Here is a 72089-nt window from a genome sequence, read left to right on the forward strand (position 1 = left end):
TGCATAACCGGAAAGGTTCGGGAGTTTCATAGGTGGGAATTCTAGTAGCTCTAGTTCTTCTTCCACGGATATTGGTTTGAGATTGGGATTTCTTACCGATTATTCGTTCTTGATCCGTACCTTGTTGATTTATTTCTCTACCTTAATTCTACGTGGCTTCTCAATTTATGGATATGTGACCATTTCAAGAGGAATGCATTTGTTCATTTTGTTCGGATGTGAAGACTATATGTTGCAATTTTCATTCCATTGGATTCAGCTTCAATATTTATCTGTCAATGTGCTAATGGTGGTCAACCTCTTCAGGATGGCTCCTCCAACGCGCACGACTCCGAATCCTGATCCGCCACCACCTCCACCTCCTCCAGAGGCATGGCAAGCTGTGATGGCCACAACCAATGCCAACACACAGCTGATCATGCAAATTCTCCAAGAGCGCAATCAAGGCAGTCAAGGGAATCAAGGCAGCAATCAGAGTCACTTTGCTACACTCAACCAGTTCCTTGCTAACGGGCCAAAGACTTTCAGCAATTGTGTTGAGGCAACCGATGCTGACGATTGGCTTGTGGATCTGTGTAAGAATTTCGAGTGCAGTAACGTCAGGCCTGAGGACTTTGTCAAGTTTGCTTCCTTCCAACTCAAAGATCAAGCTGCAGAATGGTTCCAGCAGTACAAGGACTCCAGAGGTGGACGTGTTATCACTTGGGATGATTTCCGTCGAGATTTCATCATATTCCTCAGAGCATGGTTGAAATCAAGCGTGAGGAATTCCGCAATCTGAAGCAAGGCTCTTTGTCTGTCTATGACTACAACAAGTTGTTCCAGAAGCTCGCCCGCTTTGCCAAGCAGGACGTCCCTGATGAGAAGAGCATGATATATCAGTTCAAGGGTGGTCCCAGAGAAGAAATTCAGTTCAGGGATGGCACTGAAGCAAGAGGCTGCTCAGTTGAGGTGTGATGCTTCCAAGAAGCGAGTCAGAGATGTTACTCCTTCTTCCTCTACTCAAGTGGCCAAGCAGCAGAAGTTTTGGCTTCCTCCTCCTCCGTTCCGTCAGCCGTATCAGCAGAAGAGCAAAGGTGGCACTGGTTCTTCCCACCCACCCAACCCTGGCTTTCAGAACAAGACTTCATCTCAAGCTCCAAGATCGAGTGCTCCGTATCACTGTCCGCTTTCAGAGGTCACATGCAACAAGTGCCAACAGAAGGGTCACTATGCCAACAAGTGTCTCAACCAGAGGCGTCTTCCTCCTCCTCCTCCTGTCAGATCGACAAGTACAGCTGTGGTCAAGCATAACCCCAAGCATGCCAAGGTGAATTTGATGAATGCAGCTCAGGCAGAGGACTCGTCAGATGTGATCATGGGTAACTTTCCAGTTAACTCTTTTCCAGCAAAAGTTCTTTTTGACACTGGTGCATCGCATTGTTTCATGTCAAGATCATTTGTTTCCAAGCATGACTTCGTTTCACAAATGTTGGGTAAACCTATGGGAGTGGTTTCTCCGGCTAAGTCTATGAGGGCTACTTCAATAGTTCCGGATGTTTCTATCATGATGGGTGATTTCAAGTTTCTGGCTTCTCCAATGGTTCTTGGTAACTCGGATATTGATCTTATTCTCGGGATGGATTGGCTTTCTAAGCACAAGGCTCAGCTTGATTGTGCAGCCAGGCAGATTCAATTGACTCATTCATCTAAGGATGTAATTGTCTTTGCCGCTCGTGATGATACTATCCGTCTGTTTTCTCTCAATGAGAATGGTGAATTGGATGCCATCTCTCAAATTCCAGTCATTTGCGAATATCAAGACGTCTTTCCAGAAGAGCTCCCAGGAATGCCTCCGCACCGGCCAGTTGAATTCGTTATTGATCTTGAGCCTGGCACGGAACCTGTGTGCAAACGTCCTTACAAGCTCGGACCTGAAGAGTTGAAGGAGCTGAAGAAGCAACTCGATGAGCAAGAAAGAATGGGTCTCATCCGGCCTAGTTCTTCTCCATGGGGTTGTGGTGTTCTTTTTGTGAAGAAGAAGGATGGAACGGACCGACTTTGTGTTGATTACCGTCCAGTGAACAAGAAGACCATCAAGAACAAATACCCACTTCCCAACATCAATGAGTTGTTCGATCAACTCAAAGGTGCCCAAGTATTCTCCAAGCTTGATCTCCGTATGGGTTATCACCAGATTCGCATTCGTGAAGAAGATATTCCCAAGACAGCATTCAGAACAAGCTTTGGTTCATATGAATACACTGTCATGTCTTTTGGCCTCGCCAACGCTCCTCCGACGTTCTCTCGCATGATGAACTTTATCTTCAATGCCTACACCAATGACTTCGTTTTGGTCTATCTCGACGACATTCTGGTTTTCTCCAAGAATAAGGAAGATCATGCCAAGCACTTGCATTTGGTTCTCGACAAGCTGAGGGAACATCAGTTCTACGCCAAGTTCTCCAAGTGTGAATTTTGTCTTGATGAGGTTCTTTATCTTGGTCATATCATCTCTGCCAAGGGCATTGCCGTGAATCCTGAGAAGGTGTCTACAATTGTGAATTGGGAACCTCCTCAGAACGTGAAGCAACTCCGCAGTTTTCTCGGTCTCGCAAGCTATTGCCGAAGATTCGTTGAAAACTTTTCTAAGATCGCGAAGCCTCTCTCAAATCTTCTTCAGAAGCACGTCAAGTACGTTTGGTCTCCGGAGTGTGATATTGCTTTCAACACTTTGAAAGAGAAGTTGATCACTGCTCCAGTTCTGACTCCACCTGATGAATCCAAGCCGTACGAGGTCTTTTGTGATGCCTCTCTCCAAGGTCTTGGCGCAGTATTGATGCAAGAGAAGAAAGTTGTTGCTTATACATCTCGCCAGTTGAAGCCTAATGAGAAGAACTACCCCACTCATGATCTCGAGTTGGCGGCAGTTGTGCATGCTCTTTTGACTTGGAGACATCTTCTTTTGGGAACAAAAGTGGACATTTTCACTGATCACAAGAGTCTCAAGTACATCTTCACTCAGCCTAATCTCAACCTCAGGCAAACTCGATGGGTCGAAATGATTCAAGAGTATAATCCGAGTATCGAGTATACTCCAGGCAAGGCTAATGTGATTGCTGACGCATTGAGCAGGAAAGCTTACTACAACAGTCTGATTCTTAAGCCTTATCAACCCGAGCTTTGTTAAGCCTTCCGCAAACTTAACCTGCAAGTTGTTCCTCAAGGTTTCCTCGCCAACCTTCAAGTCTCTCCTACCTTAGAAGACCAGATTCGCCAAGCCCAGCTTCTTGATGCTATGGTGAAAAAGGTGAAGATTGGGATTGCCAAGAGTCAGTCCAAGTACAAGTGCTACCGCCTTGATGACAAGGACACTCTCTTCTTCGAGGATCGTATTGTTGTACCCAAAGGTGACCTCCGTAAAGTGATCATGAACGAGGCTCACAATTCTCTCCTCTCCATCCACCCTGGGAGCACGAAGATGTATCAGGACCTCAAGCAAGCTTATTGGTGGACTCGAATGAAGCGCGAGATCGCTCAATTCGTGAATGAATGTGATGTCTGCAGAAGAGTGAAGGCAGAACACCAAAGGCCAGCTGGTCTCCTCCAACCTCTTGCCATTCCAGAATGGAAGTTTGACCACATTGAAATGGACTTCATGACTGGATTTCCTAAGTCCAAGCGTGGCAATGATGCTATATTCGTTGTCATCGACAAACTCACCAAAGTGGCTCACTTTCTGCCTATCAAAGAGTCGATCACTGCAGCTCAATTGGCGGAACTCTATACCTCTCGTATTGTCTCTCTGCACGGTATTTCTCAAGTGATCTCTTCAGACCGTGGCAGCATCTTTACCTCGAAGTTTTGGGATTCTTTTCAGAAGGCCATGGGCACCAACATCCGCTTCAGCACAACTTTCCATCCTCAAACAAGCGGTCAAGTCGAGCGTGTCAACTAGATTCTTGAAGATATGCTCAGGGCTTGTGTGATCTCCTTCGGCATGAAGTGGGAGGATTGTCTTCCTTATGCTGAATTCTCCTACAACAACAGTTTTCAAGCAAGTTCGGGAAAGGCCCCTTTTGAAATTCTGTATGGCAGGAAGTGCCGTACCCCTCTCAACTGGTCTGAAACCGGTGAACGTCAGCTTTTGGGTAATGACTTAATCACAGAAGCAGAAGAAATGTGCAAAGTCATTCGTGATAACCTCAAAGCAGCCCAATCCCGTCAGAAGAGCTACTATGATAGTAAGCACTGTGATTTGGCTTTCGAGATCGGAGATCATGTTTACCTCCGGGTCTCTCCTATGAAAGGTACTCGTCGCTTCGGTATCAAAGGGAAGCTTGCCCCTAGATACGTGGGACCTTTCAAGATTGTCAGCAAGAGAGGCGACCTCGCCTATCAACTCGAGCTTCCTTCAAACTTCGCAAATGTTCATGACGTGTTCCATGTCTCTCAGCTTCGAAAGTGCTTCAGGACTCCTGACCGCACCGTAAACTTCGAGGACATTGAGCTCCAAGAAGATCTCTCTTATCGTGGGCACCCAGTTGCTATTCTTGAAGAGACTGAACGCAAGACTCGCAACAAGTCAATCAAATTTCTCAAAGTCAAGTGGTCACACCATTCCGACCGTGAAGCTACCTGGGAATGCGAGGATCACCTCCGTTCTGAGTACCCGGCGTTCTTTCAGTCCTAGATCTCGGGACGAGATCCTTTCGTAGTGGTGGAGTGTTGTAACACCCCGGATGTAACTTTCCCTATTTGTACTCCAACTCTTGCCGTTTCCGGTGTTAAGCTATATTTATTTTCTCGGGTTCGGGTTTTTGTCTCCGCGTGTTGTTATTATTGTCATGCATCTCATATCATGTCATCATGTGCATTGCATTTGCATACGTGTTTGTCTCATGCATTCGAGCATTTTCCCCGTTATCCGTTTTGCATTCCGGCGCTTCGTTCTCCTCCGGTGGTCATTTCTAGCTTTCTTTCGTGTGTGGGGATTAAACATTTTTGGATTGGACCGAGACTTGCCAAGTGGCCTTGGTTTACTACCGGTAGACCGCCTGTCAAGTTTCGTATCATTTGGACTTCGTTTAATACACCAATGGTTAACCGAGGGACCGAAAAGGCCTCGTGTGTGTTGCAGCCCAACACCCCTCCAATTTGGCCTAAAACCCACCAAACTCTGCTCCATGCTCTAGACCGTTCGATCACGATCGCGTGGCCGAAAACCGCACCTCATTTGGACTCTCCTAGCTCCCCCTATGCCTATATTTACACCCCCATTCCAAATTCGCGGTTCCTCTCCCCCCTAACCCTAAAAAATCCCAGATCCGCCACCGCCGGACGTGTCCGGGCGGAGCCGGACAACGTCCGCCGCCACCGCCGCCAGCCAGGACGCGCCACGTGGCGCCCGGCGCCCGCCGCCGCCGCGGCCCGCAGGGGCCCGAGGCCGGCCCTCCCACGCTGCCTCCCGGACCGACCTCGCCCGCACCCCGCCACCACCTCCTCGCGCCCGCACCTGCCCGGCCGGAGCTCGCCGCCCGCCGGAGCCCGCCGCCCGGCGCCGACGAGCCGCACGCCGCCGCCTTGGCTGCCGAGCACCCCGACGCCGGCCACCGCCTCCCCGACGCCGGCCACCGCCTCCCCGACGCCGGCGGCCTCGGATTCGATCAGCTACAGTGCCCGGTCGCGCCTTGGTTCACGTGCCCGCCGAAGAACCCTAGATCTGGTTGTTTTTTTTCTCCAAGTCCCCAGGATTTTCAGTCCAAGTTGCTCTGTTCGAGGCTCCGTACCTTGCATCCGTAGCTCCGATTTGGGCATATAGCATATCAAAATGTTCATCTCAGAGTGTACATCATTTCATTCCATTGCATCATTTTCATTTGAGCTCATCTTGATGCCCGAAATGCTGTTAGAAGAGGGCTACTTGAGTCAATTGTCAGATCTGTTACTCCGTTTAGCACTTTTGTCATTTTTGCCATGATTAATGTGTGCATGATATGCCTGTGAGTCCTTCATATGTTTTGTTAAGCATCTTGTTATCTTTCCAGAGGTGCAACCCATGCATTTTTAGGATGTGTGTGGTGACTTGTGCAAGCTTGCAAAGTGAGGCACCCGGTAAATCTGTTTTCAGGGACTTAGTGAAATCACTAAGTCTGGGATTGTTTAGTTCATGATGCCATATGTTCTTGTTGTTTCCTAGCGATCCGTGCCTCTTTTGAGGATGATCAGTAGGAGAGTTTTTCTAATATTGTAGTGCTCTAGCCATCCATGTCTTTGTTTGCAATTATGGAGCAACCTAGCTTGAGTCAATCGAGCTCTACTTTTGCTTCGTGGTGAATCTGGCCAGATCGTCAACTTGTTTGCGATTTTGCCGATGTTATTATAATTGATCCGTGCATGCTATGCTATTGTTCTTGCCATGTCTAGCTTGTATTTTGTGCCTTCTTTATGGGTGTATGCTTGTATTGCCATGACTTGCACCGTGGTGAGTGCATCGAGCTCGTAAACATGCCTTCCTGAGTTATGTTTCAGCATGTCCCAGTTTTCACTAAGTCTGAAAACTGATTATGTTTTTGCTATGTTCGTGTGCTTGTTAGTATATTTTGTGATCCCTTTTGGCTCAAGGTCACTAAGGGACTTTTGTTAAGATTGTTGAGTAGCTCCATGCCATGTCTTTCTTTGTCATGTTCAGGTCCTGTAGCATGTTGTTTTGTTGCTCCGAAGAGGGCTATATGATCTGAAATTCCAGACAAGTGTTAATTTCACTAAGTTTGAGATCTGTTTTACCATTTGCGTTTTTGCCATGCTTGTTTGAACCTCCTAATGGATGAATTGGCCGTAGATCAGTGCTAGTATTTTGTTAAGCATCTTGTGTGCATCCCTGCCATGTATTTTGTTGTCATGTTTGGGTGCTGTAGCATGTTCATTTCATTGCATTTAGATGCCTACTTGCTGTAAATCGCAGACCGGTGTCATTTTTTGAATCGCTTGCCATTTCCAAACCGTAACTCCGATTCCGGCGTTCTTTATATCGTTTTCAAGCGATTTCATCTCATCTTTCCAGTGGCACTCTTGGATTTCCAAGTTGAGGCCAGGTTCATGCGTTTCCTGTCATATCTTGCATTTTGCATCCCGCATCGCATCCCGCATAGCATATCATCTTTGCATCGTGTTGTTTGAGTTTGCACGTGGTTGATTGTATCCTTGTTGCTTGTTTGTCTTGTTTGGGTAGAGACGGGAGACAAGTTCGCTAACGAGGAGCCCGTTGAGTTTGCTCTTGAGGATCCAGTCAACTCTGACAACTGTGCAGGCAAGATGATCATACCCTCGAAATCACTACTATCTTTGCTATGCTAGTTTGCTCGCTCTTTTGCTATGTCATTGCTACGATGCCTATCACTTTCTTGAAAGCCTCCCAAATTGCCATGTCAAACCTCTAACCCACCATTGTCCTAGCGAACCGTTGATTGGCTATGTTACCGCTTTGCTCAGCCCCTCTTATAGCGTTGCTAGTTGCAGGTGAAGATTGGAGGCCGTTCCTTGTTGGAACATTAATTTACTTGTTGGGATATCATCATATTGCTATGTTATCTTAATGCATCTATATACTTGGTAAAGGGTGGAAGGCTCGGCCTCTCGCCTAGTGTTTTGTTCCACTCTTGCCGCCCTAGTTTCCGTCATATCGGTGTTATGTTCCCGGATTTTGCGTTCCTTACGCGGTTGGGTTATAATTGGAACCCCTTGACAGTCCGCCTTGAATAAAACTCCTCCAGCAATGCCCAACCTTGGTTTTACCATTTTCCACCTAGCCTTTTCCCTTGGGTTTCGCGGACTCAAGGGTCATCTTATTTTACCCCCCCCCCCCCCCCCGGGCCAGTGCTCCTCTGAGTGTTGGTCCAACCTAGAGCACTGTGCAGGGCCGTCCCTTGGTAACTTGTGTTACGTAGGCTCCCGTACGCTTAGCTTATCCGGTGTGCCCTGAGAACGAGATATGTGCAGCTCCTATCGGGATTTGTCGGCACAGCGGGCGGTGTTGCTGGATTTGTTTTACCATTATCGGAGTTGTCTTGAATTACCGAGATACCGAGTCTGATCGGAACGTCTTGGGAGGAGGTCTATTCCTTCGTTGACCGTGAGAGCTTGTCATGGGCTAAGTTGGGACTCCCCTGCAGGGATTGAACTTTCGAAAGCCATGCCCGCGGTTATGGGCGGATGGGAATTTGTTAATGTCCGGATGTAGATAACTTGAACCTTGATTAAATTAAAATGAATCAACGGAGTGTGTTACCGTGATGGCCTCTTCTCGGCGGAGTCCGGGAAGTGGACACGGTGTTGGAGTAATGTTTGCGCAGGTTGTTCTCTAGTTTCTCGCTCGTGCTTTGCCGTCCTCTTCTCGCTCTCTTTTGCGAATAAGTTAGCCACCATACTTGCTAGTCGCTTGCTGCAGCTCCAGTCATAATTTACCTTGCCTTACCTATAAGCTTGAATAGTCTTGATCGCGAGGGTGCGAGATTGCTGAGTCCCTGTGGCTCATAGATTACTATTACACCAGATGCAGGACCTGATGATTCCACTCCAGGAGACGCGTATGAGCTCAAGTGGGAGTTCGACGAAGACTCTCAACGATACTATGTTTCCTTTCCCGATGATCAGTAGTGGTTCCCAGTTGGGGGTGAACGGGACCGTGTCGCATGTTGGGTTCTCTTTCATTTTGGCGCCGTAGTTGGGCCATGAGTGTTTGGTTGATGTAATGTTATTTATGTACTTGATTGACGTGGCGAGTGTAAGCCAACTATGTTATCTCCTCTTTATTATTCATATTACATGGGATGTTGTGAAGATTGCCTAACTTGCGACATATGCCTTCAATGCGATTATGTCTCTAAGTCGTGCCTCGACACGTGGGAGCTATAGTCGCATCGAGGGCGTTACACCGAACTAGTATAAAAACCCTCTCGTGTCCTTTGTCCCGATTAACCCCTTTAAGCTTCCTAGTGCGATGGCCCTACGACTATGTCCTTGCTCTAGGACATCTGCCGTATCAATTCCACGACAGTTGGCGCCCACCGTGGGGCCAGCGCATGGTGGATTTGAGTTCTTGAAGGGTAACTTCGAAGGGCTCAAGGGATACGCTATGGGCCGGATGACCAAGAGTCGTCGCGGAAAACTCTACATCGACGACGAAGGCTGGGGCCCCGAGGCCGGCTCGATCGAGTACGGGTACCGGGTCCCCTTCAAAGGAATTCACGTCTTCATCTGCCGGATCAGCGAGTCAGGCCCTGAGCCGGACGTCCACAGCAACCTCACTGAAATAGCTCAGCGCGCCGGGTCCGCCCGTGTTCAATCTGTTGTGAAGCATGCCTTCGTAGGCTGCGTCCATGCCAGTGAATACTCCAAAGGATCGATGGAAGGCGGGGAGACGGCCATCTGCTCTGATACTGCATCATCAACAGGTGAAACGGACTCGTTGTACCAACTGCAAGACGGCATGCTCGGGGGCTGTTCCGATGGCAGCAGTATTCCGGACCCCCTTGAGCCGCCGAATTGGGCCGGAGTCTTCATGGCGGGGACGCAGCCTGGGCAAAACTCCACCACAGCGACAGCAGCAGCCACCGGGTCGGCAGCTGCCGGGTCAGGAGACCCCGTGCGCCCCCCCGGCTCAGGTTCTAATGGACCTCATGGATAAATTGATGGCTCTGTTAACCGCTGTGGTAGAACCGGTGGATAAAGCCCGGCATGATGCAGAAGTGGAACGCGCGCGGGAGGAGATGGTGCAAGCAAAGGAAAATCTAGCCGCGGAAGAAACTCGGATGGCAGCAGAACGAGCAACTCTGGATGCTCGTGCCCAGCAGCTTCAAGCAGAAACTTTCTGGCTCTCGGTGGATCTTAATGCATCGAACGAGGTCATGAGGAGGAGGCATCAGAAAACTCAGTCGCGTCTGCCTCTAATGCTGGATCCGAGGAACCTGTTCCATACACCCGGAGCTGGGGGGAGCAACCCGCCGGAAGCAAACCGGGTCGCGACACCCGGTACACCGGTCCAGCCACGGACCATGGAGCCGCCTCGCATAAATACAACTCCTCATTATGTATCAACACCTCCGGGTCACTTCTCCAACCCCATGGAAAACCTCATCGCAGCTTCGGCTTGTTTGGCAGCTCTCCCAATGGAAGATGACTCGTCGACAGCCATTGAAACCCGGAGGGTAAGAGAACTACTTCAGACAGCTTTGGCCCAACAGAATGCATACTCTTACAGTCAAGACAGGATTCATTCAACCCCTCGCCCAAGCCGGAGCCCGAGCTACAGTAGGCACATGGAGTCCGCAGAAATATCAAGTAACGCTCAACGCCACAACCGGCCCTATAGGCATGAGCCGGTGCGGGCTGGAGCCCTTAACTTGGCGGATCAGGAGAGGATTTGTCAAGAGGCGGAACGGGCGGCTCAGATAGCAGTAGAGCAGGCGGCTCACCAAACCTTTCCGGCTTATCCAGCAACCTCGATTGAGGCAGGAGTGTCCACAAGAACCGAAGGCGTATCTTGCTTGGTCCCAGCCATACGCAATGAGCGGTTGCCCAAGGATTTCAAGGGGCCTCGTAAGGTGCCTAATTACACAGCTGACTTACAGCCGGGGGCTTGGATTGAGAGTTATGAGATGGCTATGGAGCTGTTGGAGGTTAGCGATGCTGCAATGGCCAAGTATTTTACCATGATGTTGGATGGAACGGCTCGGACCTGGTTAAAAGGATTGCCACCCAATTCTATCGGATCATGGGCAGAGTTAAAGGCACGGTTCATCCAGAACTTTAAGGATACATGTAAGCAGCCAATGTCGATTGTGGACCTGACCAATTGCAAGCAAGAGGATGGAGAATCTACAACCCATTGGGTGCGCCGGGTCAAGGAGATAATACATTCGTCTGATACGATCGATGCCGGCTCAGCAGTTTTGATGTTGAGAAAAATTGCCGTTTTGAACCTCTGAAGCAGAAGTTGGGGCGGCTTAAACGTGACTGTAATGACATGGGGACATTGATGGCGGCTCTTGTCAAGTATGCTGACTCTGATACCACCAAAGACCCGGTGTCTGATGAAGAAAAGGCAACGAAGGGAAAGAAGAACGGCAATGGCAAGGGTCACCAGCATAACCCGGTGAATCAAGGAGGTAATAAACGTAAGGCTGGTCAGCGGCGCAAGGGCAGAAAACCCCCTCGATCGGGCGGGTCAGGCCCCACCCTTGAGCAGTTGTTGAACGAACCTTGTCCAAACACGGCACCCGGGAGAAACCAGCCACCCACTTGTGGAAAGATTGCATGATCATGAAGGCATTTAAAAATTCAAATGCATTTGATGGGGGTCACGGCCCAGGTGGCGGCTCAGGTGGAGGCGGCTTTCAGGGCCCGGGCGCCAGTTCAAGCGGAGGAGGTTTTCACGGTCAGGGTTATCCTGGTCACCAAGGAGGATATAATCAGCAACACGGCCAAGGGAATCAGCAGCAACAGCAATCCGGCTATCAGAGCAACCCGAAGCAGTTGAGTAGCGGACAATATCATGTCTTTACTACCAGTTTATGTAAGAGGGACCAGAAGCTCCACAAGAGGGCCGTCAATGCCATTGAGCTGGCAATTCCACGTTATTTACGTTGGTCGGACCAGCCTATTGGGTGGAGTAGAGAGGATCACCTGCCCCAGGTTGATAATCCGGGTCACATGGCTTTGGTAGTGGCACCTCAGGTTGGTGGGTATAAGTTTACTAAGGTACTCATGGATGGAGGCAACAGCATCAACATCCTTTACTATGAGACGTTCCGTCGGATGGGGTTGACGGACAAAAATCTTAAACAATCCAACACTGTTTTTCATGGTGTGGTACCTGGTAAATCGGCATACCCAGTTGGTAAGATCGAGCTGGAAGTAGCCTTTGGAGATGAGTATGACTCCAGAGCAGAAAAATTAACCTTTGAAGTGGTTAAAATCAAAAGCCCATATCATGCTCTATTTGGGCGACCGGCTTATGCCAAGTTCATGGCTCGGCCGTGTTACGTATATTTGCAGCTCAAGATGCCGGGTCACAAGGGCACCATTACAGTCCATGGGAGCCGGAAGATAGCCTTGGAATGTGAAGAAGGGGATGCTGCCTATGCTGAATCTGTTTGTGCGACAGAGGAGTTGAAATTCTATAAGGATCATGTTGACCCGGCGGACATGACGTCATTAAAGAAACCAACAACAGAGCATGAGCCGGAGTTAAAATTCAAATCAGCTGATGACACTAAGATGGTTGACTTTGTGCCTGGCGATTCATCCAAACAGTTCATCATCAGCGCAAACTTGGATCCAAAATAGGAAAGCGCGCTCATCGAGTTCATCCGTGAGAACCGGGACATCTTTGCATGGAAACCTTCAGACATGCCGGGTGTCCCGAGGGAACTCGCTGAGCACACTCTTAATATCGATCCAAAGTTTAAACCTGTTAGACAGTTTCTCCGGCGGTTCAATGAAGAAAGGCGCAAGGCCATCGGAGAAGAGGTGGCCCAGCTCTTGGCATCCGGGTTCATTGTGGAGGTCTTTCACCCAGAATGGTTAGCTAACCCAGTGCTTGTACTCAAAAAGAATGGCACCTGGTGTATGTGTGTGGATTACACAGATTTGAACAAAGCTTGTCCGGCTAATCCTTTTGCTCTTCCCCGTATTGATCAGATCATTGATGCTACGGCGGGTTGCGCATGGTTGAGTTTCTTATATGCTTACTCCGGTTACCATCAGATTAAGATGGTAGTTAAGGATCAAGAGAAGACAGTGTTTATAACTCCTTTTGGGGCTTTCTGCTATGTGTCTATGCCTTTTGGGCTTAAGAGTGCCTAGGCGACTTACCAGCGGTGTGTGCAGAATTGTCTTCACAATCAAATTGGGCGCAATGTTCCTGCCTATGTGGATGATATAGTGGTGAAATCCAGGGAAGAGGAAACCTTTGTCACAGACCTGAAGGAGACTTTTGATAATCTTCGGGTTTACAAGATGATGCTTAACCCGGCCAAATGTGTTTTTGGAGTGCCAGCCGGCAAGCTCTTGGGTTTTCTGGTGTCTAACCAAGGTATTGAAGCTAACCCGGAGAAAATCAAGGCAATTACATCTCTAGCCAAACCAACTTGCGTCAATGATGTTCAACGACTGGCGGGTCGTGTGGCCGCTTTGAGCCGGTTAGGGGAAAAGGCTATGCCTCTGTATCAGTTGATGAAGAAAACGGATGTTTTTGTTTGGAGCGATGCTGCGAATGCCGCTTTTGAGGATCTGAAGGCACAACTGGCTGAGCTGCCGGTCCTAGCTGCTCCAATTGAGAAAGAGCCGCTATTGTTATACGTGGCTGCCAACTCACGGGCTGTTAGTGTGGCTATGGTGGTAGAGCGCAAGGAGGCTGGCAAAGAGCATCCGGTTCAGCGGCCGGTTTATTATGTCAGTGAAGTGCTAATTGAGTCTAAGCAATGATATCCACATTGGCAGAAGCTTGTTTACGGGGTGTTCATGGCAAGCCGGAAGCTTAAGCATTACTTTCAGGGACATCCCATTACTATGGTTAGCTCTGCTCCTTTAGGAGACATTATTCAAAACAGAGAAGCAATTGGGCGAGTCGCCAAGTGGGCAATTGAGCTTGGGTCTCATGGGCTGAAGTATGTTCCACGTACTGCAATTAAGTCTCAAGCCTTGGTTGACTTCATCAATGACTGGACAGAGATGCAGATGCCAGAAGAGAAGCTGGACAACACATATTGGACTATTCATTTTGATGGATCCAGGCAATTGGAAGGCTCGGGGGCTGGAGTCGTATTAACTTCCCCACAAGGTGATAAATTTTGTTATGTGTTACGGTTGATGTTTTCATGCACTAACAATGCAGTAGAGTATGAAGCATTTCTCCATGGTCTTCGAGTGGCAAAGGAGATGAGCTTGAGCCGGGTTAGATGTCTTGGTGACTCAGATCTAGTGGCTCAGCAAGTATCTGGCAAGTGGGATTCCAAAGACCCTCTCATGGCGGCTTATCGCCGAGAGGTCGATGCTGTTGCAGGATATTTTAAAGGTTATCAGGTGGAACACATTGACCGTCGAAAGAACGAAGCAGCTGATGCTTTAAGCCGGCTGGGGTCTCAGCGTAAGCCGGTACCACCCAACACCTTTTTAGATGTTTTGCATAACCCCTCTGTCAAGTTGCCCATAGAAGAAGATTTAGCTGTTCCTGACCCGGAGGCGCAGTTGGTGGCGGCTCTTCATGTCACCCCAGATTGGACAGTGCCATTCTTGGCTTACATGACCCGGGGAGATTTGCTAGCGGATGAGACTCTGGCTCGGCAGATAACCCGGCGATCTAAGTCCATGACGATTTCGGATGGAGAGTTATTTCATCGCAGTGTTTCTGGAGCGTTCCAACGATGTGTTTCCCCTGAAGAAGGTCAAGAAATTCTTCGTGAGATCCATGAAGGCGATTGTGGTCATCATGCCGGGTCAAAATCTTTAGTAGCCAAAGCGTTTCGTCACGGTTTTTACTGGTTGACGGCTCACGCTGATGTAGAGGATCTGGTCAGTAGATGTGATGGATGTCAAAAATTTGCACGACGAGCGCATGTGCCAGCTCAAGAGCTCCAGATGATTCCAATCACTTGGCCGTTTGCGGTTTGGGGGCTTGACATGGTGGAACCTTTGAAAAGGTCTAAGGATAAAAAGACACATCTCTTAGTGGCAGTTGATAAATTTACTAAGTGGGTTGAGGCAGAGCCTGTGAGTAAATGTGATGCAGCCACGGTGGTTCATTTCATGAAAAAAGTAATCTTCCGTTTCGGTTTTCCGCACAGTATTATCACAGACAATGGCACTAATCTGTCTCAAGGGGCTATGGAAGAGTTTTGTCAGCGAGAGCACATCCGGCTGGATATTTCTTCTGTAGCTCATCCTCAATCTAATGGTCAAGCCGAGAGAGCCAATCAGGAAATTCTGAAAGGGCTAAAACCCCGACTTATGGTTCCTTTACAGCGAACGCCGGGTTGTTGGGTAGAGGAGTTACCCTCAGTGTTATGGAGCATCAATACTATGCCCAACAGGTCTACGGGTTACACACCCTTCTTCATGGTTTATGGAGCAGAAGCAGTATTGCCCAGTGACATCCGTCATGACTCATCCCGTGTGGCGGCTTATGTTGAAGCTAACAATGAAGAAGCCAGACATGATGCACTTGACTTAGTAGACGAAGAAAGAGACCTAGCGGCGACACGGTCAGCAATTTATCAACAGGACCTGCATCGTTATCACAGCCGCTGGGTTAAGTCTAGGACTTTTCAGGAAGGCGACTTGGTGCTCTGGCTCATCCAGGATCTGTCAGATGCGCACAAGCTATCCCCGCCTTGGGAAGGACCTTTTGTGGTCAGTAAGAATTTAAACAACGGGTCATATTACCTCATTGATGTTCGAGAGCACAAAGACTCACGTAAGTCAGAGGAAGAGACCCGCCGGCCGTGGAACATTGCTCAACTTCGGCCGTACTACACCTGAGCTACTGGCTCTCATCATGTACATACGTTCACATTGTATATACAATAATAAGCAATAAAGTAAGACCATCGGTCTCTTTTCTTTTCAAAGACTATGCATCTTTATTATTCTTTATTCACAAATGACTATTAAGGAGCTGATCGTATTCGAATCAAGTTTAACCTTTTTAGTCTGACTTATGATCGTATTTGAATCTAGCTGCAAATCTCAAGGTCACTTGGGGGCTTCCTGTTCAAACATTGGTCGTATTTGAACCAAAGAGAACATAGCTGTCGTAACCCTCTTGATCGGCTCAAGGCCAAACTCACTTGGGGGCTTCTTGATCATATCCGAATCATAGCTTAAGCCCTTTTGAGTCTGACTTGGATCGTATTCGAATCAGGGTCGTTAAAAACCTCTCAAGGTCATTTGGGGGCTTCCTGTTCAAACATAGGTCATATTCGAACCAAAGAGAACATAGCTATCGGTACCCTTTTGATCGGCGCAATGCCAAAGCCATTGGGGGCTATATGGTCGTATTCGAACCTTAGCTTAACCCCTTTGGTCCAGTTTACTGATCGTATTCGAATCAAAAACCCCCAGCCTTTTGAATACAGAGTTAAAATTATGTTTATTATCTGTTGCTTGCCTTTGAGTTTTGTTGTTTTCAATATTACAAATAAGATAGCCTGGTTTTCTTCGCCGGCTTAATTATTGGACAACACAGCCGCCCGGGCTATTCAAGCCGGTGGTTCAAGGATTCAAAGGTACGAGCTACTAAGATATGATGATCATTGAGTATTCAAGGAGTATTAACTTTTCATACACATTGAATTATCAATTCATCACCCGGGTTATTTAAATCGGCGGTCTAAGGATTAACAAGGATAAGGTAAATTTATGGGTTGTACATTAGGTGTTTAAGCCTAGCTGGTTCTAAACTGCCTTGCCAGTCTTTTCCTTGTATTCACAGTAACAGAGTTCAACCATTGCAGAGACAAACATTAAATAATGCATACATTGACATCTCAAACACAGATTCACATATAAGTATTTTGTGCACGATGGCACAAGCAAACAGGCAGTGTTTTAAACAACTGAGTTATTACAAGGCTTTATAAGCCTATGAAGATGATCATTGTCCCTCCCTCGCCGGATCAACATCTTGAATCTGCTGGAAGTTGGGTTTTGACCAGTCAAAGCCGTTCATGGCGACAAATTCAGCTTCGTCGTCAATCAGGCCGACCGGGTCAACCTCCGGGGCAAATGTGTCTTCTCTCACCGGTGGGATCAAGTCTGTTACTTTATATGAGGGAGGGGCCATCTTCTTATTCTCACTATCAAAACCCGGCTGATACTTGTCCACATTTGTGTCATCTCCAAGGCTAGTCGCCTGAGGCCGGACTTCACGGACGCAGGTTATAAATTCATCCTGATCAAAAGGAGACCCGTCCTCCTTCACAGTAGGATAGCCCCTTGCCACGTCCGCCGGGTCTAGATCTAGCACCCAAGCCTTGGAGCGGCTTAGGTCAGTCAAAGCTCCGGCTCGCGCACAGGAGCGTTTCACTTCTTGGAACCTGGCAGGAAGGATGGACAGCTTTTTCAGGACGTCACTGATCCGGTTAGACCCTTGATTAGTAGGAGAGATGGCAGCCAGAGCTCGTTGTGCGCCTATATACAATTGTGCAGTTAAGGTGTATACTGCTTTCAGCTTAATCAATGGGTCTTGGTTCAGATTCTTACTTCGCGGACCTACATATATTTTTCACAGTGTCAGTTGGCAGATCGTATTTCGGTTTGACAAGAAAAATATACGAAAGATCAAATCAGGAAGCTTACCAAAGATAGCAGCGACCATCTCGGACACCCGGCCCTTTAAACCGTTCAGCTCGGTGGATATTTCTTTCAGAGCTATTTCGGCTGTCTCAGCTCGCCGGGTCAGAAGTATTTTCTCATCTTCCCAAGTTTTCTCTTTGGCAGCAAAGCTGGTCTTCAAATTCTCCGTTTCAGAAAGGCTTATTTGCAGTTTGGAGGTGGAAGACTTGATTTCTGACTCCTGGCTCACTAGACGGGTCTTTGCGTCAGTCAGTTGAGAGTTTCGTTCAGACAATGCATTATGTGAAACATTCAGATAAAATCAAGACTTGGTTTTAAATTCCAGTATCCAAATTCAAGATTCAAGTCCCAAGTACTTTACGAATAAACCACTTGGCACTTGGGGGCTAATGTATGCCAAATAAATTTTTTACGACTCTACCATCATTTTGAAGTCCCAAGTCCTTTACAAAGTAACAACACTTGGCACTTGGGGGCTAATGTACGCAGTTCGGTAAAGTTTATCAAGGATAAACCGGAATGTTAAGTACTTTGTAGATGGTTTTGAAATTCTGAAGTACCGATTCATTAATGATCAAAATAAACCGGTACTTGGGGACTATGGGTGAAGTCTTGTTCTATCAATATTAGGCAAAGATTCAGAGGTAAAGGCTTCGGCCTATATTTTAAGTCTACAGGTTATTCCGTTCCTCTCATAATCTACAGACTTGGGGGCTGAAGGAGTATTAGTAAACCAGAAAAAACGTACCTCATATTTCAACTGAAGCTGCTTGACCATCTCGATCTCAGACTCACGACTGGAATGTACATGACTGAGATAGCCGGATAAGATATCACTGGCATTGAGACGATCATAGTTGGCAACTTCAAAGCGAACTTTCTGCCTCTCTAATGCTTCTTGCCTTGCTGTACACCGAGCCAGCACAGTCGGGTTCCCCGGCTCAACAAAGCGGCTCCCAGTAATATGAACATCTTGAGCAGGTGGAGACGGTGGGTTGATTGAGCTTGACGGTCCAGCTGTGGAAGGATTCACAGTGACTTCGTCAAGGGACGGCTCCGGAGGATTTGCTTCATTGTTAATAAGCGGGTTTTCTGGAGCATTAGCCAAGGGAGAAGGCGGCCTAGCCAGTTCAGATGCTAGCACTGGCGGGTCTTCCGCCGGTTTAGCCACCTTCGATTTCTTAGATTTAGCCTGGCCACTAAGGAATCATATTGCAGAATTGTCAGCATAAAGAAACAATTGAACAACCTGGAAGAAAGGAGGAGTTCTGATTACCCAGGAGCAGTCTTGAAAGCCGGAAATTGTGTTTGTGATGAGTCACCTGAAGAACGAGACACCTCCTGAAAAGATAAAGAAAAGAGTTAAAAGAAATGTAAGGAGCAGGATTCATTAAAACGAGTTAAAGACAGTAATAAATAAACCTCGTTCGGGCGTTTCCGAGGGGTCTGTTGAAGGACCACATCTGGCTCATCTTCAATTCCAACTTCACGGCGGCTTTCATGTTGCTGCTTTTTCAAATGAAAGTTGGGATCCAAGTGAGCTAAGGGGTTAGAAAACCTTACTTTACGGATCACTCGTCGAATTTTGTATCTTGGTAAGGGCTCTGAGTCGAAGGAAATGATAGTTACCTCTACTTCCTCGGCCTGACTGGCCCCAGTGTCGTCCTGGTAAGGATCAGTGTCAATAAGATTATTAAAAAATTGGCCAAGGGAGTCAAGGGCTACCTCCGAGTCAGACGTGTCATCAAGTTTCATTAAATCTTCAGCAGTGGTCTTCTTCTTCTTCTTCTTTGATCTCTGGGTTGATTTCTTGGCGTTCATAGCGGTGAGTTTCACCTTCTTGGCAGCTTCGTGATCGTATTTCACTTTCCAAAAGTCAGAGTTGGCCTACAAAGACAAGAGGAAGGATCAGTAATAAACATATACGGCTGGACAAAATACAAAGGAAAAAAGATCAGAATATCCTTACTTCTGGTACCGGGTTAAGTCTACAGAAGGGACTTAACCCAACAACACTGCAGTCTTCATATTGTGCATTTACCAGAAGGTTTGACATTGCAACAATGTCCTCCTCAGTTAGCTCTGCCGGGGTATGACGGAGAGAATCATCCGGTTCTCCACCATATTCATACATCAATTTCGAACGACGGCTTAATGGAATAATCCGCCATGAGATCTAGCAGGTGTCAGATCGACTCTGGTTAAACTGTTCCCCAACAAACCATTGATTCTTCTGATAGAGGGAAGGAACTTCTTGCATTCAGCAATGGTAAGTTTGTCTGGCAGTGCGAACTTGGAGTCAAGACGATCGGGGTGGTAACCCGACAGTGGCTTCTCATTGGCGGGTGATATGTCCTGACAGTAAAACCAGGTTTGATTCCAATCCTTTGGGTGACTTGGCAAAACTATGAGAGGGAAGACAACACCCTACCGGCGCTGAATAAAGATGCCTCCAAGCTCTAAACTAAGGCCGTTGGTGCACTCATTTTGCCAGTTCAGATAGAAGTATTCTCTAAATAGTTCCACAGTCGGCTCTTGCTGAAGATATACCTCACAGAGCACTTGGAAGTTACAAATATTGAATATGGAATTGGGCCCAATGTCCTGAGGATGGAGTTTGAAAAAGTGAAGAACTTCTCTGAAAAACTTTGAACCGGGCGGTGAGAAGCCCCGGTTCATGTGGTCAGTAAAGACGATCACTTCGCCGTCTTTTGGATTTGGTCGTTCTTCTTCCGGGTCAGGAGCACGATAAGACATGATGTTTTTTGAGGGTAGAAACCCAATGAGGAAGAACTCTTTTAAACGCTCCTCGGTTATGGTTGAGGGGACCCAATTGCAGATGGTGGGTGTCTTTGACGGCATGATGTGCAAGGGACTGAAAAAGAAAAAACAACTTGCCATTTCAGTTTACGGCAAAATTAACAGTTAAAGGTTGAAGGTGTAAAACAAGTAACGGTGGCTTAAATAAGGGCTAATGACATATATGGAAAAGAAAGCCGAAATGATAAGCCGCCATGACTACAGATTTTATTAGAAAGCAGATTCAGCTAAGTGTTGGCATAAACAAGTTTCACCAAGCTATCATTATTATTTTGGATCAAATGCCTGTTCCAAAAAGGAAATATTCTAGACCTAAAGACCTATTACAAATGAGTTCGTCGTCTATAAAGAAGCATCTATGTGGGTAAAAGGGATCTACTGATATCAAAAATGAATGCCAAACAGCTACCGCGCGACTCATATCTCTTTTTGGATCAAACGAGGCTGCGGAGGAAGAACTACCAGGAAAGTTCATGAAGAACGATGAAGAACACCGACGAACTCGCAAAGCCCTAATGCAGATCTAAAAATATTGAGAAGGCGAGACTTACGGGTGCGGATTCGCTGCGGAGGTTCGTCGCGTTTCTTTGGACAAGTCAGGTTGATCCAGCGGCCTGAGGTGGAGACGAGGAGATCTGCGGCGGCAGAGCTCGAGCGGCAGCGAAGCAGTGAGAGGAGGAAGACGACCGAAGGAGGAGAATGAAAAAGACCTAAGTGGTACCTATTTATAAGGGAGTAAGCGAACAGGCGGGCGCGAAAATCAAGGAGACCCGAATAATGATTATCCAAAATAAACGAACGCCTCGATTCTCGGAAGGCATTAAAAAATGAAAGATCCATTGAAAGATGACGTCATGAAGGTTTTTTGTGTTTCCAAAAGATGACGTCACGGCGGGTTACAGAAGTTTTCAGACAGAGGATGGATTCCACCTAAGTATTGAAGATTGACAGAGAACAAAGTTCAAAGTCAACCTGGGGCCTAGTGTTGGGGATATTACTACCAGTATGACCCGCCCAGGAGGGGCCGGGTTAGCCCTAATGGCGGGTTACATAAGAAGCCCAATATACATTCAAGATGATAGGTTATGAAACATATAGAAGGCCCAAAGGCTTGGGGCCGACTTAAGGCCCGATATTGTAAACCGTCGTATGTAAGGAAAGACTTGTAAAGAAAGGCATGTAAAGGAAGTCACCGAGCCAGACACGATTATAAGCCGGCCGGGACTCTGTAGGCCACCAGGCGTCAAACCGTGTATATAAGGGGACGACCCGGTGGCGGTTTAGGGCAAGAAACAACAGATCGATAACCAAGCCGATGAGTTGATCCTCATGGAGATAGAAACCTCAGCAATACCAATCCCAACTAGACATAGGCTTTCACCTTCATCGTAAGGGGCTGAACTAGTATAAAAACCCTCTCGTGTCCTTTGTCCCGATTAACCCCTTTAAGCTTCCTAGTGCGATGGCCCTACGACTAAGTCCTTGCTCTAGGACATCTGCCGTATCAATTCCACGACAGTTGGCACCCACCGTGGGGCCAGCGCACGATGGATTTGATTTCTTGAAGGGCAACTTCGAAGGACTCAAGGGATATGCTGTGGGCCGGATGACCAAGAGTCATCACGGCAAACTCTACATCGATGACGAAGGCTGGAGCCCCGAGGCCGTCTCAATCGAGTACGGGTACCGGGTCCCCTTCGGCGGAATTCACGTCTTCATCGGCCGAATCGGCGAGTCAGGCCCTGAGCCGGACGTCCACACCAACCTCATCGAAACGACTCAGCGCGCTGGGTCCGCCCGTGTTCAATCTGTTGTGAAGCATGCCTTCGTAGGCTGCGTCCATGGCGGTGAATACACCAAAGGATTGATGGAAGGCGGGGAGACGGCCATCTGCTCTGATACTGCATCACCAACAGGTGAAACAGACTCGTTGTACCAACTGCAAGACGGCATGCTCGGGGGTTGTTCCGATGGCAGCAGTATTCCGGACCCCCTTGAGCCGCCGAATTAGGCCGGAGTCTTCATGGCAGGGACGCAGCCCGGGCAGAACTCCACCGCAGCAACAGCAGTAGCCACCGGGTCGGCAGCTGCCGGGTCAGGAGACCCCGCGCGCCCCCGACTCAGGTTCTAATGGACCTCATGGATAAACTGACGGCTCTGCTAACCGCTGTGGTAGAACCGGCGAATAAAGCCCGGCATGATGCGGAAGTGGCACGCGTGCGGGAGGAGATGGTGCAAGCAAAGAAAAATCTAGCCGCGGAAGAAACCCGGATGGCAGCAGAACAAGCAGCTCTGGATGCTCGTGCCCAGCAGCTTCAGGCAGAAACTTTCCGGCTCTCGGTGGATCTTAATGCATCGAACGAGGTCATGAGGAGGAGGCGTCAGAAAACTCAGTCGCGTCTGCCTCTAACGCTGGATCCGAGGAACCTATTCCATACACCCGGAGCTGGGGGGAGCAACCCGCCAGAAGAAAACCGGGCCGCGACACCCGGTGCACCGGTCCAGCCACGGACCATGGAGCCGCCTCACATAAATACAGCTCCTCCTCGTTATGTATCAACACCTCCGGCTCACTTCTCCAACCCCATGGATCCAGTTTTATAGCCCAGGATGTCAAAGACTGGTGTGCTAACATGGGTATCAAGCTCGACTACGCTTTGGTGTATCATCCACAGACCAATGGACAGGTCGAACATACCAATGGACTAATCATGAGTGGCATTAAGCCGCGTCTGGTCCATTCCCTAAAGGATTCCGATTGCCACTGGGTAGAGGAGCTCAACTCTGTATTCTGGGGACTGCGCACCACCCCCAACCGATCAACGGGATACACACCCTTTTTTATGGTGTACAGCGCAGAAACAGTCCCCCCATGCGACCTCATCCATGACACGCCTAGATTACGCATGTACAAACAAAAATAAGTCGAGCTGGACTGGTAGGATGACCTGGATGCCCTGGAAGAAGAGCACGACATAGCTCAGTCTCGCTCTACATTCTATCAACAACAGGCCTGATGCTACCAGAGCAGGGAAGTTTGGGCAAAAGCATACAACATAGGCGAACTCGTCCTCCGTCTCCCTAGGAAGCAAAAGAACAAGCTCACATGGGAGGGTCCTTTAATAATCGATGAAGTGCTAGCAGGAGGAGTGTTGGGGATATTACTACCAGTATGACCCGCCCAGGAGGGGCTGGGTCAGCCCTAATGGCGGGTTACATAAGAAGCCCAATATACATTCAAGATGATAGGTTATGAAACATATATAAGGCCCAAAGGCTTGGGGCCGGCTTAAGGCCCGATATTGTAAACCGTTGTATGTAAGGAAAGACTTGTAAAGAAAGGCATGTAAAGGAAGTCACCGAGCCGGACATGATTATAAGCCGGCCGGGACTATGTAGGCCACCGGGCGTCAACCCATGTATATAAGGGGACGACCCGGTGGCGGTTTAGGGCAAGAAACAACATATCGATAACCAAGCCGGCGAGTTGAGCCTCTTGGAGATCGAAACCTCAGCAATACCAATCCCAACTAGACGTAGGCTTTCACCGTCATCATAAGGGGCCGAACTAGTATAAAAACCCTCTCGTGTCCTTTGTCCCGATTAACCCCTTTAAGCTTCCTAGTGCGATGGCCCTACGACTAAGTCCTTGCTCTAGGACATCTGTCGTATCAATTCCACGACAAGGAGCATATCATCTTCACAATCCAACGGATAATCGCCTTGAACCAAACCCTTGGATTGTAGCTCGGCTTCGGCACTTCTACTGCTAGTCCGGTGTCGTGACAATAACTACCCTTTTCTTTGTTTTTTATTTTTACTTTTTTGGGAGTTAGCACCTCCCGGGCTATGTTCGGATAAACCAAACTACGTTAGGTTCTTTAAGTATACATCTTCAAATGTACTACCTAGATCTACCTGGGGCTCCCTTCAAACTATACTTTTCATGCACATATTCGTCTTTGTCGTGTTTGCACCCTTCACGTACCATTTCAAGCCATCGTACGCACCAATTTTACTTAAATTTCTTACCAAGCTGGGTTGCCTGACTCCTGCGCTTACCCCCTACGTTCCTCATTGTTTGGCTAGGGGGTAAAGGGAGCACCTCTCCGATTGCTACGACCGTGTTAGCCGTGTACGTACCTTAGACGGGTGAAGCCGAAACCTAGTGTTCTTAAGAAAATAATGGGTCGACCACGAGGGAAGTCAAAAAAATTAGGTGTTCTCCACCAAAATCCCGGGGTTGGGTCCTGATGTCTACTACGCAACTTTATTCATGTACACACGTGTTGCACCTCCAAGCGCAGAGTTTTGAAGGACAGTAGCAATTTTCCCTCAAGTGGATGTCATAAGGTTTATCAATCTGTGGGAGGTGTAGGATGAAGATGGTCTCTCTCAAACAACCCTACAACCAAATAATAAAAAGTCTCTTGTGTCCCCAAAACACCAAATACAATGGTAATTTGTATAGGTGCACTAGTTCGGCGAAGATATGGTGATAAAAGTGTAATATTGATGGTAGAAATATATTTTTATAATCTGAATAAATAAAAACAGCAAGTTAGCAAATAGTAAACGAGCACAAAAACGGTATTGCAATGCTTGAAAATGAGTCCTAGGGTCCGTAATTTCGCTAGTTCAATCTCTCAACAATGCTAATATAATCGGATCATATAACCACCCCTCAAAGTGCCATGAAGAATCACTCCAAAGTTCCTATCTAGTGGAGAACATAAGAAGAAATCGTTTGTAGGGTACGAAACCACCTCGAAGCTATTCTTTCCGATCGATCTATCCAAGAGTTCATACTAAAATAACACCAAATAATTTCAGATTCATAATACTCAATCCAACACAAAGAACTTCAAAGAGTGCCCCAAGATTTCTACCGGAGAAACAAAGACAAGAACATGCACCAACCCCTATGCGTAGATTACCCCGATGTCACCTCGGGAATCCGAGAGTTGAGTGCCAAAACATATATCAAGTGAATCAAAATAATACCCCATTGTCACCACGAGTATTCATTTGCAAGACATATATCAAGTGCTCTCAAATCCATAAAAGTATTCAATCCGATAGAATGAAATCTCAAAGGGAAAACTCAATTCATCACAAGATAGAGAGGGGAAAACACCATATGATTTGACTATATTAACAAAGCCCACGATACATCAAGATTGTGACATCTCAAGAACATGAGAGAGATAGATTAAACACATAGCTACTGGTACAAACCCTCAGCCCCGAGGGTGGACTACTCCCTCCTCATTGTGGTGGCCGTCGGGATGATGAAGATGGCCATCGAAGATGATTCCCCCTCCGATAGGGTGCCAGAACGGAGTCTAGATTGGTTTTCCGTGGCTATAGAGCCCTGCAGTGGCGGAACTTCTGATCTAGGTTAACCCCGAGGGTTTTCATAATATTTGGGAATTTATAGGGTAAAGAGGGGGTGCGGGAGGCCACCGAGGTGGGCACAACCCACCTGGGCGCGCCCTGCTGGGTTGTGCCCCCCTCGGGGCACCCCCTCAGGTACTTCTCTGGCCCTTCGGGAGTCTTCTGGTCCATAAAAATCCACAAAAAGTTTCACGATGTTTGGACTCCGTTCGATTGATTTCCGCGATGTAAAAAACAAGCAAAAAACAGCAACTGGCACCGGGCACTAGGTCAATAGGTTAGTCCAAAAAATGATATAAAGTTGCTATAAAATGATTTTAAAACATCCAAGAACGATAATAAAACAACATGAATACTTCATAAATTATAGATACATTGGAGACGTATCGGCATCCCCAAGCTTAATTCCTACTCGTCCTTGAGTTGGTGAATGATAAAAGAAATAATTTATGAAGTGTGAATGCTTGCAAAGTGCACAAGTTTGATCAATGATAATTTCAATCACTTTTCCTAGCATCATAACAACAATTCTTTCTTATGAAACTTCTCATGTTAAAGTAGCAACCAATTCACATGTTAAGGTTCAAACAATGAATTCTCTTGAAACTCAACAACCTACGTTCTCAGTCACCAAGCAATTGTAATTCAACCTATTCAACAGAGTTTAAGTAAGAGCTCCGTATACTCACCCATTCTATAGTCTTCTATGATTGCTAACACTCACCGCATACACATGAGCAAAACGTTTCAACCGGACACATAGAAAGATAGGGGCTTATAATTTCGCCTCCCAACGTATTCACCTCAAGGGTGATGTCAACAATAATAACTCATGCTACCCATATCCAACTGGATATATGTGCCTAGATCTTTCCTCACCACATGATGCTTTCCAAAAGAGAAAAATAAAAAGGAATAGAGAGAAAAACTTTGACTCTTTGCATAAAAGTAAATACTAGAAAGTAAAAGATAGGCCCTTCGCAGAGGGAGGCAGAGGTTGCCATGCATTTATTTGTTTGTATGCTCAACCCCTTAGTGCAAAAGAACGTCACATTATATTGCCCCTTATGATAGAAACCTTTATTATGCAGTTTGTTGCTTTTATTCTTTGCCATCACAAGTTTGTACAACGCTCAATTTTCTCTTACACTAAATGATCTAACACTTCTAGAAGCAAATTTTATTGCCTTATTGCACTGATGACTACTTGAACGATCTTATTCAATCCTTAGGTAGTTATGGTTGACTCTTGAAAATACGATTTGGGTTTAAGGGTTTTTGGATGCACAAGTAGTATCTCTACTTGGTGTGGAATTTTTGGCTAGCAAAGATGGGGGCAAGCACCACATGTTGAAGGATCTATGACAATATAACTTCTATGTGAATATGAACAAACATAAACCATTACGTTGTTTTCCTTGTCCAACATCAACAATTTGGGCATATAATATTTTGATGGGGGATCACAGTCACAAAAGATTTCCAAGATTGTATTTGCATGTGAAAGTTCTCTTCCTTGTACTAATTATACGTGAATTGCTTGTATGACCAATATTGTGATTGTCAAGCCTCAAAAGATTTCACTTTCTAAACCAAATTTGAAGCTACCTCTAGGCATGATATGATTTCAACTTCATGACATTCAATTTATTCAACAATTTACTCATAGGATATAAGTGAAGCACAAGAGTAAATAACAAGCTACTCCAAAAAGATATAAGTGAAGGTCAAGCGAGTAGTTAAGTAAATAGGTAGTATGTGAGGACTCTCTCTTATTTAAACCTTTTAGATCTAAGTACTTAATTAAAACAGAAAGAAAAGCAAAATAAATTGACATTCTAAGAATAGCACAACTCATGTGGAGAAGCAAAAACTTAGGCTCGACCGATACTAACTGATAATTGTTGAAGAAAAAAGGTGGGATGCCTACCGGGGTGTCCCCAAGCTTAGATGCTTGAGACTCCTTGAAATATTATCTTGGGGTGCCTTGGGCATCCCCAAGCTTGAGCTTTTATGTATCCTTAATTCTTCTCATATCACGGTTTTTCCTAAATCTCAAAAGCTTCATCCACACAAAACTCAACAAGAACTCGTGAGATAAGTTAGTATAAACCAATGCAAAAACCTTATCGTTATCTACTGTAGCAAATCACTAAAATTATTATTCAACATTGCATAAATGCCTCTACATATTTAATACTCCTATCCTCAAATAGAATCATTAAACAAGCAAACATAACAGCAATCTGCCAAAACAGTACAGTCTGTAAAGAATGCAAGAGTAGCAATACTTCCCTAACTCCAAAAGTTATGAAAATTTGCCACACTGTAGAAAATTTATCAGAGCTTATTTTGCAAATATTTTCAACATTTTATCACATTCTGACTTTTCTAGGGAATTTTTGCAACATCGATAAACTTTCTGTTTTGAAACAGCAACATGTAGACTTGCAAAATAAGCATGGCAAAGGCTATACTTGATATTTTTATTGAAAATAAAGATGCAAATATTATTGTAAATAACAGCAAGAAAAACCTAAAAAAAATAAAATGCTGCTCCAAGCAGAACACATATCATGTGACAAATGAAAACGTAGCTCCAAGTGAGGTTACCGATAATGTTGGAGACGAAAGAGGGGATGCCTTCTAGGGCATCCCCAAGCTTAGTTGCTTCAATCTTCCTTGGATATTAAATTGGGGTGCCTTTTCATCCCAAATCTTGGGGTATTGTCACTCCTTATTCTCCTCATATTGATGTCTCACCCAAAACTTGAAAACTTCAATCACACAAAACTTAACAGAACTTCGTGAGAAATGTTAGTATGATAAAGAGCAAACCATTTCACTTTGGTACTGTAAAAGACAAGATTCATAATTTTTTTCCACACAATGCCTACTGTATCATATCATTTACACAATTTATATTGAGCAATATAAGCCATAGAAACTAGAAAACAAGCAAACTATGCATTGAAAACAAAATCTGTCAAAACAGAACAGTCTATAGTAATCTGTACTCCAACCATACTTCTTCTACTCCAACAATTCTGAAAAATAGGAAAACCTGTGAAATTTGTGTATTAATCTTATTCATAAAGAATCAGCATTTTACCACACTTCTGTTAAAAATGATAATTGTTTTCCTAAGCGCAAAAATTTCTGTTTTTTAGCAAGATCAAATCAACTTCACTGTAAGCCATCCCAAAGGTCTTACTTGGCACTTTATTGAAACAAAAGCAATAAAACATGATTACTACAGTAGCCTAATCATGTGAACACACAAAAACAGTAGGTAAAAGTGTTGGGTTGTCTCCCAACAAGCGCTTTTCTAATGCCTTTTAGCTAGGCATGATGATTTCAATGATGCTCGCATAAAAGATAAGAATTGCAACATAATGAGAGCATCATGAAGCACATGGCATGCACATTTAAGTATAACCCACTTCCTATGCATAGGGAATTTGTGATCAAACAATTTATGGGAGCAAGAATCAACTAGCATAGGAAGGGAAAACAAGCATAGCTTCAAAACTTTCAACATAAAGAGAGGAAACTTGATATTATTGAAATACCTACAAGCATATGTTCCTCTCTCATAATAATTTTCAGTAGCATCATGAATGAATTCAACAATATATCTATCACATAAAGCATTCTTTTCAAGATGCATAAGCATATAAATTTTATTACTCTCCACATAAGCAAATTTATTCTCATCAATAATTGTGGGAGCAAACTCAACAAAATAACTCTCATGAGATGGGAAATTAAAATCATGATGACGAGTTTCATGGTTATCATTATTCAATATAGCATACATGTCATCACCATAATCATCATATATAGGAACTTTGTTGTCATAATCAAGTGCAACCTCTTCCAAAATAGTGGATTCATCATTAAATAAAGTCATGACCTCTCCAAATCCACTTTCATCAATATAATCATCATAAATAAGAGGCATGCAATCATTGCAATAAATTATCTTATCAAAACTTGGGGGACTAAAAATATCATCTTCATCAAACATAGCATCCCCAAGCTTATGGCTTTGCATATCATTAGCATCATGGATATTCAAAGAATTCATACTAACAACATTGCAATCATGCTCATCATTTGTACCAGACATTTTATTGAATTATTCTTCTATCAATTGAGCACAATTTCCCGATCCATCATTCTCGAGAAAGATATTATAAAGATGATCAATAATATGATGCAACCTAAATTCCATTTTTATGTAGTTTTCTTTTATAAACCAAACTAGTGATAAAACAAGAAACTAAAAGATTCAATTGCAAGATCTAAAGATATACCTTCATGCACTCACCTCCCCAGCAACGGCGCCAGAAAAGAGCTTGATGTGTACTACGCAACTTTATTCTTGTAGACACGTGTTGGGCCTCCAAGCGCAGAGTTTTGTAGGACAGTTGCAATTTTCCATCAAGTGGATGACCTAAGGTTTATCAATCCGTGGGAGGTGTAGGATGAAGATGGTCTCTCTCAAACAACCCTGCAACCAAATAATAAAAAGTCTCTTGTGTCCCCAACACACCAAATACAATGGTAATTTGTATAGGTACACTAGTTTGGCGAAGAGACAATGACAAAAGTGTAATATTGATGGTAGAAATATATTTTTATAATCTTAATAAATAAAAACAGCAAGGTAGCAAATAGTAAACAGGCACAAAAACGGTATTGCAATGCTTGAAAATGAGGCCTAGGGTCCGTACTTTCACTAGTGCAATCTCTCAACAGTGCTAATATAATTGGATCATATAACCACCCCTCAAAGTGCGATGAAGAATCACTCCAAAGTTCCTATCTAGCGGAGAACGTAAGAAGAAATCATTTGTAGGGTACGGAACCACCTTGAGGCTATTCTTTCCGATCAATCTATCCAAGAGTTCATACTAAAATAACACCAAATAATTTTAAATTCATAATACTCAATCCAACACAAAGAACTTCAAAGAATGCCCCAAGATTTCTACCCAAGAAACAAAGACAAGAACATGCACCAACCCCTATGCATAGATTACCCCAATGTCACCTCGGGAATCCGTGAGTTGAGTGCCAAAACATATATCAAGTGAATCAAAATAATACCCCATTGTCACCACGAGTATTCGTTTGCAAGACATATATCAAGTGCTCTCAAATCCATAAAAGTATTCAATCTGATAAAACGAAATCTCAAAGGGAAAACTCAATTCATCATAAGATAGAGAGGGGAAAACACCATATGATCTGACTATATTAACAAAGCCCACGATACATGAAGATCGTGACATCTCAAGAACACGAGAGAGAGAGAGAGAGAGAGATTAAACACATAGCTACTGGTACAAACCCTTAGCCCCGAGGGTGGACTACTCCCTCCTCATCGTGGTGGCCGCCGGGATGATGAAGATGGCCACCGGAGATGATTCCCCCTCCGGCAGGGTGCCGGAACGAGGTCTAGATTGGTTTTCGGTGGCTACAGAGCCCTGCGATGGCGGAACTTCTGATCTAGGTTAACCCCGAAGGTTTTTGGAATATTTGGGAATTTATAGGGTAAAGAGGGTGAAAGTGTGTTATATCGACTAGAGGGGGGTGAATAGGCGATTTTTAAAAATTCATCATTGAGGAATTTCAGGGTGAGGAAATTCCTAAGCAACGAACTACTTAGCAGTGGAATAAGTACTCGGATGCAAGCATAACAGAGTAGTAGCACAGTCATCATGATGAAATGAAAACAAGCACAGAGTATAAGTAGCGTAAACACATGATAAGTAGGCTGAAGACAAAGTGACTGAAGAATTAGGATTGAGAAAATTGAGGAAGTCTTTAGTCAAAATCTTCAAACAGTAATGATCAAGTACCACTACACAGAAATGAGGAAATGAAAGGGTTGAGGAAATAGAACCGGCAGCTTGGTGAAGATGGTGATTTGCTAGACCAGTTCCAACTGTTGTGATAGTCGTACGTCTAGTTGGAGCGGCTAGGTATTTAAACCTGAGGACACACAGTCCTCATCGTATTATCCTTGAGCTAAGGTCACACAGACCTCGCCCAATGACTCGTGGTAAGTCTTCAGGTGACTTCCAAACCTTCACAGACTCGGTCATTCGGTGATCCACAATTTCCTCTTGCATGCTCTAGACCATGACGCCTAACCGTCTGGAGGATGCAAAGTCCTCAAAGGTAACCAGCGTTGGTTCCACACATGAACAATATCTTCAGTGATGCTCAATCACTTTGGGTTTGTAGGTGTTGGGGTTTGGGTTATACTCACTTGATGATTTTTGCTCAAAGTCCTCGCAGGATGGGATGCTCTCAATTGACAAGTGTTAGTTTCTCTTGGAGTAGCCAACCAGCTAGTGGTTGTAGGGGTTGGCTATTTGTAGCCTAGGGAGCAGCCCGACATGATAAGACATAAATGCCCTTCAATGATATGGCCGTTAGGTGGGTAGATATTTTGGGACAGCTGGCGCATAGCACAGCAACGGTCGGAAATTTGAGCTATCAAATTCCTCTAGGCTATCATGTTCCTCATTTGTAGGCAATCCGCACTGGTGAATTCCTAACTCTTCAGTCAAAACAAATTCCTCAGAGAACAGAAGATCTTCATCTCTGTCACTGAAGAAATTGACTGGACTATATGAGATTTCCAATGGCTTCATTCGAAAGGATTGGTAGGTGTAGGATTTTGATATGAGCATCACTTGGAAACTTTTCCTTAGTTTTACCTCGACCCCCTTTAACAGTACGGTGTTTCCTATGATTCAAGAAAGAGAAAACGAAACTACGAAAACAAAAGTCTTCACGCTTCATATTCCTCGCATGAATATCAAGTCTTGATGGTCACACCAATTTCTTCACTTTCAAAGTCTTCAAGAAAATAAGGTCTTTAGCTGAAGACATTCATTTTTAGGGGTCGACTTTCATCGTAAATATCAAACTCCTCATAGACTTATAGACCTATGTACACTCACCAGATTCATCATCATTGCGCTCATATAGGTAGCATTCAATTACCTTGGCACCTTTCGCCATAAGGCATGGTGCATAAGATGATGATTCCGGATCGAAAGTCATTGTAACATCCCTAGATGATAAACCTGTCATCAAGCTAATTAATGGTTCATGTGCGCATTTTTCACTAAGTCAAAATGCCGCTTGTCCCAAACCCAACTTCAAATTCATACTTGAAATAAAGCAAATATTTATTTCTTCAAATTGCAAAACTAAAATATTCATCATCTAGCAAATATTCCAAAACAAATGTTGTTAAGGAAAACAACATCATCTTCAACTCATATGGGCATAAGCATTAAAAACAGTGCCAAAACGACACTTTAAATGCCCTATTCTTTTTTCTAAAAGTCCAAATGAATTCCAAACTTGCCTAAACTTTTTGTGGAAGTGTCTAAGAACACCAGGGATTTAATGGCACCCTTCCCAAGTTTTTCCCGAGTCAATAGACTGCCCAAATAATTCATTTCCTCTCCCTGTTATAAAACAAAGAGAAAACAAGGCAGCCCACTGTGCACATGGGCCATGAGTGCACAGTGTGCCAGCCCAGCCCACCTGCCATCTCCGTCTTCCTCTGTTCACAGAAGCCCCCGTGGACGCCGGGCGCACGTCCATGGCGCCAATGGCCATGGGGCAGCCATCCGCCGGTGCCCCGAGAGGATAAGAGACCCCTCCTCGCCCTGGAACAAACCCTAGATGCCCCCTCCATTTCCCCTCTTTGGGCCTCCTTCCCCACCATGTGTGGCCGACACCATTGTCGCCCCGCCTGCGGTGATCCCGCGGCCACCGTGCTTCCCTACCTTCGGGTGGCTCTCTAGCAGCTGCGCCGCACCCTTCTTCGTCATCCACGCCACTGCATCGAGCTCGGGGAGCCACAACGCCATCGCCATGTCTTCTACTTCCTCTCCGATCACCGACATCCGCCGCTTCGATCCGTCGTCTCTGGCGCCTCTCCGAGCCCACTGCCCTGCCCTGCCGGACCGCTGTGAGCCCCGCCCCACCTCCCTCCTTCCTCTGCCCCACTCTCCTACCGTAGATTGCTAGGGCCGAGGCCGCGCACCACCGAGCCCCGCCGTCCGCCATGGACGGGAAATACCTCGTTGTCGTGTTCCCCATCGTGCTCCGCTGATGTGCACGTGCTCCTGGAGGCTCGTAGGTGCCTCCTAGCTCCTTGGTTTGCTCGGTTGCGAGCTGTAACCTCGCACCCGACCAAGCCCGTGCGCCGTCCGTCGCCCTGCTCATCGTTGCCGCCGGCGTGCCCGCGTGCGCTATGCATCCCTGGCCGCGCCCCTACCCCGTTTGACAGCGCCCGTTGGCGACCGGCCCGCGCGCGTGGCCTCGCCCCCCTGCTCGCTGGCGACGCTGCTGCTGCTCCACTGTCGTCTCGTGCAGCCCTGCCCCGACCCCCGTCCACATGGCCTGTCTCCAGCGCCGCCTCGCCACCACTCCCTGTCGCTCGTCGTCCGGCCTGCCGCGCTGCCCGCTGCCGAGCGCCACGCCGCCTCTAACTACCCCGCGTCGCTCGTCTCGCGCCGGCCCACGCCCCGCTGGCCGCCAGCGCCCCGACGCTCGCGCGCCCTCTCCCCTGGTGGCCTGGGCGGGCACCCTAACGGGCGGCTCCCGTGCCCGGCAACCGCGTGGCCACGCCCGCCCCGCTAAGGTCCGGGCCACTGGCCAAGGCCCCCACGCCCCTGTGTAAAAAAGGGTAATCAAAAATAATATTATTTAAGAAACCTAAATATAAAATAATTAAGTAATTAATTAATCAAATAGTTAATTAACTAACTTAATTAACCTTGCTTAGTTAGCCTAAAGAACTAGTTTAATTAATTTAAACCTGCTCAATTAATTAGGTCAATGACAGTGGGCCCCTGTTGACAGTTTGACCAAGTCAACTGATCTGTTGACTCCTGATGTCATGATGATGTCAGGCTAATGTCATAACCCTGTTTTCCATTTAAGTTAAATCTGTTAATTCCAGAATATTGTTTAAATATTTGAAAATTCATAGAAAATAAACCTTAACCCCAATGAAAATGTTTTCTATTTGAAAGTTGCTCAGAAAAATCCCACGAATCCGAATGCGCGGTCCATTCGCCTGTCACATGCCCCTAGCATGCTGAAATGGAACCGTCCCCTCTCTTTCATCTGCCCAGAATTCGTCTAACGCCGGGAATTCATCCTCGGATGTTTATCTCGTCCGTCTGCAATGTGTAGTACTACGTTAGGGCAACCCTAGCTCTGGCCGTCATCATGTTATGCTTTGAGATGCTATGTTTGCTTTATATTTATTGTTTCTTCCCCCTCTTCTCTCCGGTAGACCCCGAGACCGATGTCGCCCCTGTGATCGACTACGTCGACGGCGACCCCTCCTTGCCAGAACAACGAGGGGGGCATAGGTTTAGTCCGGCGTGCTGGCCTGTCTATTAAGCCTAGGTCGGGTTGCGGCATATTGTTTGGCCGAGGCTGGGCATGACCCAGGAAAGTGTGTCCGGTCGGAGTTAATCGAGCATGGTGGGTAAGTTGGTGCACCCCTGCAGGGAAGAAAACATCTACGATAGCCTGTCCTACGGTAACGGACACTTGGTGTTGTATCCCGATCGATACAACTAGAACTGGATACTTGAGATGAGACATGGAGATGAGAATTGGAATGTGATGATAACTAGATAGTATGGCTCTGGGATTGCTTTCTCGCAGGGAGTCGAGAAAGGATCTCTGTCCGAGGTTGACAACACTACTACTTTACATTATGTTGATCTGTACTCTTCTATATGCTGCAAGATGCTTGAAGATGCTAGTCTTCGATAGGCTAGGCTTTCCCCTTCTTTCTGGCATTCTGCAGTTTAGTCCACAGATACAACCCATTCGTTTGATATAGATGCATACTTAGTTTAGATCTGATGTAAGTCTTGCGAGTACTTTGGATGAGTACTCACGGCTGCTTTGCTACCTCTTTTCCCCCATACCCGATTGTTTTGACCAGATGACGGATCCCAGGAGCCAGACGACACCACTGAAAACTACTGCTACCCCGAGGGTGCCTACTACTACGTGACGGCCGCTGATGACTTGGAGTAGTTAGGAGGCTCCCAGGCAGGAGGCCTTGCCTTTTCGATCGATGTTGTTTTTGTGCTAGCTTTCTTAAGGCAAACTTGTTTGACTCATGTCTGTACTCAGATATTGTTGCTTCCGCCGACTCTTGTGTTTTCGAGCTTATGTATTCGAGCCCTCGAGGCCCCTGGCTTGTAATATAAAGCTTGTATTATTTTAATTTGTGACTAGAGTTGTGTTGTGATATCTTCCCATGAGTCCTTGATCTTGGTCGTACACATTTGCGTGTATGATTAGTGTACGATTGAATCGAGGGTGTCACAAGTTGGTATCAGAGCCGACTGCCTGTAGGAATCCCCTTCCAAACTCCTTGGCCGAAGTTGAGTCTAGTCACTACAAAAATAGTTTTACTAACATGGCTGTGTGGCTTACGGGCCCATGTCGCCATTGGGTGGTATTAGGATCTTTTACTCCTCGTCTATAATCTGGGACTCTGCTCTCTCTTCTATTCAGGTTAAATGGTTTTACTAACTTGCACATTAGGATCTCGTGATCACATCCGCCCGGAGAGCCCCTTATTTCAGATGATCGCCTGCTGCATTAGAAGATTCCGAATATACTCTACGATATTCTCTCAAGACTTTGTGCCTGTTGCCTTTGCAATTCCCTACCACCGAAATATCCTTATGGATAACTACACACCCTTGCCAATCTTACATTCTATCCCATTGATCTTGTTATTACAAGATGCCCTAAACTGCTCTCCTTTGTTTCGAGAATCCTTTGAGCTTACTGCGTAGTAGTTCCTTGTCACCTGAATACCCCTACGGATAACTTTGTGCACCTACCGAGTATCCGCTCATCCTCAGTTGATTCATGTACTTCACCAAAGTCTTCGTAATACCATTCGTTCTTGTGAAAATCCTCAACAACCTATTGTTGTTGAATTTCTTGCTAGCTTGCTTTATGGTTAATACCATAAGTCTAGTAATATTATTGTCATCCTTTGTCATTATCATTTTGAGTCCGTTGATACAATATGTTGCGAGTGCTCACAACCCTCAATCAGATCCTAGAATTCATCCTTCCGGCTCAGACGTCATTTTAACATATGCTGGATCTCGAGCAATCAAATCGCCATTGATTGTACCCCTAAGGCTATTCTACCTATCCATCCCTAATCAGAGCATTGCTTCTGATCCCTTGTCTTGGAATTCATAATTCCTTTGCAATTGAGCCTTGAGTTAGTCAGTTGTTTCTATAATCTGATCTCCTTGCATTCTTTCTTCCTCTAGTTGAGTACTGATGCTCACATCAGATCCCTTGTGGACCATCAGACCCCTTTTTCGGATTTTATCCGACTACGTCCTTCATATTCAATAATCTTGTGAGCCCTTCCTCGAATACATAATGCTTTTGGTAAATTGTATCCTCTACTTTCTCAAGCATGCTCTACTACCGATCTTGTGTTATTTATTCTTGAAATTTATGATATATGTTCCTAAGATGCCTTGATGGGTTGAACCTATGCCTTCCCTAATCTGTGTGAACTCGATAGTTATGCGGCTTATACTCTACTGGCTTTTCATCAGATAAAATTTCAATACAACAGCTTCATCAAGAGCGAGAAGTAAAATGAAAGGTTATGCATTATAGAAGTGGGAGTCGACCCTGAACCTTTGTGTTCATGCCCACAGACACGGTGTGGAACTTATCATGAAAGCTTCTTGCAAGGATATTTAATCGTTTGAATATTCTTCCGGTATCATAAATTGGATCCCTTGCAGTTATGGTCCCGACCATATTTCCTCCTTGATCCCATTTACTAGGTAAGTTACAATTACTTACCCTCTGCAAATCATTCCCCCGTCCAACCTCTACTCCGATTTACCTTCTGGCATTACACCTAGTACTTGATACTGGGAAGCTTTATACCCCATCACATCATTCCTAGCCTGATCGGCTATATTTTTATCATGTCAACTTTTTAACTGTGCTACCTGGTCCTTATGCCCGGAGCAACTTCCAACGGTAAGCTAAGCTTACGTCGATCTTCCTCATCTTAGCATTTCACCTCGAACAACAAGCTTGACTTTGATCTTGTGTCGAATCCATGGTTCTCATAGCCTTTCACTTCATCCTCCCTTTTCTGCTCGGTGACCTCTTCATGCAATCTCTCGACAAATGTGTCGTGATCATCATCAACATTCTGAGCTTTTTCCAGGATATCAATTGGATTCATGGTAAGATATACAATCCTTCCCCTCGATGATTTGTGTTATCATCGACAACATTCTTGCCTTCCCCAACACAAACTTGTTCACATAATTTTGGAAATACATCCTTTTTGACATGTCAATGGATTGCTACAGAACCCATCGGCCACCTCCTCATCTTTTTCCTGATAAAATAACATGATATGTTCTAGAAATTCCCGATGGATCCTTGGTGTATCCAAAGTCTGACCTTTGCTTGAAACCATGTCAATGCTATCTCGAAGCATGTCTGTGGTAATCCGATCTCCAATAAGAACATTTGAAGCCCGATACTAAATTTTCTTATCAATTATCCAAACACCGTTGTATGGGTAATGTCATGAAATTTCTCTCCCCTTACCTAAAGAGTTTTCTACATTATATCCTGTCATGGATATCATGCTCTGCTTGTCCTTGGGAAGGATGTACCCCTGAAATATGTGTTTAAACACATTTTCCTTTCCATTATTCTGTTAATCTGATAGACACCTTTTCCTTTCCATTGTTTTGTTTAACCTTTCTTGTGATCAATATGATCTAAGCAGTAATAATTCCCTGCTTATGTAAAAACCACGGTGTACCATTCTGTTAGTAAGACCCTGTTACTTTTGTTGATAACATTCTGGTAGCCACTAATGAACGAGAACCTTGCCTATTGGTCCACCTCGTTCAACAAGCAGGAAAATGGTTCTTGTCGTCCCTCGCCCTTGGTACCGATGTTGTTGCCGACATAACTGATAGGCTATCCTCTGACCTGCCTGGCTATCTTGACCGTGAAGGTTGTCACCTACTTTTTACCCACATGATGGGCCCATAACCCACAGTTCCACAGGATCGAAACCTAACTCTCTTGTACCCCTTGTTTCCAAAGTTATTCCTCACGCTTGGCTTCGTATGCTAATCACGAGCCACCTTCCGAGAGATGATCCATCCTGGTATCAGACGCAATACTTATTCCCATAGCTCCGAACCTCTTTCACCCTCTATTTCAGGCAACGAATGATTGCCTACCAAGTTGAAGCTTCTTATTGCACCTTCTTACCTTGCTCTTGAAGACTTTCTTGGATTTGAACTCGAGAGATGCCTCTGTGCCACGTTCACCGAGATAGCCCCCAGGTACCTATCTTGTGTTGAGCTCCATCCTTCCCGATTCTTTCTCCCTTAATCTAGCTCTTAAATCTCGGGATGAGATTTCTTGTAGTGCAGGAGATTTGTAACATCCCCAGATGATAACCCTGTCATCAAGCTAATTAATGGTTCATGTGCGCATTTTTCACTAAGTCAAAATGTCGCTTGTCCCAAACCCAACTTCAAATTCATACTTCAAATAAAGCAAATATTTATTTCTTCAAATTGAAAAACTAAAATATTCATCATCTAGCAAATATTCCAAAACAAATGTTGTTAAGGAAAACAACATCATATTCAACTCATATGGGCCTAAGCATTAAAAACAGTGCCAAAACGACACTTTAAATGCCCTATTTTTTTCTAAAAATTCAAATGAATTCCAAACTTGCCTAAACTTTTTGTGGAAGTGTCTAAAAACACCAGGGATTTAATGGCACCCTTCCCAAGTTTTTCCCGAGTCAATAGACTGCCCAAATAATTCATTTCATCTCTCTGTTATAAAATAAAGAGAAAACAAGGCAGCCCACTGCGCACATGGGCCATGAGTGCACAGTGTGCCGGCCCAGCCCACCTCCCATCTCCGTCTTCCTCTGTTCACAGAAGCCCCCGTGGACGCCGGGCGCACGTCCATGGCGCCGATGGCCACGGGGCAGCCATCCGCCGGTGCCCCGAGAGGATAAGAGACCCCTCCTAGCCCTGGAACAAACCCTAGACGTCCCCTCCATTTCCCCTCTTCGCTCCGCCTGCTTCCCCACAACGTGCGGCCGACACCATTATCGCCGCGCCTGCGGCGATCCCGCGGCCACCGTGCTTCCCTACCTTCAAGAGGCTCTCTAGCAGCTGCGTCGCGCCCTTCTTCGACATCCACGCCACTGCATCGAGCTTGGGGAGCAGCAACGCCATCACCACGTCTTCTGCTTCCTCTCCGATCGCGACGTCCGCTGCTTTGATCCGTTGTCTCCGGCGCCTCTCTGAGCCCACTGCCCTGCCCTACCGGACCGCTGTGAGCCCCACCCCACCTCTTTCCTTCCTCTGCCCCGCTCTCCTACCATAGCTAGCTACGGCCGAGGCCGCGCACCACCGAGCCCCGCCGTCCACCATGGATAGGGAATACCTCGCTGCCGTGTTCCCCATCGCGCTCCGCTGATGTGCACGTGCTCCTGGAGCCCCGTAGGAGCCTCCTAGATCCTTGGTTTGCTCGGTTGCGAGCTGCAACCTCACACCCGACCGAGCCCGTGCGTCGTCCGTCTCCCTGCTCGTCGTTGCCACCGGCGTGCCCGCGCGCGCTATGCATCCCTGGTCGCGCCCCTACCCCGTTTGACAGCGCCCGTCGGCGACCGGCCCACGCGCGCGGCCTCGCCCCCCTGCTCGCCGGCGACGCTGCTGCTGCTCCACTGCCGTCTCATGTAGCCCTGCCCCGACCCCCGTCCGCGCGGCCTCTCTCCAGCGCCGCCTCGCCGCCACTCCCTGCCGCTCGTCGTCCGGCCTGCCGTGCTGCCCGCTGCCGAGCACCACGCTGCCTCTAGCTACCCCGCGCCGCTCGTCTCGTGCCGGCCCACGCCCCGCTGGCCGCCGGCGCCCCGACGCCCGCGTGCCCTCTCCCCTGGTGGCCTGGGCGGGCGCCCTAACGGGCGGCTCCCGTGCCCGGCAACCGCATGGCCACGCCCGCCCCGCTAAGGTCTGGGCCACTAGCCAAGGGCCCCCACGCCCCTGTGTAAAAAAAGGGCAATTAAAAAAATAATATTATTTAAAAAAAGCTAAATATAAAATAATTAATTAATTAGTTATTCAAATAGTTAATTAACTAACTTAATTAAACTTGCTTAGTTAGCCTAAAGAACTAGTTTAATTAATTTAAACCTGCTCAATTAATTAGGTCAATGACAGTGGGCCCCTGTTGACAGTTTGACCAAGTCAACTGATCTGTTGACTGCTGATGTCATGATGATGTCAGGCTGATGTCATAACCCTGTTTTCCATTTAAGTTAAATATGTTAATTCCAGAATATTGTTTAAATCTTTGAAAATTCATAGAAAATAAACTGTAACCCCGATGAAAATGATTTCTATATGAAAGTTGCTCAGAAAAATCCCACGAATTCGAATGCGCAGTCCATTCACCTGTCACATGCCCCTAGCATGCTGAACATGGAACCGTCCCCTCTCTTTCATCTGTCCAGAATTCGTTTAACGCCGGGAATTCATCCTCGGATGTTTATCCCCTCCGTCTGCAATGTGTAGTACTACACCCAGGGATAGTTGCACTTTCAATCTCCCCCTTTTTGGTAATTGATGATAACATATAGACCAAAGCTTCGACAAATGATAATAAGATTTAAATACGTCGTCGCTTTGAGAAGTATGTGATAAGCAAGAGCTCCCCCTAAATTTGTGCACTATTTAAGATTTGTTTTTGAATGCAAATGCACAATTGATTAGGATCATGGGTCACTCTTCCATGTCACATACATCTTGGTGAAGCGCTCAAAATGATAGGAATTAAAACATGCACTCATAACCAAGCAAAGTGAATGATCATATATGGGATATAGAAGATAATGTCATTCAAGCAAGCATTAAAGTTGAATATGATCAAACACATGATCATACAAGTATCTCACACAGACATAGAGTATCAAATCAGCACACACACAAGTTCGACAAAAAGTCAGAGAGACAACGCAGCAAAACACTCTCTCTCGGAGCCTATGATCTATACATTTCTCCCCCTTTGGCAACAAGTTACCCAAAAGTTTGAAAATGCATAGTGCTATGCGTCTCTCAGGCTTGGTCTTTGGGAGGTGGTGTCGAGAGTACTCCAAGGACGAAGGCATCAGTGGATGATGTTGGAGCTGGTGGAGTAGGTGCTAGAGGTGGCATTGAAGCTGTTGCTGGTGCAGATGAAGTGGCTCTTGTATCTGATACTGGCACTGCAGCTGACCTCTGGCTCCTTGGCACTCGCTGAAAAGCATCCGTAGTTGCCTTCCCTCTTTTCTCCTCTGCTTCCTCCTGGAGCTGCTCGACTGCAATCTGTATCTCAGTCACTTTGAGATCAAGATTGTAAAACTTTGTCTCAACAATCCTCTCCAAGCTCTCCTGATTCCGAGTCAGGGTGGCCAAGCCCTTCTCAATCCTCAATGTTTCTTGTATCAGATAACCTAGCTGATCTTGTTTTCTCTTTAAGAACACTTGAGATGCTTCCTCGGCACTTGGCATCCTTGCAGCCTTTTCTGCCTTTGCCTTAGCTCTCTTCTCTTGGGCTTGCACTGATGAAGATTCATTCTCATTCATCACAACTACGTTATCATCAAATTCTGGGTGCAAAAGTAAGTGCTCCTTGTCCAACAGGTAAGTGCATGTGCCCATCTTTGAGTTGATGAGCACCTGAATGTGTGGAGCATACCCACAAGATCTTTTCTGATCCGCAATAGTCCTCTTGATTGTCTCAACAATCAGACTCATGACCTTGAATTTTTGAGGAACATCAAATATCTGCAGCAAGTTGATGGAATATCCTCTTATCATCTTGTGATCTCCATATTTGGGTAACAGAGTATGCCTTAAGATTGTGTTGATTGTAGGCAGACCAGACAATAGATAATGCACAGATACAAGCTTGTGTGTCTCCAAAGCTTTGTGAGGGATCTCCTTGTACATGTTTGCCATTGAGTTATGGTCCTTCTTCTTCTTGGCATACACATCCTAATCATCATCTTGCTCTTCTGGGGCATTGATCAACTTGGCCCACTCAACAGTTGATTGGTACCTTGTACCCTCAGACATCCACACGATTCTGCCATCTGGATAGAAATGAGCAGTGGAGTAGAACTGCATAACGAGCTCATCATTCCATTTGGTCAACTTTTGACCCACAAACTCATCAACTCCACAAGCTTTGAAGCTTTCATGTACACCTGGGAAATAGTCTTCATTCTCATCAATGAATTCCCAATCAACCCATCTCATATCACAGACAATTGGCTTCTTGTCAAGCAGAATGGTCTAATAGAAATCCTGCTATTCCTTGGTGTGGAACCTATAGTCCACTGCAATCCTCCTCCTCATAGCATAGGGATCAGACTGTCTCCAAAGTCTCAGTCCTGCATCCTTCCTGATGTTCATGTCCTCTACCACTGGATGAGTGTCATTGTGGTCTGGAATCTTAGGTTTCAGTTTTCTCAGCACTTGGGCTTCTGCATCTTCTTCTTCAACTTCAGGCACGGGGGCCTTGTTCTTTTCTTTAGATGGGATGTTCCTGGTGCTTCTCTTAGGCTTAGAAGGCTTTTGAGCTTGAGCAGCAACCTTGGGAGTAGTTTTGGGCTTTGATGGAGCAGCCCCTAACTTGATTGCATCTCCCATGAGCTTCTGGGACTTGGGTGCTGGTGCAGAATCCTCTTCCTCTTCATCTTCTTCTGGCTCTCTCATTATGGAAGATCTACCAAGAACTCCGGTAGTGGTCTTTTTGACCCTCTCTTTCCTCTTCTTTCCCTCTCCAGCAGCCTCTTCAGCTGGCTTAGAGGTTTCAGCAGATGAGGCCCTGGCCTTAGACATTGGAACTCTTTTTGCAGGTGCCTTCTTATGCAACCCTGGCTTAGTTGTTGCAGTAGTACCATACTCTTTCTTCAGCAGCTTCCTTTTGGAGCTAACTTCCTCCTCAACAGCCACATAGTCCTAATCTTCAGAATCTTAGGTTTTCTTCCTCCTTTTCCTGGTGTCTTCCTTTGGCAAGTTACTGGGAGTGCTCCTGCTGCCATCATCTGAGGTGCTTGAGGGACTAGTGCCCTCACTCATTTGCACTTGCTCTTCAGATCTGTTTTGGCTATCACTCTGGTCAGACATCTTGGCAGGCAAACTGACAACAAACCCTGTGAATAGATGTAGATGAGGTAGAATGGATGAGCATCACAAAGTGCAGAGTTTTTGCAAAACAAATGAGTCAAAAACTTAGTTTTAGTTCTCCACAAAAAGCATTTCGGAGCTACAGATTCGTTAAACTCAGTGATACCGAAGCAACTGTTGGAGTCTAAACTAGTGAACTCGGTCAGACCGAGTCACAGTTCGGTGGCTCCAAGATTGCTAAGGTTTCATAGAGAATCAAACTCGGTCGCACCGATTTGCAATTTTTGGTCAGACCGAAAAGCGCATGTGCAATGGCCTAAGCCAAATTGGTGAGACTGATTTCTACAACTCGGTCGGTCCGAGATGAGTTCGGTGGAGACCTAACCCTAAATTTTCGAATCAGACCTAACCTAAAGGGAGTTTTCTCTAGATAGATTGATTTCATACTTGGTATTGATCATGGCAAAGCAATGTGCTAGGAATTGGAATGAGGAATTAGCACATAAAGTTGAACTCATACCCTAGTTCGGTGGGAGTTCGCTACGGCGACAACGGCGGGGCAGAATCCCGTTGACGGCGATGAAGACCAGTGGTGGGAGGTCGCTGGTGATGAGGAGACGACCCGGAGACCTGAGACGGTAGAGCAGGACACGCGCGGGATGAAGAGTTTTGGAGAAATTTCCAAAATTCAACCCATCGGTATATATATCCCGACCCTATTAGTGTGACCGAGTGGAACAACTCGGTAGCATCGAGATGCAAAATTGCAAGCGGTTACTGCAACTCGGTGTGACCGAAAAGTTCAAATCGGTTGCACCGAGATTGAAAACCTAGATCAACTCAGTGAACTCGGTGTGACCGAAATGGATGGATCAATCAGACCGAAATTCACAGAGAGGTTTTGGAAGTTTAAGTCTATGACGAATCGTCGACTCCGAGTGCTCCTCACACAGAGTGGTTCGAATCTGACTTGATCAAACATTGTGATGTAGCATCATCTATATATGAGTATATTGACTAAGGAGTCAAATGAGAACATTTGATCGTAGGTCATACTCATCGTTTAAGCTCAAGTGGGGTTGCCACTTTTGCATAAAGAATTGTTGTGTTCACACCATTAGAGTTGCTTTAGCTCTATTGATTAGAGTAAAGCTCCCCCTAGATGTGATATCCCCCTAAGAGGGATGAACTAACCTTGGGTTTTGTCGATGATGAGTTCATGTAGGTGTTGAAGATATGGATGTTCAATGTTGATGTAGATCATTTGGAGCAATCCATTGGAGTGAGTTGCACTTTCAATACCTACATGGGTTAGTCCCACAAGGAACAATCAAGGATATCCATAGACATAGAGTGTTGTTCACATAATATGATGTCCATGAAGGCAATAGGTTACCTTGTCCCTTATCTTACCAACAAGAGGGTTTGTGACTCCTTGAACTAGTGCAAGATGTGGAAGTTGTTTGCACTTGTCCTCGCCAAAGTAATATGAGTGAAGTATGTTGGCGGAGTCACCCTCAAGAACTCTCTAGTTCTTCTTCGGGTTCCACATCATCTTTATGGGAATCCTTGGAGTTGTTGTCGTACTTGATGAAGTAGAACTTGATGTAGTCTTGGGAACCCACTTGACCATGGCCTTAGGAGCTTCTTCAAATGCATCAATCTCCCCTTGAAGCTTGTCCTTGCCTTTTTGCTTGTGGTCTTGTGGTGGAAGATCATCTTGATCTTGTATCCCTTGGAAGGAAGTAGGATCATACTTCTCTTGTTGAGGAACAAACTTCGTCTTGGGGTATTGATCTTCTTCCGACTCAATTCCATTGGCATTGAACTTTCGTTCAAAACCAATACCTTGATTCTTTCGATGCCTTCCTTGCTTGCGTACAATTTCCTCAAATTGCTTACTTCCGGCAAGGCTCTTGTAAACACCTTTCTCTATAATTCCCTTCAATAAGCTATTTTCTTGCTCAAGTGTAACTTGGCTAAGAGAATCATTAGTGGTATCAAGATAAATACTAGAAGCAACAACATTGGATTTAACATGATTATTGTTACTAGTAGAAGAAGAATCTTTCTTACTCTTGTTGCTAGATTTGACTTCTGGCATGTAAGTAGACAAGAGTAAACACTTGGCAATGTAAGAAGAACTTTTCTTGCGAAGAACATCATCGATTGCGTTTAAGAACCCATGCTCTTGCTCCAGGTTGAGCTTTTCAAAGCATAACTTCTCATGAGTCTTTAAAAGCTCTCGATGATTTTCCAAGGTAGTTTCATGAGCTACTTAAGAGTGTTTAGTTCTTTAGTTAGACGCTCAATCTCCTTCTTATCATCATCATCATTATCATCATTTGTTTTATCTTGATTAGCATGATTAATAGCAAGTTCATCATAGTTTTCATCACTAGAGTTGTCAACAAGTAAATCATCATCACCTAGAAAATCATCTTCATCACTATGGAATCAACGTACTCGGGGTGTGATACCTTTGGGCCTTTAGCCATGAAGCATCTTCCAATTCCTTCATTTGGTGAGTCAAATATGTCGTAGGAGTTGGTTGACACAAGTGCTAGAATGGCAACACCTTCATCTTGAGTATATTCGGAGTCGGAGTGATAAATTCTCTTGGAGTGATTGTCGGAGTCAGAGCCGGATACCCATTCACCAACATGAGCTTGATGTCTTCGTTTTGTGTAGCTCCTTGATGACTTGTCCTTCCTTTTTCGAATCCTTGCTTCTCCATGATGTTCTTCGTTCATAACGATCATCTCTACTCCTTCTCTCTCTTGGTGGTGATTCTTCTCCTTCTCCTTCTCCTTTTGGGTGAATCTTCTCTTCTTTTGTAGGGGGCCGTACACTCATTGGAGTAGTGTCCGGGTCTTCCACAACTATAGAAATTTCGTTCATGAATCGAAGATCTTTTGTCATTGTAGGACCTTGACTTGAAACTTCTTTCCTTGCTTCTACACTTGTAGAACTTGTTGAGGTTCTTCACCATTAGGCTCAATTCTTCATTGAAGGCTTGTTTCTCACTTGATGATGTAGGAGCATCACGTGAGGCTTTGTAAGCACCACTTGACTTGTTGTTAAGCTCTTCCTTATCCTTGAGTGACATCTCATGAGCAACAATTCTTCCAATGACTTCCGTTGGCTTGAGATCTTTGTAGTTGGGCATCATTTGATCAATGTGCACACAGTATCATATTTTCCATCCAAGGCTCTTAGGATCTTCTTGATGATGAATCTATTGATCATCTCTTCACTTCCTAAGCCGGCAATCTCATTTGTGATGAGAGCAAGCCTAGAGTACATTTCGGTGACACCTTCACCATCCTTCATTTTGAACTTGTCAAGTTGACTTTGAAGCACATCCAATTTGGATTCCTTGACGGAGTCGGTACCTTCGTGCATATGAATCAAATTATCCCAAATTTCCTTTGCATTATCAAGACGATTGATTTTGTTGAATTCTTCGGGGCACAATCTGTTGTAGAGGATATCGCAAGCTTGAGCGTTGTATTGCAGCATCTTCAACTCTTCCGCGCTAGCTTCACGGTTCGGTTCTCTCCCATCAAAGAATTCACCTTGCAAGCCAATACACACAATAGCCCAAATGGCGGGGTTATGTCCAAGAATATGCATTTTCATCTTATGCTTCCAACTAGCAATTAGTACCATCAAAGTAAGGACCTCTACGGTGGTAATTTCCCTCGCTAGACGCCATACTCTCCTAGGTTGTGAAACCAAGGCTATGATCACCAAAGCTATGGAAATCAAGGCAAATGGATACCAAAGCTCTGATACCACTTGTAGGATCGAAAGTATGTCTAGAGGGGGGGGGTGATTAGACTACTTGACCAAATAAAAATCTAGCCTTTTCCCAATTTGAAGTCTTGGCAGATTTTAACAACTTAGCACAAGTCAAGCAATCAACCTACACATGCAAGTCTAAGAGTATAGAAGCGGAATGTAAAACATTTGCATATGAAGGTAAAGGGAGGAGTTTGGAGGGAGCAAACACAATGTAGACACAGAGATTTTTAGCGTGGTTCCGATAGGTGGTGCTATCGTACATCCACGTTGATGGAGACTTCAACCCACGCATGGTAACAGTTGTGCGAGTCCATCAAGGGCTCCACCCACGAAGGGTCCACGAAGAAGCAACCTTGTCTATCCCACCATGGCCATCACCCATGAAGGACTTGCCTCACTAGGGTAGATCTTCACGAAGTAGGCGATCTCCTTGCCTGTACAAACTCCTTGGTTCAACTCCACAATCTTGACGTAGGCTCCCAAGTGACACCTAACCAATCTAGGAGACACCACTCTCCAAAAGGTAATAGACGGTGTGTTGATGATGAACTCTTTGCTCTTTTGCTTCAAATGATAGTCTCCCCAACACTCAACTCTCTCTCACAGATTTGGATTTGGTGGAAAGATGCTTTGAGTGGAAAGCAACTTGGAGAAGGCAAGAGATCAAGATTCAAATGGTTGGAATGGAATACCTTGGTCTCAACGCATGAGTAGGTGGTTCTCTCTCAGAAAATAAATGCTGAAGTGTAGGCACGTTCTGATGGCTCTCCTTGCTGATGAAGGAAGGGTTGAGGGGTATATATAGCCTCCACACAAAATCTAACCGTTACACACAATTCACCAAACTCGGTGGGACCGAATCAGAATACTCGGTCAGACCGATTTAGTTCAAAATGTGAACGTTAGGCTTTTCGGTGGGACCGACATGTCAACTCGATGGGACCGATTTTATTAGGGTTAGGCCACAACGTAATCTCGGTGAGACCGATTACTCAAAATTGGTGGGACCAACTTTGGTAATAAGCTAACCAGTGAGTTGGTCAGACAAACTCGGTGGGACCAAATCGCTCATTTCGGTTGGACCGAAACGTTACGAAGGGGAAACAGAGAGTTTGCATTGCGAACTCGGTGGGACCGATCGCTCATTTCGGTTGGACCGAAACATTACAACAGGAAACAAAGAGTTTGCAATCCCATCTCAGTGAGACCGAGATCCGTATCAGTGCGACCAAAATGACTAGGGTTTCTGGCAGTGGCTATGTCAAGTGAACTCGGTGGCGCCGGATATAATATTTCGGTGGGGACGAGTTTGACTTTTGGTTTGGGACATATGTGGATATGAGAAAGTGGTTGAGGGTTTTTGGAGCATATCACTAAGCATTTTGAGCAAGTAAGTCATTAAGCAACACCTCATCCCCTTTTAATAGTATTGGCTTTTCCTATGGACTCAATGTGATCCTGGATCACTAAAATGAAAATGTAGAGTCTTGAGCTGGAGCCAATGTGTGTCCTTAGCATTTTGAGGGTCCACATTCCTAATCCGTGCCATGCCAATCATTGAACTTTCTGAAATGATCATCTTAAAATAGTATTAGTTCAATGAGCTATATGTTGTTAGTAATTACCAAAACCACCGAGGGATAGTTGCACTTTCACCTCACTTGATGATTTTCGTTCAAAGTCCTTGGAGGATGGGATGCTCTCAATGACAAGTGTCAGTTTCTTGCAGAGCAGCCAACCAGCCAGTGGTTGTAGGGGGCGGCTATTTATAGCCTAGGGAGCAGCCTGTCATGATAAGACATAAATGCCCTTTAATGATATGACCGTTAGGTGGGTTGATATTTTGGGACAGCTGGCGCATAGCACAACAATGGTCGGAAATTTGACTATCAAATTCCTCAGGGCTATCATGTTCCTCACTTGTAGGCAATCCGCACTGGCGAATTCCTAACTTCTCAGTCAAAACAAATTCCTCAGAGACCAGAAGATCTTCGTCTCTGTCACTGAAGAAATTGACTGAACTGTATGAGATTTCCAATGGCTTCACTCAAAAGGATTGGTAGGTGTAGGATTTTGAGATGAGCATCACTTTGGAAATTTTCCTTAGTTTTACCTCGACCCCCTTTAACAGTACGGTGTTTCCTATGACTCAAGAAAGAGAAAAATGAAACTACGAAAATAGAAGTCTTCAAGCTTCACATTCCTCGCATGAATATCAAGTCTTCGGGATCACACCTGTCATGGTGGGAGCACGGCAGATGCCAAGGGATGGCTAAAGATAGGAGGAGGCTCGAGGGCACTAGTAGGCTCCAAAGGCACAGTCGGCATGAGCGAGCGCGGGGCGCAAGACATACCCATGTCCGGGGATCTTCGGAGATATAACACCCCTAGTCCTGCCGAGTGTAGTTGATATGTATCAGTACATAGTTGCTCCTAGAGCTGTATGGAGGAAGAAGGAAGGCAGGGCAAGGCCTAGGACGCTCCCTCTCCTTGGGTGTTGCTTGCCACGTGTGTGTGAGTAAGTGAATGATCGCGTCTCTGTATGCATGAGGGCTCCTGGGGGATTTTATAGGTCAACCCCCATGGGTACAATGGTAATGTTACAATGCCATGGGGCCGGGTTGTCATTGTCCGGGAAGCCGGCGCTAGGAACCGCCAGGGGTCAGGGCTCGCCGGGTTCTCCGGGCGCGGGGCCCACTGGGTACGGGGGCAATGTTGGTCGTCGTGTCGATCATCAGGGAGTGGCCGGGTTGAGTCGGCTACAGTGGCGCTCCGTCAGGTCACCGCTTGCTGGCATCATTGGTGACGATGGTTGCACTGTTGCCACGCTGGCCCTGGTCAGCGGGTAGGTGGGGCACTGTTGCCACGCCCCGGCTGACCAGAGGCATGGGCGGGGCCACTATTGCCTCGGTCATCGGTAGATGTAGACTCGTCCCATTGTATGGCTGGGATGGGATGGGAGCTGACCTGTGGCCGGGTTGAGGAACGCGCCAAGGGTGGAGCTGGCTTGTTGGAGAAGTCTTGATGTGCCAGGTTCAGCTGTCTTGAGCTGGTTATTGGGGCCGAGTTGAGGAGTCCGGCCGGGTTGAGGAGTTTGGCCGGGTCGAGGGGCTTGGCTGGGTCGAGGGACCTGGCCAAGCATGAGCCGGCTTGAGGGGCGTTAATGGCCCCATTGTTTTTGAAAAGGATCCGGGTTCCGTTGCCTGCCTGGGGTTCACCCCCCCCCCCCCCCGGCAGTAGTCCCTGAAGCTGTGAAGGTCCACCGTCTTTGGATGGGAGGGCCTTCGCAGTCCCCCCCTCGAGGAGGCGAATTTTGTGGCCGCCGGGTCCGGCAACACCCGCTGTGTGCCGGCTTTCGGAAGCCGGATCCCGGCACCCCAGCAGGGGCGGGCAACCGAATAGTCCGTCGAATCTTGGGGCGATCTTTTGGGCTTCGTGCGGCTACCATGTGGCGCCCGAGAGCCCGAGGGGCCTGACAGGCCATGCACGCGATAGGACAGGGTGACGCGCTAGGGCCTGCTGCGGCGCGCCCTCGGCCCATGGCGCGCGGATTTATTGTAGCGTCCGCGGGCCGGTTGCCATTCTTGATGCAGTTATTGTGTGCGTACGTGCGCAGTTATTGCGGGGAAGTGGGAGGGGTGAGCCCAAACGATCCCACTTCCCCACGTTTCGAATCGTGGGTTATAAGTTGGGGGAGGGGGGTGGCGGAAGTCATTCTCGCTCGCGCTCCCCTGCTCCTTCTTCCTTCCTCTGCTTCTTGCCACCGCCGCGTGCTGCGACGCCCAACGCTTCAAGCAGAGCTTCATCGCCGTCCTTCTTCCTTTCTCTTTTTCGTCTTCGTCGATGGCGCTGCCGTCAGGCTCGTGGATGGGCTCGAACATCACCCTGGACGATATCACCTATCTTCACGCCTCTAGGTGCTTGTCGGGGGAGACAAAGGTTGCCGTGCGCTTGCCGCGGCCGGAGGGCACGGAGCGCGTGGTCTTCTACCCGCACTTCAAGCGTGGGTTCGGGCTTCCCGCGAGCACCTTCTTCCGCGACTTCCTGGAGTTCTTCGGACTCCAGCGCCACCGTGCAGCTTTCGGGCTTCGTCACCCTCTGCGAGGGGTACATGGGGGTCAAGCCTTCGATCAACCTCTGGGTGCGCTTCTTCTCCTTGAAGCAGCTGGGGCCGAGGGCCAGGGAGATGTCGGAGTGCGGGGCCGCCGTCATCTCCAAGCGGTCGGGCACTGACTGCCCGAAGATGCCGCTGGAGGATTCTGCCAAGAAGTGGCACAATTACTTCTTCTACGTCCGCAACCTCAGCGCGGGCTGCATCAACTTGCCACCCTTCGTCAACTCGCCGCCGAGGGAGAAACAAAACTAGGGGTACTACCCCAAGCACCCGTCGCAGGAGGTGCTCAACCTGTGCGAGCGGGTGTCGGTGATGAAGGAGCGGGAAGGGCTCACCGGCACCAACCTCATCACCGCCTTCATCAGGCGCCGAGTGCTGCCGCTGCAGCAGCGCAACCACCTTATTAGTGAGATGACCGGGCTTCAGGACCCCAAGCGCATGTCGAACTTGCGGCTGGGGGCGGACCAGGTTGCCCGCCAGGTCCATGATATCTCCAAGGCCAACCTGCGAGACGACTGAGAGTTCGGGAAGTCTCCGTACAACCAGGCGAACCCAACGCCCGAGGTCAGTCCCTGGTCTCCATACTTTGCTGCTGCTCATCTTCTTATTCACCATGACACGATGCGGGAGTTGCTTCTGAACGCCATTTGGCATCCTTATGACTGGGCACGGACCCAGGTGGCGCGTGCTACCTCGGAGGAGCCTGAGGCCCATGGCGGAGGGGAGGGGGCGACCACCGACGCGGACGCAGGACGCCGGGCGGGTAAGTTTGTCTTCACTTCTTGAGTTGCCGGGCGCGCGATGGTTCTGGTGATGCTGACGCGAGCCGTTGATGCAATGGTGCCAGGCAGAGGTGGTGGCGGTGCGGCCGGAGCCGGATCGTCCCGGGGGGACCAGCGGCGACCCGGCCGCACTGGAAGGACAACGTCGCGCCACGGGCCCCGACCGATGGCGCGAAGCCACCTGCCAAGAGGAGGCGCGGCGCTCCGCAGGAGAGGGCGGCGAGGCCCACCATTCCGGTGGTGCCGGGGTGAGTTCCTTTCTTGCTTGAACCGAGTGGCCGAGCGGCTCTGCTTGGCTCTTGCGTATTTACTCTGTCTTGTGTTTTAGGTCGCTGATCTCATTGGCGCTGGTGGCGATGGACGCTGCATCCAATGAGGGCGCCGCATTCCGGAGGAGCCGGTATGGCACCATTTACTTGGACGAGGAGGAGGAGCGGGCGTAGGCGGAGGATCCGGACATTGGCTTAGACCCAGCCGACGCCGAAGGCCAGGCCTGGCGGGACCAGAACAGGGCTGTGGTGGAGCTGGAGGCGGCGTCGACCCATGCCTGGGTTAACGCCGCGGCGACGCGGGTGCGGGCCGGCGAGGAGCCGGCGTGGCCGGAGATGCCGACAGGGATGGTGGCGGCGGCGACGGTCTTTGTGGCGGTGTTGGGGGGAGAGTGCAGCCAGGACGGCCGTGCGGATGTGATGGACCTCTACCAAGAGGTCGTGGTGCTTGAGGATGGCGCCCCGCCACGAACCAACGTGGTTGAGCGGGCGGGGGCCGGCGGAGATGGCGGCGATGCCATCTTGGGGGAGGTGCCGCGGACGGCGCCGGAGGGGGCGCGTCAGGCATCGACGGGCGAGGCATCGTTGGTGGTGGAGCTGCAGGCCACCCTGACCACCGAACCGGCGATGGCGCCAGAAAGGGCGCCGGAGAAGGCGCTGGCCGCAGGGGAGGTGGCCAACGGAGAGCGCGCCCTGGTGCTCAGGCCAGGGGGTCGCTGGGCCGTCGGGTCGTAGCCGACGCGGAGTGGGACCAGCGAGGTCTTCTTCGGGCCTCTAGCCTAGGAGGAGGCGGCGACGGCTGCCGTGACCCGGTGCCTGCGAGAGCAGACGGACCGGATCCAGGCCTTCGCCCAGGCCGAGGTGGAGAAGGCATGGGAGGAGGAGCGCGCCGTGTCCGTATGTTTTTTCCTTGCCTTCTGTTTTTCTTTTTCCGTTGCTTCTTCTTTGTGGGGGCGTGCTAGCGCACCCACTGGGTGTAGCCCCAAGATTCGGGCCAACTGTGTAGCAGTTGGGTCAAATCTTAAATTGATGTCTGTCGGATTTCGGGTTCCGGCAAAACCCTTGAGGTTCGAACACTGGGGTGTGCACAAAGATCTCTCCCCCTCTCTAGCTCACACACATCATGATTTCACGGCCTAGCTCGACGAACCCAAAGAACAAGAGACACAAGAGTTTATACTGGTTCGGGCCACCTATGTGGTGTAATACCCTACTCTACTGTGGTGTGGTGGATTGCCTCTTGGGCTGAGGATGAACAGTTACAAGGGAAGAACAGCCTCCTGAGGAGAGGCATTCTTGAGCTCGGTGAGCTTGTGTGGATGAGGATGATCTGAGTGATCCGCCCTCCTATGGTGGTGGCTAGTCCTATATATAGAGGCCCGGGTCCTCTTCCCAAATATTAGGCAGCAAGGGATCCCACAACGGCCAATTTGAAGGGGGACAGCTAGTACAAGCTATCCTTACAAAAGTAGTCTTCGCCAGCCAAAGGCTCTCTTGGTGATGCCGTCTTGGGCTCCACGGTGACCTCCGTCCTGCTGTCCCGCTGGTCTTGATCTTGTTGCACCGATATGCAAACCTTTGCCTGATGCCTCGGGACTCCGTGCCTACACTTGCCTCTTTAGCACCAAAGAGGAAATGAGGACACTGCATGTTGGCGCCCGCCTGGCTCCAGTCGTCATGGCTTGTGTCACACAAACCTCGCGAGGCGTCCCTTGACTTGATCTCTCCGCCCCTCGCAAGCCAGCCTGGTGAGGCCGCCCCTGAGGAGGTCTTACATCATCCGCCTCGTGAGGCTTGGCCCCTCGCGAGGGTCTTGAGTGTTTGCTGGTGAAGATGGGTCGTACAGCGCCGCTGATGGAGCCACGCTGTGGCCGCAGGCAGGCAAGTCTGGGGACCCCCATTCCCAGAACACCGACAGTAGCCCCCGGGCCCAAGGCACGCTCGGACTTGGCTTCAGGGCGAAGCCAAAGGGCAAGTGCGGAGCATCGTGGGCCCCAACAGCCTACGGCCCCGCTCGACGCACGGCGACCGATTGGACGTGGGTGGCCCTGCTTCCCCATGCAGCCTTGGTATCCTCATGGCTAGGCGGCCACGGCGTCTGAGGGAGTCCTGGATTTTGGGGTCTCCGGACAACCGGACTATATCCTTTGGCCGGACTTTTAGACTATGAAGATACAAGATTGAAGACTTCGTCTCGTGTCCGGATGGGACTCTACTTGGCGTGGAAGGCAAGCTAGCCAGTACGGATATGGATATCTCCTCCTTTGTAACCGACCTTATGTAACCCTAACCCTCTCCGGTGTCTATATAAACCGGAGGGTTTTAGTCCGTAGGACACAACAACTACAACAACAATCATACCATAGGATAGCTTCTAGGGTTTAGCCTCTCTGATCTCGTGGTAGATCTACTCTTGTACTACCCATATCATCAATATTAATCAAGCAGGACGTAGGGTTTTACCTCCATCAAGAGGGCCCGAACCTGGGTAAAACATTATGTCCCCTACTTCCTGTTACCATCCAGCCTAGACGCACAGTTCCGGACCCCCTACCCGAGATCCGCCAGTTTTGACACCGACAATGGTGCTTTCATTGAGAGTTCCTCTGTGTCGTCGCCATTAGGCTTGATGGCTCCTACTATCATCGATGGTGATGCAGTCCAGGGTGAGACTTTTCTCCCCAGACAGATCTTCGTATTCGGTGGCTTTGCACTGCGGGCCAATTCACTTGGCCATCTGGAGCGGACTGAAAGTTACGCCCCTGGCCACCAGGTCAGGTTTGGAAGCTTAAACTACATCGCCGATATTCGTGGAGACTTGATCTTCGACGGATTCGAGCCTCTGCCTTGTGTGTCACACAGTCACGATGAGTGCGGTTTAGCGCTACCATCGGATAGTGTTCAAGAGATCGCACAGGCAGCCGCTCCGACCCTCAATTCGGAGCCAGGTGCGCCTTCCGCGGACGGGTGGATGGACCCCTCCACGGAGGCCTTACCCTCAGCGGTGATCGAGCCAAACATCGACCTTACCTTGCACGAGAGCCGTGTTGTTAAACTGCCGGATCCTTCTCCGGCCACGGACTCCGTACCGCCTGCGCCCGTTCCTATCGAATCCGATTTGGGCGCTGATCATGGAATTTACCTCCACGGATATTTTTCAGCACTCACCCTTTGGCGGCATACTGAACCCATTAAGGTCTCTCTCTCCTTGTCAGGAGTATCCTGGCCGAACTATGTCCGGCAGGACTGGGATGCGGACGACGAAGAAATTCGAGGCCCACCCACCACCCACTTAGTAGCCACTGTCGATGACTCAACCGACATGCTCGACTTCGACTCCGAAGACATCGATGGTATGGACGACGATACGGGAGGCGAAGAGGAACCACCGCCCATAGGGCACTGGACAACCACCTCATCATATGATATATACATGGTGGATACACCCAAAGAAGGCAATGGCGACGAGATAGCGGAGGATGACCCCTCCAAGAAGCAACCCAAGCGCTGACGTCAGCGGCGCCGCTCTATGTCCCGCCAAAGCAAAAGTGGTGATACCGGCACAGGAGATAATAATACTCCGGATTGTGCCGAAGACAACAACAATCCCCTCCAGCAAGATTTAGAATAGGAGAATGGAGGAGCCAGCCCTCCTGAGAGAGCGGCAGATGGAGAAGAGGAGGATGATAATTACATGCCCCCTTCCGAAGACGAGGCAAGCCTCAGCGACGACGAATTGATGTGCCAGAGGATCCCGTCGAACAAGAGCGCTTCAAACGCCGGCTTATAGCCACGGCAAATAGCCTTAAGAAAAAGCAGCAGCAGCTTCAAGCTGATCAGGATCTGCTAGCTGACAAATGGACTGAAGTCCTCGCGGCCGAGGAATATAAACTCGAGCGCCCCTCCAAGAGTTACCCAAAGTGCAGGTTGCTACCTCGACTGGAGGAAGAAGCGTATGATACGGCTGATCGGCCACCTCATGGCCGCGATAGAGAGGCATTCCAGCCAATAACTTAGCCTCCGCCCCGACGCCATTCAAATAAAAAGGCATGGGGAGATACGCCAGACCTGCGAGACATATTGGAGGACAAAGCAAAGCATGCAAGATCGATCTACGGATCACGAGGGCGCGCCACTCTACGAGACGATAAATGTCACGCCGGATACAGTAAAAGCAAATCCGGCCGGGCCGAACACAGCGGGCAAAACCCATTCGAGCTGCGTCACGATATAGCCCAATACAGAGGCGCCGCACACCCCTTATGCTTCACAGACGAAGTAATGGATCATCAAATCCCAGAAGGTTTCAAACCTGTAAATATTGAATCATACGACGGCACAACAGATCCCGCAGTATGGATCGAGGACTATCTCCTTCATATCCCCATGGCTCGTGGCGATGATCTACACGCCCTTAAATACCTCCCACTCAAGCTTAAAGGACCAGCTCGGCATTGGCTTAACAGCCTGCCAGCAGAATCAATTGGTTGTTGGGAGGACCTAGAGGCCGCATTCCTCGACAATTTCCAGGGCACTTATGTGTGACCACCAGACGCCGATGACCTGAGCCACATAATTCAGCAGCCAGAAGAATCTACCAGACAATTCTGGACACGGTTCCTAACCAACAAAAATCAAATCGTCGACTGTCCGGACGCAGAGGCCCTAGCAGCCTTCAAGCATAACATCCGTGACGAGTGGCTTGCCCGACACCTTGGACAAGAAAAGCCGAAATCTATGGCAGCCCTCACGACACTCATGACCCGCTTTTGTGCGGGAGAAGGCAGGTGGCTGGCTCATAGTAATAACATATCAAGGAACCATGGCACTTCGGATACCAAGGACGGCAATAGCAGGTCATGTCGCAACAAACATAAGCACCGCATTAACAACGATAATAATGAGGATACGACAGTCAATGCCGGATGCAAAGGCTCTAAACCCGGTCAGCAGAAAAAGCCATTCAAACAAAGTACGCCGGGACCGTCCAGCTTGGACCGTATACTCGATCGCTCGTGTCAAATACACGGCACCCCAGAAAAGCCAGCCAATCACACCCACAGGGATTGTTGGGTGTTCAAGCAGGCCGGCAAATTAATTGCTGAAAACAAGGACAAGGGGCCACATAGCGATGACGAGGAGGAGCCCCGGCAGCCAGACACCGGAGGACAGAAGAGGTTTCCCCCACAAGTGCGGACGGTGAACATGATATACGCAACCCACATCCCCAAGAGGGAGTGGAAGCGTGCGCTCAGGGACATGATATACGCAACCCACATCCCCAAGAGGGAGCGGAAGCGTGCGCTCAGGGATGTAAATCCGTTGGAGCCAGTCGCCCCAAAGTTCAACCCGTGGTCCTCCTATCCGATCACTTTTGATCGCAGGGACCATCCCACTAGTATCCGTCATGGCGGATTTGCCACACTGGTTCTGGACCCAATCATTGACGGATTTCACCTCACTCGAGTCCTTATGGATGGCGGCAGCAGCCTGAACCTGCTTTATCAGGACACAGTGCGCAAAATGGGTATAGACCCCTCAAGGATCAAACCCACAAAAACGACCTTCAAGGGCGTCATTCCAGGCATAGAGGCCCATTGCACAGGCTCAATTACACTGGAAGTGGTCTTCGGATCCCCGGATAACTTCCGAAGCGAAGGGTTAATCTTCGATATAGTCCCGTTCCGCAGTGGTTATCAAGCACTGCTCGGGCGAACCGCATTTGCGAAATTCAATGAGGTACCACATTATGCATACCTCAAGCTCAAGATGCCAGGACCTCGCGGGGTTATTACAGTCAATGGAAACACAGAGCGCTCTCTCCGAACAGAGGAGCACACTGCGACCCTCGCAGCAGAAGCGCAAAACAGCCTCTCAAGGCAATCCACCAGTTCGGCGTTTCAAAACCCGAAAACCTTCAAGCGCGCTCGGAGCAATCGGCAGATAGACCGCCTGGCGCGATCTGAGCTCGTGTAGCAATGCGGCCCCAACCCCAGCCCTCGCGAAACTACGAAATTAGTACTACGCGTACATAACTATGCTCTGAAAATACCATGGGCACAGTGGGAGGGGCACGACCACGGCACGCCCAAAAATGCGGCTCAACCTCACTAGGGGCTCCTAATTTTGTCATTATTTCCTACTTTCAGGACTCCACTCTTCGGAAGGCCTGTCCGGCAGTACAACCGCCGAACACACGATGCAACAACCAAGGAGGCAGAAAGCTACGTCGAATTCCCAGGTGGTCTCTATAACGAGAAAAATACCTGTCTTACATACCGTCTCGCAGCTCGCCCCTGGAGGGGGACATGTCAAATAGTCCCATCTCTTGCTTATCGCACTATTTGTATCATTCTGCTTTCACAACAGCCTTTTAAAATAAACAATGCTTAGCTCCAGATTATTATTGCATTCTCTATTCATTTCTTTTTTAATACATATGTTCAGTTATGACATTAAGCACCCATACACTTTGGTACGGTCCATACGCCAGGGGCTCAAGCACCCCACAATACGGTGTGAAAAGTCCGAACACTTTCACAAGTGCGGCACCCCGAACTTATAGCATTATATGCATCAGCTCCGAATCATGTCTTTGGTCAAATGTTGGGTTTGCCCGGCTCCTATGTTTTGGTACCTTACGTTCTGCTCTATCGGCTAAGGTAGCGCTAGGAGAACTACTGCGATTGTGCCCCGGTTCTGCCGGGCTTAGCACCTCAGTAGAGAAAGCTAAAACTGACTGTCATGATAAGGCGAGAGACTGGTCGCTGTTCTGTGAGGTTTTTCGAGTCCCTAAAGACTTATGCCGCTTAGGGCGAGGGGCCGGCCCTGTCCGGCTTACAGGCGTGTATCGCGCCCCGAATTCGGCCTTCCGAATACCAGGGGCTTCGCCGAAATTTAAAATTATAGCATTCTATGGCTAAGTGAGAGTGATAAAGCATTATTAGTCCGGTTGCCTTGTTCGTTGTGCTGAGCACCTCCCTCGAAGGACCGAAACATGGGAACAAGAGTGCTCAGGTGTATCCCGAACACCCCAGCACTCGTGGCATGGGGGCAGAAGCCGAGGACTAGCCATCTCTCAGATTGGATAAACGGCCAAACAGAAGGTAATATTTTAAATTCACACAAGCGTTGCATAGCGCATATGAAACAAATTTTCATCATACAAGATCACATGAGCAAGTTTACTCAAATATTACATTCTTTGAACATTCGTCCGCCACAAGACGGGCACCCTTCAGGACACCCTCATAATAAATTTCGGGGGTGCGATGCTCCTTGCCCTATGGCGGCCCTTCCTTGATCAGCTTCACGGTGTCTAGCTTGGCCCACTGCACCTTCACACGGGCGAAAGCCCGGCGTGCACCTTCAATGCAGACGGACCAGTTGACGACCTCCAGCCATGGGCAGGCATCTACAAGACGCCTCACCAGGCCGAAGTAGCTGTTCGGAACGGCGTCGCCAGGCCACAGCCGGACTATAAGGCCCTTCATGGCCTGTTCGGCCGCCTTGTGCAGCTCGACCAGCTGCTTTAGCTGGTCACTCAGAGGCATCGGGTGTTCGGTCCCAGTATACTGAGACCAGAACAGCTTCTCCGTTGAGCTTCCCTCTTCGGCCTGGTAAAATTGTGCGGCATCCGACACGCTGCGGGGCAAATCTGCGAATGCTCCTGGAGAGCTCCGAATCCGAGTAAGTAATCGGTAATTTACTTTTACATGCTTGCTCTGCATATAGAATGCCTTACCCGCCGTTATCTTCTTCATTGTGTCGATATCCTGGAGGGCCTTTTGGGCTTCGGCCTTGGCACTTTTTGCGCCCTCAAGGGCCGCGGCAAGCTCAGACTCTCACGTCTTCAAGTCAAGCTCCAACGCCTCGTGCTTCGTCATGAGAGCATGGAGCTCTTGCTGCACCTCGGCCACCCGAGCCTCTTGTTTTTCCCGCTCGGTGCGCTCCTTGGCCGCTTTATCTTCGGCCTTGGTTAGCGCTTTCTTCAGGGTCGCCACCTCGGTCGTGGCCCCTGGCAAATATACGATGATCCTGTCATTTTGCAATCGCGTCTTCTTTTATATATACATATCTATAGACAGGGTATTACTTACCCTTGTTCTCCTCGAGCTGCCTCTTGGCAAGGCCGAGCTCTTTCTTGGACCCGTCGAGGTCCTGCTTCAGTACGGCGACCTCCGCAGTCAGTGCGGCGGACGCCAGCAGCGAGGCCTGCATATGCATAAACCAAACTAGTGATAAAACAAGAAACTAAAAGATTCAATTGCAAGATCTAAAGATATACCTTCATGCACTCACCTCCCCGGCAACGGCGCCAGAAAAGAGCTTGATGTGTACTACGCAACTTTATTCTTGTAGACACGTGTTGGGCCTCCAAGCGCAGAGTTTTGTAGGACAGTTGCAATTTTCCATCAAGTGGATGACCTAAGGTTTATCAATCCGTGGGAGGTGTAGGATGAAGATGGTCTCTCTCAAACAACCCTGCAACCAAATAATAAAAAGTCTCTTGTGTCCCCAACACACCAAATACAATGGTAATTTGTATAGGTGCACTAGTTTGGCGAAGAGACAGTGACAAAAGTGTAATATTGATGGTAGAAATATATTTTTATAATCTTAATAAATAAAAACAGCAAGGTAGCAAATAGTAAACAGGCACAAAAACGGTATTGCAATGCTTGAAAATGAGGCCTAGGGTCCGTACTTTCGCTAGTGCAATCTCTCAACAGTGCTAATATAATTGGATCATACAACCACCCCTCAAAGTGCGATGAAGAATCACTCCAAAGTTCCTATCTAGCGGAGAACGTAAGAAGAAATCATTTGTAGGGTACGGAACCACCTCGAGGCTATTCTTTCCGATCAATCTATCCAAGAGTTCGTACTAAAATAACACCAAATAATTTTAGATTCATAATACTCAATCCAACACAAAGAACTTCAAAGAATGCCCCAAGATTTCTACCCAAGAAACAAAGACAAGAACATGCACCAACCCCTATGCATAGATTACCCCAATGTCACCTCGGGAATCCGTGAGTTGAGTGCCAAAACATATATCAAGTGAATCAAAATAATACCCCATTGTCACCACGAGTATTCGTTTGCAAGACATATATCAAGTGCTCTCAAATCCATAAAAGTATTCAATCTGATAAAACGAAATCTCAAAGGGAAAACTCAATTCATCATAAGATAGAGAGGGGAAAACACCATATGATCTGACTATATTAACAAAGCCCACGATACATGAAGATCGTGACATCTCAAGAACACGAGAGAGAGAGAGAGATTAAACACATAGCTACTGGTACAAACCCTTAGCCCCGAGGGTGGACTACTCCCTCCTCATCGTGGTGGCCGCCGGGATGATGAAGATGGCCACCGGAGATGATTCCCCCTCCGGCAGGGTGCCGGAACGAGGTCTAGATTGGTTTTCGGTGGCTACAGAGCCCTGCGATGGCGGAACTTCTGATCTAGGTTAACCCCGAGGGTTTTTGGAATATTTGGGAATTTATAGGGTAAAGAGGGTGAAAGTGTGTTATATCGACTAGAGGGGGGCGAATAGGCGATTTTTAAAAATTCATCATTGAGGAATTTCAGGGTGAGGAAATTCCTAAGCAACGAACTACTTAGCAGTGGAATAAGTACTCGGATGCAAGCATAACAGAGTAGTAGCACAGTCATCATGATGAAATGAAAACAAGCACAGAGTACAAGTAGCGTAAACACATGATAAGTAGGCTGAAGACAAAGTGACTGAAGAATTAGGATTGAGAAAATTGAGGAAGTCTTTAGTCAAAATCTTCAAACAGTAATGATCAAGTACCACTACACAGAAATGAGGAAATGAAAGGGTTGAGGAAATAGAACCGGCAGCTTGGTGAAGATGGTGATTTGCTAGACCAGTTCCAACTGTTGTGATAGTCGTACGTCTAGTTGGAGCGGCTAGGTATTTAAACCTGAGGACACACAGTCCTCATCGTATTATCCTTGAGCTAAGGTCACACAGACCTCGCCCAATGACTCGTGGTAAGTCTTCAGGTGACTTCCAAACCTTCACAGACTCGGTCACTCGGTGATCCACAATTTCCTCTTGCATGCTCTAGACCATGACGCCTAACCGTCTGGAGGATGCAAAGTCCTCAAAGGTAACCAGCATTGGTTCCACACATGAACAATATCTTCAGTGATGCTCAATCACTTTGGGTTTGTAGGTGTTGGGGTTTGGGTTTTACTCACTTGATGATTTTCGCTCAAAGTCCTCGCAGGATGGGATGCTCTCAATTGACAAGTGTTAGTTTCTCTTGGAGTAGCCAACCAGCTAGTGGTTGTAGGGGTTGGCTATTTGTAGCCTAGGGAGCAGCCCGACATGATAAGACATAAATGCCCTTTAATGATATGGCTGTTAGGTGGGTAGATATTTTGGGACAGCTGGCGCATAGCACAGCAACGGTCGGAAATTTGAGCTATCAAATTCCTCTAGGCTATCATGTTCCTCATTTGTAGGCAATCCGCACTGGCGAATTCCTAACTCTTCAGTCAAAACAAATTCCTCAGAGAACAGAAGATCTTCATCTCTGTCACTGAAGAAATTGACTGGACTATATGAGATTTCCAATGGCTTCATTCGAAAGGATTGGTAGGTGTAGGATTTTGATATGAGCATCACTTGGAAACTTTTCCTTAGTTTTACCTCGACCCCCTTTAACAGTACGGTGTTTCCTATGATTCAAGAAAGAGAAAATGAAACTACGAAAACAGAAGTCTTCACGCTTCATATTCCTCGCATGAATATCAAGTCTTGATGGTCACACCAATTTCTTCACTTTCAAAGTCTTCAAGAAAATAAGGTCTTTAGCTGAAGACATTCATTTTTAGGGGTCGACTTTCATCGTAAATATCAAACTCCTCATAGACTTATAGACCTATGTACACTCACCAGATTCATCATCATTGCGCTCATATAGGTAGCATTCAATTACCTTGGCACCTTTCACCATAAGGCATGGTGCATAAGATGATGATTCCGGATCGAAAGTCATTGTAACATCCCTAGATGATAAACCTGTCATCAAGCTAATTAATGGTTCATGTGCGCATTTTTCACTAAGTCAAAATGCCGCTTGTCCCAAACCCAACTTCAAATTCATACTTGAAATAAAGCAAATATTTATTTCTTCAAATTGCAAAACTAAAATATTCATCATCTAGCAAATATTCCAAAACAAATGTTGTTAAGGAAAACAACATCATCTTCAACTCATATGGGCATAAGCATTAAAAACAGTGCCAAAACGACACTTTAAATGCCCTATTCTTTTTTCTAAAAGTCCAAATGAATTCCAAACTTGCCTAAACTTTTTGTGGAAGTGTCTAAGAACACCAGGGATTTAATGGAACCCTTCCCAAGTTTTTCCCGAGTCAATAGACTGCCCAAATAATTCATTTCCTCTCTCTGTTATAAAATAAAGAGAAAACAAGGCAGCCCACTGTGCACATGGGCCATGAGTGCACAGTGTGCCAGCCCAGCCCACCTGCCATCTCCGTCTTCCTCTGTTCACAGAAGCCCCCGTGGACGCCGGGCACACGTCCATGGCGCCAATGGCCATGGGGCAGCCATCCGCCGGTGCCCCGAGAGGATAAGAGACCCCTCCTCGCCCTGGAACAAACCCTAGGCGCCCCCTCCATTTCCCCTCTTTGCGCCGCCTCCTTCCCCACCATGTGTGGCCGATACCATTGTCGCCGCGCCTACGGCGATCCCGCGGCCACCGTGCTTCCCTACCTTCGGGTGGCTCTCTAGCAGCTGCGCCGCACCCTTCTTCGTCATCCACGCCACTGCATCGAGCTCGGGGAGCCACAACGCCATCGCCATGTCTTCTGCTTCCTCTCCGATCACCGACATCCGCCGCTTCGATCCGTCGTCTCTGGCGCCTCTCCGAGCCCATTGCCCTGCCCTGCCGGACCGCTGTGAGCCTCGCCCAGCTCCTTCCTTCCTCTGCCCCACTCTCCTACCATAGATAGCTAGGGCCGAGGCCGCGCGCCACCGAGCCCCGCCGTCCGCCATGGACGGGGAATACCTCGTTGTCGTGTTCCCCATCGCGCTCCACTGATGTGCACGTGCTCCTGGAGGCCCGTAGGTGCCTCCTAGCTCCTTGGTTTGCTCGGTTGCGAGCTGCAACCTCGCACCCGACCAAGCCCATGCGCCGTCCGTCGCCCTGCTCATCGTTGCCGCCGGCGTGCCCGCGCGCGCTATGCATCCCTGGCCGCGCCCCTACCCCGTTTGACAGCGCCCGTTGGCGACCGGCCCGCACGCGCGGCCTCGCCCCCCTGCTCGCTGGCGACGCTGCTGCTGCTCCGACCCCGGTCCCGACGCTTGTGCAGCCCTGCCCCGACCCCCGTCCGCGTGGCCTCTCTCCAGCGCCGCCTCGCCACCACTCCCTGTCGCTCGTCGTCCGGCCTGCCGCGCTGCCCGCTGCCGAGCGCCACGCCGCCTCTAACTACCCCGCGTCGCTCGTCTCGCGCCGGCCCACGCCCCGCTGGCCGCCAGCGCCCCGACGCTCGCGCGCCCTCTCCCCTGGTGGCCTGGGCGGGCGCCCTAACGGGCGGCTCCCGTGCCCGGCAACCGCGTGGCCACGCCCGCCCCGCTAAGGTCCGGGCCACTAGCCAAGGCCCCCCACGCCCCTGTGTAAAAAAGGGTAATCAAAAATAATATTATTTAAGAAAGCTAAATATAAAATAATTAAGTAATTAATTAATCAAATAGTTAATTAACTAACTTAATTAACCTTGCTTAGTTAGCCTAAAGAACTAGTTTAATTAATTTAAACCTGCTCAATTAATTAGGTCAATGACAGTGGGCCCCTGTTGACAGTTTGACCAAGTCAACTGATCTGTTGACTGCTGATGTCATGATGATGTCAGGCTGATGTCATAACCCTGTTTTCCATTTAAGTTAAATCTGTTAATTCCAGAATATTGTTTAAATATTTGAAAATTCATAGAAAATAAACCTTAACCCCAATGAAAATGTTTTCTATTTGAAAGTTGCTCAGAAAAATCCCACGAATCCGAATGCGCGGTCCATTCGTGTGTCACATGCCCCTAGCATGCTGAACATGGAACCGTCCCCTCTCTTTCATCTGCCCAGAATTCTTCTAACACCGGGAATTCATCCTCGGATGTTTATCCCATCCGTCTGCAATGTGTAGTACTACGTTAGGGCAACCCTAGCTCTGGCCGTCATCATGTTATGCTTTGTGATGCTATGTTTGCTTTATATTTATTGTTTCTTCCCCCTCTTCTCTCCGGTAGACCCCGAGACCAATGTCTCCCCTGTGATCGACTACGTCGACGGCGACCCCTCCTTGCCAGAACAACGAGGCAAGCAAACCCGCCTTGAGCATTATGGTATCGTCCATTTCTTTCCCTCTCATGCTTGCATTAGAACTGCTACTACTTTATGTACGATCCTGCTATGATGCATAGCCTGTTGTTGTTACCCGCTTTTATACCTTACCTGCTTATCCTAAACTGCTTAGTATAGATTGGTTAGAGATCAATCAGTGACCCCACCTTGTCCCAGTTGCCTCGCTTTATGTTCGATGACTCAATCAACGTGATCGACGTCCAGGGCCCAACACTGCACATCATCCCCCCTAGTTGTACGGCTCTGCAGAGTTACCATCGAGTGCCGAGGGTGGAACCTCTTACATCACTCCCGATGAGATCTCAGTTGTGTAGCTATATGGCCGAGGTCATCGAGGGTGATTTCCTCCTTAACCACTTCCGTTATGGCTCTATCGTGCAACCCCTCAAGTGTGAACCTCGAGGGTGGATCCTCTTATGTTCACCTTGATGATAACACCGAGTGGAATTCACCGGGGGTGATTCCTCGGGTTTTCCCCTTGGTGTTAGACACACGGTTACTATGGTTACTATGACTTTACACTGAGCCATGTTACTAAAGACAGGTCGGCCCTGAGGGGTACCCGCGCGAGCTTAATTGCGAGTGATGTGGAGTTGGGTTGACCTAGAAGGTGCCTGCGAGATACTTACGAGGCGTGGCCGGGCATTCTTAGCCCTTGCCGCAAGTACTCGAGACGGGGCGATGTGGTCACATAGATCGTGAGTCTCTGCTCCTTACCGCATGCTCCTAATCAACTACGATTTGGATATTTGATCTGAGGGGCCTCTGGCCTGATAGCACTAAGCATCACGTGGGCATAGTATGGGCGTTCTGCATCGTATACATCAGCCGAAGCTTAATAGACGTCAGCAACTGAGCGGCGCGCGTCGGGTTGGACTGGTAAGCACCTGCCTTTTCGAAGGAGGTTGCTAGGTCTGCTCACCGGCCGCGTACGCAACATGCAGGAGTTCCCCGGGAGATGGCCCATGACCCCTGGGGGCATAGGTTTAGTCCGGCGTGCTGGCCTCTCTATTAAGCCTAGGTTGGGTTGTGGCATATTGTTTGGCCGAGGCTGGGCATGACCCAGGAAAGTGTGTCCGGTCGGAGTTAATCGAGCGTGGTGGGTAAGTTGGTGCACCCCTGCAGGGAAGAAAACATCTACGATAGCCTGTCCTACGGTAACGGACACTTGGTGTTGTATCCCGATCGATACAACTAGAACTGGATACTTGAGATGAGACATGGAGATGAGAATTGGATTGTGATGATAACTAGATAGTATGGCTCTGGGATTGCTTTCTCGCAGGGAGTCGAGAAAGGATCTCTGTCCGAGGTTGACAACACTACTACTTTACATTATGTTGATCTGTACTCTTCTATATGCTGCAAGATGCTTGAAGATGCTAGTCTTTGATAGGCTAGGCTTTCCCCTTCTTTCTGGCATTCTGCAGTTTAGTCCACAGATACAACCCATTCGTTTGATATAGATGCATACTTAGTTTAGATCTGATGTAAGTCTTGCGTGTACTTTGGATGAGTACTCACGGCTGCTTTGCTACCTCTTTTCCCCCATACCCGATTGTTTTGACCAGATGACGGATCCCAGGAGCCAGACGACACCACTGAAAACTACTGCTACCCCGAGGGTGCCTACTACTACGTGACGGCCGTTGATGACTTGGAGTAGTTAGGAGGCTCCCAAGCAGGAGGCCTTGCCTTTTCGATCGATGTTGTTTTTGTGCTAGCTTTCTTAAGGCAAACTTGTTTAACTCATGTCTGTACTCAGATATTGTTGCTTCCGCCGACTCTTGTGTTTTCGAGCTTATGTATTCGAGCCCTCGAGGCCCCTGGCTTGTAATATAAAGCTTGTATTATTTTAATTTGTGACTAGACTTGTGTTGTGATATCTTCCCATGAGTCCTTGATCTTGGTCGTACACATTTGCGTGTATGATTAGTGTACGATTGAATCGAGGGTGTCACAAGTTGGTATCAGAGCCGACTGCCTGTAGGAATCCCCCTTCCAAACTCCTTGGCCGAAGTTGAGTCTAGTCGCTACAAAAACAGTTTTACCTACATGGCTGTGTGGCTTACGGGCCCACGTCGCCATTAGGTGGTATTAGGATCTTTTACTCCTTGTCTATAATCTGGGACTCTGCTCTCTCTTCTATTCTGGTTAAATGGTTTTACTAACTTGCACATTAGGATCTCGTGATCACATCCGCCCAGAGAGCCCCTTATTTCAGATGATCGCCTGCTGCATCAGAAGATTCCGAATATACTCTACGATATTCTCTCAAGACTTTGTGCCTGTTGCCTTTGCAATTCCCTACCACCGAAATATCCTTATGGATAACTACACACCCTTGCCAATCTTACATTCTATCCCATTGATCTTGTTATTACAAGATGCCCTAAACTGCTCTCCTTTGTTTCGAGAATCCTTTGAGCTTACTGCCTAGTAGTTCCTTGTCACCTGAATACCCCTACGGATAACTTTGTGCACCTACCGAGTATCCGCTCATCCTCAGTTGATTCATGTACTTCACCAAAGTCTTCGTAATACCATTCGTTCTTGTGAAATCCTCAACAACCTATTGTTGTTGAATTTCTTGCTAGCTTGCTTTATGGTTAATACCATAAGTCTAGTAATATTATTGTCATCCTTTGTCATTATCATTTTGAGTCCGTTGATACAATATGTTGCGAGTGCTCACAACCCTCAATCAGATCCTAGAATTCATCCTTCCGGCTTAGACGTCATTTTAACATATGCTGGATCTCGAGCAATCAAATCGCCATTGATTGTACCCCTAAGGCTATTCTACCTATCCATCCCTAATCAGAGCATTGCTTCTGATCCCTTGTCTTGGAATTCATAATTCCTTTGCAATTGAGCCTTGAGTTAGTCAGTTGTTTCTATAATCTGATCTCCTTGCATTCTTTCTTCCTCTAGTTGAGTACTGATGCTCACATCAGATCCCTTGTGGACCATCAGACCCCTTTTTCAGATTTTATCCGACAACATCCTTCATATTCAATAAGCTTGTGAGCCCTTCCTTGAATACATAATGCTTTTGGTAAATTGTATCCTCTGCTTTCTCAAGCATGCTCTACTACCAATCTTGTGTTATTTATTCTTGAAATTTATGATATATGTTCCTAAGATGCCCTGATGGGTTGAACCTATGCCTTCCCTAATCTGTGTGAACTCGATAGTTATGCGGGTTATACTCTACTGGCTTTTCATCAGATAAAATTTCAATACAACAGCTTCATCAAGAGCGAGAAGTAAAATGAAAGGCTATGCATTATAGAAGTGGGAGTCGACCCTGAACCTTTGTGTTCATGCCCACAGACACGGTGTGGAACTTATCATGAAAGCTTCTTGCAAGGATATTTAATCGTTTGAATATTCTTCCGGTATCATAAATTGGATCCCTTGCAGTTATGGTCCCGACCATATTTCCTCCTTGATCCCGTTTACTAGGTAAGTTACAATTACTTACCCTCTTCAAATCATTCCCCCGTCCAACCTCTACTCCGATTTACCTTCTGGCATTACACCTAGTACTTGATACTGGGAAGCTTTATACCCCATCACATCATTCCTAGCCTGATCGGCTATATTTTTATCATGTCAACTTTTTAACTGTGCTACCTGGTCCTTATGCCCGGAGCAACTTCCAACGGTAAGCTAAGCTTACGTCGATCTTCCTCATCTTAGCATTTCACCTCGAACAACAAGCTTGACTTTGATCTTGTGTCGAATCCATGGTTCTCATAGCCTTTCACTTCATCCTCCCTTTTCTGCTCGGTGACCTCTTCATGCAATCTCTCGACAAATGTGTCGTGATCATCATCAACACTCTGAGCTTTTTCCAGGATATCAATCGGATTCATGGTAAGATATACAATCCTTCCCCTCGATGATTTGTGTTATCATCGACAACATTCTTGCCTTCCCCAACACAAACTTGTTCACATAATTTTGGAAATACATCCTTTTTGACATGTCAATGGATTGCTACTGAACCCATCGGCCACCTCCTCATCTTTTTCCTGATAAAATAACATGATATGTTCTAGAAATTCCCGATGGATCCTTGGTGTATCCAAAGTCTGACCTTTGCTTGAAACCATGTCAATGCTATCTCGAAGCATGTCTGTGGTAATCCGATCTCCAATAAGAACATTTGAAGCCCGATACTAAATTTTCTTATCAATTATCCAAACACCGTTGTATGGGTAATGTCATGAAATTTCTCTCCCCTTACCTAAAGAGTTTTCTACATTATATCCTGTCATGGATATCATGCTCTGCTTGTCCTTGGGAAGGATGTACCCCTGAAATATGTGTTTAAACACATTTTCCTTTCCATTATTCTGTTAATCTGATAGACACCTTTTCCTTTCCATTGTTTTGTTTAACCTTTCTTGTGATCAATATGATCTAAGCAGTAATAATTCCCTACTTATGTAAAAACCTCGGTGTACCATTCTGTTAGTAAGACCCTGTTACTTTTGTTGATAACATTCTGGTAGCCACTAATGGACGAGAACCTTGCCTATTGGTCCACCTCGTTCAACAAGCAGGAAAATGGTTCTTGTCGTCCCTCGCCCTTGGTACCGATGTTGTTGCCGACATAACTGATAGGCTATCCTCTGACCTGCATGGCTATCTTGACCGTGAAGGTTGTCACCGCTCCTTCTACTTTTTACCCACATGATGGGCCCATAACCCACAGTTCCACAGGATCGAAACCTAACTCTCTTGTACCCCTTGTTTCCAAAGTTATTCCTCACGCTTGGCTTCGTATGTTAATCACGAGCCACCTTCCGAGAGATGATCTATCCTGGTATCAGACGCAATACTTATTCCCATAGCTCCGAACCTCTTTCACCCTCTGTTTCAGGCAACGAATGATTGCCTACCAAGTTGAAGCTTCTTATTGCACCTTCTTACCTTGCTCTTGAAGACTTTCTTGGATTTGAACTCGAGAGATGCCTCTGTGCCACGTTCACCGAGATAGCCCCCAGGTACCTATCTTGTGTTGAGCTCCATCCTTCCCGATTCTTTCTCCCTTACTCTAGCTCTTAAATCTCGGGATGAGATTTCTTGTAGTGGAGATTTGTAACATCCCCAGATGATAACCCTGTCATCAAGCTAATTAATGGTTCATGTGCGCATTTTTCACTAAGTCAAAATGTCGCTTGTCCCAAACCCAACTTCAAATTCATACTTGAAATAAAGCAAATATTTATTTCTTCAAATTGAAAAACTAAAATATTCATCATCTAGCAAATATTCCAAAACAAATGTTGTTAAGGAAAACAACATCATATTCAACTCATATGGGCCTAAGCATTAAAAACAGTGCCAAAACGACACTTTAAATGCCCTATTTTTTCTAAAAATTCAAATGAATTCCAAACTTGCCTAAACTTTTTGTGGAAGTGTCTAAAAACACCAGGGATTTAATGGCACCCTTCCCAAGTTTTTCCCGAGTCAATAGACTGCCCAAATAATTCATTTCATCTCTCTGTTATAAAATAAAGAGAAAACAAGGCAGCCCACTGCGCACATGGGCCATGAGTGCATAGTGTGCCGGCCCAGCCCACCTCCCATCTCCGTCTTCCTCTGTTCACAGAAGCCCCCGTGGACGCCGGGCGCACGTCCATGGCGCCGATGGCCACAGGGCAGCCATCCACCGGTGCCCCGAGAGGATAAGAGACCCCTCCTCGCCCTGGAACAAACCCTAGACGTCCCCTCCATTTCCCCTCTTCGCTCCGCCTCCTTCCCCACAACGTGCGGCCGACACCATTATCGCCGCGCCTGCGGCGATCCCGCGGCCAC

The 72089-nt window shown here is 47.4% G+C and overlaps 1 pseudogene; it reads left to right on the forward strand.

Annotated features, from left to right (window-relative positions):
* The first annotated feature begins 51500 nt into the window (after positions 1-51500).
* Positions 51501-52996, forward strand: LOC147971300 (uncharacterized; annotated as a pseudogene).
* Positions 52997-72089: the final 19093 nt, after the last annotated feature.

The sequence above is a fragment of the Triticum urartu genome, chromosome 5A, assembly GCF_056163025.1.
Source record: "Triticum urartu cultivar PI428250 chromosome 5A, HENAU_Tu73, whole genome shotgun sequence".
NCBI classification, from domain to species: Eukaryota; Viridiplantae; Streptophyta; class Magnoliopsida; order Poales; family Poaceae; genus Triticum; species Triticum urartu.